The sequence below is a fragment of the Chiloscyllium punctatum genome, chromosome 36, assembly GCF_047496795.1.
Source record: "Chiloscyllium punctatum isolate Juve2018m chromosome 36, sChiPun1.3, whole genome shotgun sequence".
In the NCBI taxonomy this organism is placed as follows: domain Eukaryota; kingdom Metazoa; phylum Chordata; class Chondrichthyes; order Orectolobiformes; family Hemiscylliidae; genus Chiloscyllium; species Chiloscyllium punctatum.
The window spans coordinates 35,036,468-35,108,556 of record NC_092774.1 but is presented as its reverse complement, the minus strand read 5'-3'; the positions used below and the strand labels follow the sequence as shown (position 1 = coordinate 35,108,556).

Genomic DNA, 72,089 nt, shown 5'->3' with positions numbered 1-72,089 from the left:
CAAATGCTCCCACGCCTGAAAGGATCGACAACGATTCAGCAGAGTTTTAAAATCACGAGGAAAAGAAGTAAAAGTGACATTAGGAAGAACGTTTTCGTACAGGGAGTGATCAGGGTCAGTAGGTGACGCAAACTTCAAACAATTATGGTCCTGAACCCATAGGACAGACGGATGGGAGTGGAAGACAAGAAGAAAGAGAGACACAGAGTGAGCGAGAAAAAGGTGAAGTGTCAGAAAAAGAGAAGTTAAGGAAAAACATAGAGAGACTGAGGAAGGGATACAATTCCAGTGGGTCCCAGCTTTCTCTGTGGTTTCATACACTCCCTCTCATCCATGAGAGACAGGCCCTGCCCCTAGAATCTACGTCAGTCTGGCTGGGTCAGGGACGGTGTGGGGATGATGGACGGTGGTTAATCGATCAAAACTGACACTGAGACTCTAACAGTAACCACACTCATTCACACACACACACACGCACACGCGCGCGCGCGCGCGCGCACACACACACACACACACAAACCCTTTGATACTCACCTCCTGCTCCATCCACATGGCAGGGGGAACTATGGCTGACAGGACCTGTTTTAAATACCTTCAGGTCTATGACTTAAAGACCGTTCTGAGCCCAAAACTCAGCTCTTCTACCGAGAGTATACCTCCCCCAGGATGGAGCATTACAAGTTGTGAGTTGAGAGGAAGCGGGGGTGGTGTGAGAGAAAGCAGCAGCTCAATAGTTTAGTCCAAACTATCTGTCGGTCTGTCCCTCTCCTCCTTCCCCCACCTCCTCACCTCACACACAGATTACAGACTTAAAATCCACACAGAGACAAAGCTGCAGTTTCAAACCAGCAGCAGCCACAACACACTTTCATTTAGACAACAAAACACAGAATTCTGCACCCAAAGGACACAAATTTATTTCACAAGGAAACAAGGATTTTCACACAGCTAATCACAACATTGTCTGAGTATATCTCTGGACATGTTTGTAAAAGTCAGTGATTCTGTGTCTCACTCTGACTGTATTGCGCTTCCATCTCTGTGTTAATGTCTGTTTTTCTGTGTTGATGTGACTATCTCTGCAAGCAATGGGACACAGATTATGTCGGAGGGAAGTTTGAGTGTGTCTGTCTGTGTATGAATGACAAACTGTCTGCAGTGGCACACGTTGTCCCAGAAGCGTGTGTGTGAAAATTTCCTTATAGCTGTCTGTGAATCTGATTTTGTGCCTGTGAGTGTTGGTGTGTGCCCAGTCCTGCCTGCAATGGGACAAACTTTGATTCATCACGTTTATAATTCATTCTTTCAAAGTCAGAGTTTCTCTCTCTCTGAGAAGTACAGGAAAACAATGCCGCCTTCTGCTGGCCTACCCATGTGACATCACAAGTGCCACATTTCCCTGTTCAACTGCATCTGTGTCCTTGGGGGTGGGGGTGGGGCGGGGGGGTTGAGATCCATCAGAATTTTATTGAGAACAGCAGCAGCAGCACACAGTTGCCTGAGTCAGGTGTGAACTCAGAGGTGGGATGACTGAGTAAATACTTTCCCAGAAAAGGAGCAGGTAACAGCTTCTCCCCAGTGTGTATTCGTTGGGGTTTCAGAAGGTTGTTTTGAATGGACAAATTGCTCCCCACACAGAGAGGGGAATGGCCTCTCCCCAGTGTGAACGGGCTCATGTATCAGCATTTCATGTCTGTGTTTAAAGCTTTTTTCTCAATGTGAGCATTTCAAAGGTCTCTCAGTGTTTACCAGTTGGTGTGTCTAGAGGCTGATAACAGAGAATGCCTTGTTACACTCAGGGCAGATGAATGGCCTCTCCCCACTGAGTGCATTCTTGTTTCTCAAGGACGGGTGATTGATTGAATCCCTTCCCACAAACAGTAGATGAATGACTTATCTCCAGTGTGACTGCATCAATGAATTTCCAGCATGTATAGACATTTGTATCCCTTCCCACAGTTTGCACATTTCCATGGTTTCTGTGGTGTAGATCATGTCTCTCCATATTGGATGATCAGCTGTTTCCTCACTCAGACACAGGTCAGGGTTAATAGACTTATAGAATCCCTACAGTCCACAAGTCCACACCAAACCTCTGGGGATAAAGACATCCAGACCTATTCTCCTACCCCATTACTGAACATTTACCCTTGACTAATACACCTAACCGACACATACCTGAAAACAATGTGCAATTTGACATGGTCCATTCACCTAACCTGCCCATCTTTGAATTGGGAGAAGAAACCGGAGTACCCAGATGGAGCTGACGCAGACCCAGGGAGAATGTGCAAACTCCACAGATACAGTCGGCTGAGGCTGGGATTGAGCCACTGTGGCGATACAATCTCTCCCTGCTGTGAATGGTGGGATGCTATTCAATCTGTGGAACTGGTGCAGGACTTGTCCATTTGTCACTGGGCACACTGATGTTTGCAAACTTTTCCCACAGACAAATATTGACAATCTAATGGTTTTCAAATCCTGATGAGATGACTCACTCTAAGATCCTGATAAGATATTTGCTTGGAATTCTCGCTGATAAATGTGTCTCTGTGCTTCTCTGTAAAACAAACTTAAATCAGGAAAAATAGAGATTGAAAAATCGTGCTGTTTAAGATACGAAAAGGAGTTAAGAATCATAAAAACCTTATAGTGTAGAAGCAGGCCGTTTCAATACACACCCATCCTCTGAAGAACATCCCACACAGACCCACCCCATATTCCTGCATTCCCCATGGCTTACCCACCCAGCCTGCACATCCCTGCACATTAAGGGCAATTTAGCATGGCCAGCCCACCTAACCCATATATCGTTGAATTGTGGGAGGAAACAGGAGCACCGAGAGGAAACCACACAGACATATGAAGAAAGTGCAAACTCCACGCAGTCACCCGAGTCTGGAATCAAACTCACGTCCCCAGAGCTGAGAGGCAGCAGTGCTAACCATTGGGTCACCATGGAGTTCTTTGAATCCAGCAATTTGTGTGAAAGTAACTCAAGTACTCACCGTGAAACATTACTGGATTGTCATAAAAAACTCAACTAGCTGACAAATGCCCTTCAGGGGAAGGGCGTGTTCTGGCCCTACACAAGACTCAGCCCTCAATGAGAGTAGAGATAGTGAGAGTAGTGGGATACTGACAGATAGTTTCCTCCATCTCCATCACAGGAATAACTGACAGATCCTCACTTCAAGAAGATCAAGATCAGAGTGTATGAAGAATCATCACCAATAAACTCCGCTCTCAGACACATACTGTCCTCCTTTAGATACATATATTTGTTTCTTTCGAGAGAGGGAGAGACAGAGAGAGAGAGAATTGCAGCTCACTGACCTTCAAGAACCAGCCGCTCCGAAGCCTCTCGTTCTCAGTGCAGGAGAGACAAACGTTCCTCTTGGTTTGAGATTGCTGTGGGGAAATTCTTCCACTCTAATCCTGTGTAAAAGAATTTCCCAGAGTTCAGTACTAACTCGAATACAAACACTTCCCAGCAGGTTGTTCCTAAACCCATCCAGTGCCTCCCTCCAGCTCTGTCTCTCACTTGTCAACTCAACCAGCTCAGACACCCGCACTGCGCACGCTCCATAAACAACTCATCGCTGCCGTTTGTTCACTCTGATTGGCTCGGTGTCCCGCCAATTCCAGAATGTCGTCACGAGCTGCCCCACTTTCTATTGGGCAGGACATGCGGTCAGTCACACAAGAGCTGAAGCACAAAAGAGATATGTGTTCATCTCTGAGCCGGCGTGTGTTTATTGTCCATCCCTCGTTGACTGGAGGGCGGTGAGGAGTCAACCACAATGGAGTCACATGTAAGTCTAACCGGAGAAAGGTGAGCCCAATGGTATCTTACAATAATTGACAGTCCAGATTTTTAATGACTTAACGGAACACCCCTATCTGGCCTGGTGAAATTTGAACCCCTCTCACAGAACATTAACCAGGGTAAGCAGGACTAGACCAGTTACATTGAGACAAAACCACTGTCTCCTGAGATGGGAATTTCCAGCTTTGGTCAACAAGAGAACACAATGTTTCAGGGAAACCAGAAGTATCTATTCAGAATTTCCATCATGAACAAACAGGAATAACTTCTGTAAAACTTCCTCACAAGATTTTAGGGAGAAGATTTACATATGAAAAGAAGAATCATAATCCACAAATCCGTGTGTGAGTAAGAATAATACTTTTTGTTACGTCATGGATATCAAACCCTGTTAATTAAACTAACCGCCCAGAAAAAAAACTCATCTTGCCTCATAATCTGTTAAAATGTGAGTGACAGAATTCCTAAATTCCACTATTTAAAGAAAATATTTTTCTATCTCTAATAGTGAACGCTAATCAAAACCTATTCACAAATCCAACACCCCTTTCTTTAACTACTTACTATCTGACCCCAACTCGACTCAACTTAATATGCTTTTCTAATAACATATTTATTAAACGTTACATTAACTTAATCTCAAGGCCACACAATCTCCTCTTCATTGATGTTTTCACCTTTCTAGCTGCTGATCTTCCTGGGTGCTCTTCTTTTTACTGTATGTTTCACGTGAACAGGTACCTTTGATGGAGAGTGTTTCAATTTCTCTGAGAGCAAGGTATTAGATCGGCAGTTGCTCTCCCACTAACTTTCAAAATGACGGGTTTATATTCACCCATAGGACACATTAAATTCTTATTTGATTGATTTCCAGGGACCAAAACAATAAAATTCAAATCTCATTGTCTTCTGGTATCCTGGGTATAGCTTAAATTAATTAAATTTGAATTGTTGTCAAAACAGCAAACCGAACACAGGTATCCATTTAAGAGCCAATTGCTACATTTGAAACAGCCCGACCTTTTCCTAGCAGCTGTGGCTGTACTTTAAGTTGAGAAAAGCACTCTCTATCTTAAACTGACAATACATGCTTTCGACTTCATCACATTGCATTGATCATTTGTCCTGGACGAACACAAAGACTCCAACACCATGATGCAACCATGTAAATGTGGAGACTATGGGAAGAGATTGGAGTTACCCTGTCGAGCTGGAAATTGATTGATACAGTCACACTGGAAATAAGCTTTTGCCTGCTCTACATGTGGAAAGGGATTCACAGTGTATTCCAGCTTCCAGAAAAAATTGCTTATCACACTGAGGAGATACCGTTTAGCTGAACCGTCTGTGGAAAGTATTTCACACAGTCAGTCAACCTCACTGTGCACCAACGAGTTCACACTGGGGACAGGCTGTTTCTGTGCCCTGTATGTGGGAAGGAATTTGCCGGACATCAAACTTGTTGCGACATCAGCGAGTTGACACTGGAGATAAATTATTTACCTGCTCAGAGTTTGCAAAGGGATTCGGAGAGTCCCACAATCCGCTGACACATCAACACATTCATTCTGGTGAGAGTGTGTAAAAGAATTCACTTCTGCCGACACATCAATGAGTTCATACTGGGGAGCGATCATTCACTTGCTCCGAGTGTAATACAAACTGCATTCAGTTTTCTCAGCTTGTCAGTGCAGTTACAACATTGGCATCTACCCAACAATATGGAAATTTGCCAGATTGCCTGTGCACAAGTAGCAGTACACATCCAACTCAGGATTAATCGTCCTATCAGTATACTCTCGATTATCGATAAAGCTATGCAACATATCGAATAACATCCTCTCAGCTATGAGCTGCTGTGTGACCAGTTTGGGTACCACCAGGCTCCCTCAGGTACTGACCTCATTCTAGCCTTTGGTTAAAACATGGACAAAAAAGCTTAATCCTAGAGGTGAGATGAGATTGATAGCCCTTGACCTCAAGGCTGCATTCGACCCAGTGTGGCATCAAGGTAATTTACTACTGCGCACGTTATTCTCTATATAAATCACAACGATGCTCTTGATTAGGTTCCAGTCTGTAATTCATTCCCGAGTATGTTATTCTATATACAAACAATCCCGAACCCCTCGATTAGATTATAGCCTGTATTACACACTCAGTTTTCTGTTATACTGGATGTAATCATCCTGATTCCCACGATCAAATTTTCGCCTGCAGATCACTTCTGATTGTGTTATTCTGTCAGTTAACAAACCCCATCTCTTGATTAGATTCCAGTCTATAAAACCCTTCCTTGAATCTAGCTACCTTTCAGAAGGTTTCCATGTTTATTAATTTTGAACTTTTTTCAGCGACCAATCTATAATCGCTCAGTCTAATGTAAAATCACGGTCTTCCATGGTATATATTTTACCCAATATGGCATGCGAATGTGATCGCACCCCATTCTTTATGCAGTAGTCCCACGAGCACGCGCATTGCGCGCTTACAGGCACATGTGCTGGAGTTGAGAACATGCGCACTGATGGTCCGGAAGCCGGAAGGGAGAATGATGTCAATTTCGGACCAACACTGACAGTGATGGTTCCGAGAAACTCGTCTCACAGATTAGATTAGATTACCTACAGTGTGGAAACAGGCTATTCGGCCCAACACCACCCTTCGGAAGAGCAACCCACACAGAACAATTCCCCTACATTTACCCCTGGCGAATCCACCTCATACTATGGGCAATTTAGCATGGCCAATTCACCTAACCTGCACAGTTTTGGATTGTGGGAGGAAACCGGAGCACCCGGAGGAAATCCACGCAGACACGGGGAGAATGTGCAAACTCCACACAGACAGTGCCCGAGGCGGGAACCACCGCCCGAGCCACCGTGCCGCCCTAATGGGCGGGGGGCATTTACAGGCTTTTCCTCGAGTAATGTTTGAATGTTTGACTGGAGTCATGTGGTGAGTCTTTCTGACCTCTGTCTCATTCATATGATAATTTTGGTGTTTGTAGTTTACTGCGACAGTTAAGCTGCACTCCTCAATCTTACTCATACATGGGACCTGAACGTCTTTAGCATCTATTTGCTTTTTCTAATTGTGCTATTCTGAGTTCCAGACTTCAGACCCTTGGAGTTGGATTCTAGAGTGTAGTGCTGGAAAAGCACAGCAGGTCAGGCAGCATCCGAGGAGCAGGAAAATCGATGTTTCGGGCAAAAGCCCTTCATGAGGAAACCCTGGGGTTCGATGTCAGTTTGAATGAGAATGTTGGGCATTTCCTGAGCTCCTTGAGTTCAGAGGTTTAGAGCTGGAGAAGATGATAGAGATAGCGAGGGACAAGACTAGGAGCAAAGATTGACATTTTATAATGGATCTGCTGCATCACCAGGAACCTGTGTACGTCAGCAGGCATAGCAATCATATATTAAATGAACTTGGTGTGAGAAAGGCGAGGAGCAGCCGTGATCTGGAACGAAAGGAGGTCACTGGACCTGAAATGTTGACTGTACTGTCTGTCCATTGATGCTACCAGACCTACTGAGGTTCTCCAGCAAGTTTTGTTTTTGTTTCTGTTTCAGATTTCCAGCATCCACAGTTATTTGTTTCTTGTTGAGCGATTTGGGTGACCTCAGATTTATGGGGAGTAGAATGTTTCAGGCCTTCAGGTAGTGCTGGAAAAGCACAGCAGGTCAGAATCAAACTCAAGAGGTGACAAAGGCATAGTGTAATTTTCAGAAGCAGATGAACTAAGGTGGGGCAGGATCAGAAATTATTCCTGAGATTTGAAGAGGTGATCCCAATGAAAGTGTGGACATGCAGCTGGTAGCTCATCTGAGAGGTAAAGCATTTACCAAGCTTTCAAGCGGCTACTTCAGCCTCACACATTTGGCATGAGGATAGATGGAAGTGGTGCTGGAGAGTGGTGTTTGCAGTGTGATCTGGACATAATGGATTTGAACTTCTCATTATTTAGTTGTGCAAGAGTTCCAAGTATTTAGAATTGGGTGTTGGGCAGCTGAAGGCAGTTCGGTAAGGTGTAAAAGGCCGGGGCGGGGTGGTGCGGTTGGGCTGGCGGGGTGGTGGGCGGGGGGTGTCAAAGCTTCAATAGAAATCCAGCAGAACTGAGAACAGACAACACCTAGCTCTGTGGGAACGGGGAGACCAACAGAGGACAGAGAAATCAGGACCTGAAATCCAAGTTGACACCAAACTAGCATGTAATCGGTGCTTTGATTTTCAACCTTCCACCAACCTTCCACCATTACCGAACTTCCCATTTGATTTGAATGTCACGTACCCTCAATATTCAGGATCCAATCCTTGTCATCCTAAAACCACGTCTCTGTAAGGAGTCTCAGATCACACTTATTTTCTTCAGTCAATTCGTTCACTTTTCTTACAGTGCAGCACACATTCAGACACAGTCTTTAGTTTCAATTTTTGTGATCATTACAATCCAGCTTTGATTGGTGGGACATTTATTCCCCTTGTCCCTTTCTATTGTTCTCTGACATGCACTTTCCACATTCCTACATTGCTCACCTGCCTTTGTTTGGAATTGCCCATCATGTCCAGGGATGTGCAGGTTAGATAGGTTAGCCATGGGAAATGCAGAGTTATCGTTTCATCGTAATAGAAGCAGGAGTCGGCTATTTGGCCTGTCGAGCCTGCTCCACTATTCATTCAGATGATGGCTGATCTATCCATCATCTCAGCTCCTACTACCTGCATTATTCCGTTTACTCTTAATTCCCCTCCATGCAATATCCCATCCAACTGTGTCTTGAATATAATTAATGAAGCTGCCTCATCTGCTCCCTTGGGTAGAGGATTCCACAGAGTCACACGAATGACAACATGGAAAGAGACCCTTCAGTCCAATTCATCCATGTTGACCAGTTATCCTAAACAGACTAGTCCCATTTGCTAGCACCTGGCCCATATCCCCGAAACCCTTCCTTTCCATGTGCCCATCCAGATGCCTTTTAAGTGCCGTAATTATACAAGGCTCCACGACTTCCTCAAGCAGCTAATTCCATACCTGCACCATGCTCCGCGTTAAAACGTTGTCCCTTAAGTCTCTTTTATTTCTTTCCCCTCTCACCGTTAATGTATGCCATCTAGTTCTAGACTCCCTGAATTCAGGGAAAAGATCTTGTCTGTTTATCCTGTCAATGCCCCTCATGATTTTATAAACCACAATCAGGTCACCCCATAGCCTCCGATGTTCTCGGGATAACAGCCCCAATTTATTCAGCTTCTCCCGATAGCTCAAATCTTCCAACCCTGGCAACATCCTTGTAAATCTTTTCTAGCAACACATTTTCAGCCGGTATCCTATCAATGCTAATTTTGCAAACCTCCATAAAGTCACCCCTCAGCCTCCGACGCTCCAGAGAAAACAGCCCCAGCCTGTTCAATGTCAACGATATTTCACTCTGAACAAGACTCAGCTGGTTCAAGAGGTAGAGTGGGGCCGCCGAGGCAACTGCTGTGAGGCTTGTTGGTCTCGGGCTATGATTCTTGTTTTGGGTTTCATTCGACGCAGACGTACGAGAGATTCGAGGCTCAAATCCTGGACCAGCCCACGTTTCATGACTTGTGCGAAAGTGCCCGTTTAATTTTCTCAAAAAGCATCTTCGTTAAACGAGGTTGGGCTCCCTGGAGGACCAATGGGACAGAAAGCAGCGAAGTGAAATGATTGGAGATAGCGTTGAGTCGGTTGACGTGAGTGGTGCGGTGTTTGAGGGATGTCAGCGATGAGGGTCGATTGGAAATTTGGGACAGCTCCCTTCGGAGAACAGAAGTTTGAAATCTGGCCCGAATGAAGCTTTCCAAGTCATGCGAAGTCGAGAAAGAGAAAGTAATGTCGTCAAAATGCTCCCACGCCTGAAAGAATCGGCAGAATTTTAAAGTCATCAGGAAAAGAACCAAATGTGACATGAGGAAGAACGCTTTTGTCCAGGGAGTGGTTGGAGTGAGTAAATCCCTAATTGACACTGACAAAGAGGCAGATTCATTAGACGCAAACGGGAATTCGGTGATCATGTTTAAAGTAACAATGTGCAGAATTACATGGAGAAGGCAAGAGAATGATACGAATAGAGACCCACGTTTACTTACTGTGTTGACCCGGCAGAGCGAAGGTGGGCCGCATGGCGTCTATTCAGAGTGAAATCACAAGAGACTGCGGGAAGTTAGAAAAAGTTTATATTTACACAGCCTCCATACGTCTGCGCAACACCATATAAGACGACAGCAGTGAAGATCTTTGACATCAGTCTCGAACGTGCATGCCACGCGCAAGACGAAAGCCTGAAGGGACCTGTGGAGCGGCGTGCTGTGCGTGGGAGCAGAGTGGCGCAGCGGGAGCGTGCTGGGCCCATACCCCGAGCTCGAAGTCATTCTTTGCTATTGTTTCGAGTCTCGTTGAGCGACTTTCTTTTGTTCAGCATCTTGCTTTTCAAACGACTACCTGAGTGTCTAAATTTCTATAACAGCGCAGTGTTCTTTTCCTTGCCATGTCATTTGCTTCCTAAAACTTCGGGTATCTGAGCTCAATATATCAAATCAATACACAAGTCAAATTTACACAGTTGCGCTGGCACCCTTGTGGAGCTCTGAGTTGTCTTGTCCTGTTCTCTGCCGGTGTGTCCTGATCTCGTGTGAAACCTCTTCTCTCAGATGGCAATGAACCGGTGAAGTTGAAACTCGTGATTTGCTGTGTTAGTCCCTTTCCTGTAGTAAAGAAACCAACGTCCGTGTAATAAAAGACTTTCTGCAGGATTGCTGCGTCAAGACAAATTCTGAACACCAAGCAGGCTGCACAAAAATGCACTCATATCAATTTACCTGAGGGAAGAGTCTCCTGTCCATTTCTCTCTGTCCCGACAGCACAGCATCTTTCTGTCTCTCCATTAACAACACCTTTGGATCAAGTACAAAGTTGCCCGTTTCCTACGCATGACGGTAACTGACATATCCTGCCTCACGTAATAGTGAGAGAGAGCAGAAGAGTGAATGGGCTTGGCCTTCCACCAACACAGTTTGCAAGTAGAAACGAAATGGTTCAATTATCCACCAGTGGAGAGAGCCCAGTCCCTGGGGATGGGACAAACAGCAGCGTCCTGGGAGCAGGGAGACAGATTCAGAAGCAGATGTTCTTGAAACTCTTCGCTGCTTGTGTTTCTGGGAGCAATGTACAATGAATTTTGTACTGAGCAAGTCTCAGCTGCTTCAGGAGGTGGCTGCACCCATGGCTGGTGGCTCGTTAGTTTGGGATGTGATTCTAGCTTTGGGTCTTCGAGCATATGCAGCCGTGTGAGAGTTCCCGGGTTCCAATTCCAGGCGAACCATTATTCCTTAAATTGACCTGAGCAAAAATGCCCAACGAATTTTCTCAATAAAGCCGCTTCGTTAAATCAGATCGGACTGCCTGAATTAGGGACGGTGCAGAGCTGCCATTGCAGTGAACACGGCGAAGGAAACACTTGTTCAAAAGTGAGAACAAGTATTGCAGATTTTTCGCCCGCGCAATCCGAGTCTGAATGAATCCTCCACCTGTATTACGCTCAATTCTGAGGGTGATACTTCAGGAAGCGGGGAAGTGAAGTGATTGCAGACGGCGCTGAACAGGTTAACGTGAATGGTACCGTCCTGAGGTATGTCAGCAATGAAGGGAGATTGGAAAGTTTGGGGCAGCTCTCTTTGGTGAACAGAGGGCTGAAAGCTGGTCTAATTGAAGTTTTCCACGTCATGAGGGTTTTAGACAGAGGAAATAATGCAGTGAAAATGCTCCCAGGCCTGAAAGGATCAAGAACGATTTGGTAGAGATTTAAAGTCATCAGGAAAATAAGTAAAAGTGACATTAGGAAGACCGTTTTCGCACAGGGAGTGGGGCCAGTAAGTGGCTGTCTGACAGTGACAAAGAGGTAGATTCAATGGACACAAAAGGGAATTCGGTGGGCATGTTCAATGTAACAATGTGCAGATTTACAGGGAGAAGGCGACAGAATGAGACACTTATTTACATATTGTGTTGAGCCAGCAGAGCTCAGGTGGGCTGCATGGCCTCAGTCTGCGCTGTCACACATTTCGTGATTCTGAGTGAAATCGGAGTTGGACCAACAGAACGTAGGAAAATTGACAACGGATATATTCTGCCCAACAGGATACTCCATCACAGCAATGAGGGTGTTTTGACATCATTCTCGAAGGTCCATGACGCAATGCAGATTCAAAACCGAGTATCCCTTCGAATCACGGAGTAATTTGTTTACAGTTATTCAGTTGAGGTGAGCGGAGATGCGCATTGGGAGCCACTCCAGTTGATAGGTCGAAGCCGTTTTCTCCTGTGTGATAGTCCCACCAGCACTCCAATTTGCTGTGCTTCCAGTCAGTAGATGCAGATCACTATCCCATACTGATACACGGGCCACGATGACCCAGCTGTGGCGACAAGCTTGTGAATGTCTGAGTGCTCTTCTGTTCTCTGTCGGGCTGCTATGATCCGAATCATCAAACCTCTCTTCTCTGAGATAGGAATAAACTGGCGAAGGTGAAACACATCAGTTGCGGTGTGTTCCATGTGCAGGAGGCCCTGCATTAATTCCCCACGCTGTTTCACACAGCAGCATCCTCTCGGTGAATTTCACTTGGCAAAAAAATCGATTGAACCAAATCAGTGTCCGCCATTGGATTTTACTGACACCGTTTATAAAATTCAGGCTCACCGTTAATGTGGAGAATGGCCGTCAGACTGTAGTTTCCGCTCCTTCTGTTGAATAACGATAATTTTAACAGTGTCCAGTGAGAGGAAGGATTTGCTGTTGGTGGGAAACATTTCTATCTGAACTCGCATTCACTCTCCTGATCGATAGAAACATAAAGCTGGGAGTCTCTGGATTATGTTGTTAAAGCGTTGGTATTATGTTGTTCACACCGCGCTGTCACCAACTAAACGAGGCAGCTGCCCAGAGAGAGGTGGCTGTGTTCAAATCCCGTGATGAACTGGGGGAGCTGAGCATTTCCCCAAACAATGGGCACTCCACCTCCCTGACACAGTGTTCACAAATCAAACTGACAGCAAAGCTTCACGTGTGATCGAAAGTTTCCAGAAAGAAGACTTGGCTCAACAGATATCCGGAGTGAACGTACTCATTTCTTGATTTGCAGTGTAAGACGGTGGTTATCGGGAGCTTGATGGGATTTGAACACATAATTTCCTAATCTGGAGTCAGACGCACGACCGTTGCATCACAAACTCACGGCCCAGGGCATGGCTGGAACACTACAGCAAACCTGAGACAGAGATGTTGGCCCGGGAACAGTGTGGGGTGTGGAATTGGCAGGCAACTGGAAGCTCAGGGTCTTTTTGCGGGCAGAACGTAGATGTTCTGTGCAGCAGTCACCCAGTTTATGCTTCGTTTCCCCCAATATAGATGAGACCACATTGTGAGCAACAAATGCAGTAGATTGGGTTGTGGGAAGAGCAGGTAAAGTGCTGCTTCACTTGGAAAGTAAGGTTGGGTCCTTGGATAGTGAGGGAGCAGGTAAATGGGCTGGTGTCACACATTCAGCAGTTGCAAGGTAATGTGCCATTGGGTGGGAATGGGGTTAGGGTTGATGGGAATGAAGGAAGAGTTGACCCAAGGTATAACTCCTGCACATTTACTTATCCGCCAAATACAGAAATTTGTTAAGTGTGTACAAGGAAATTTTCTAATTCACAATCAGGATGTACATACTGGCGAGGGTGCAAAAGCTAAGGGCCAGCAACCATAATTCTATTAACATTACAATAGTGATTGAAAATAATACATCAGATCTCAAGGTTGAAGTTCTAAATTGGAGGAAGACGCAGGTATGAGGCAAGATCTTTCAAAACCTGATTGGGGGCAGATGTTCGCAGGTTAAAGGACTGCTGGAAAAAGGGAAGCCTTCAAATATGAGATAAGAAGAGTCCAGACACAGTATATTCCTGTTAGGGTGAAAGGAAAGGCTGGTCGGTGAAGGGAATGCTGGATGGCCAGAGAAATTGAGATTTTGGTTAAGATAAAGAAGGATGCATACGTCAGGTATCGACAGAGAGATCGAGTGAATCCTTAGAGTATAAAGGCAGTACGAGTATACTTAAGAGAGAAATCATGAGGGCAAAAAGGGGACATGAGATAGCTTTGGCAAATAGAGTTAAGGAAAACCCAAAGGGTTTTTATAAATACGGTAAGGACAAAAGGATAGAAAGGGAGAGAATAGGGCCCATCAAAGATCAGCAAGGTGGCCTTTGTGTGGAGCTGTTGTACATCGGGTGGGGGTTGGGGGGGCGTGGATACTGAACGGATATTATGTATCAGTGTTTACTGTGGAGAAGAGCATTGAAGATATAGAATGTGAGAAAGTAGATGGTGAAATGTTGAAAAAATGTCCATATTACAGATGATAAATTGCTGGATATCTTGAAATGCAGAAAAGTGGATAAATCCCAAGGACCTGTTCAGGAGTACCCCAGAACTCTATGGGAAACTGGGGAAGTGATTGCTAGGCCTCTCAATGAGATATTTGTATCATCAATAGTCACAGGTGAGGTGCCGGAAGGCGAGAGAGTGGTTAAGGTGGTGCCACTATTTAAGAAAGGTGGTAAGGAAAAGCCAGGGAACTATAGACCGGAGAGGCAGACATCCGTGACGGGCAAGTTTTTGGAGAGAATCCTGAAAGATAGGATTTACATGTAATTGGAAAGGAAAGAATTGGTTAAGGATAGTCAGCATGGCTTTATGCTTGGGAAATCATGTCTCACGTACATGATTGAGTTTTTTGAAGAAATACAAAGTGGAATGATGGGTGCAGAGCGATGGACGTGATCTCTATGGACTTCAGGAAGGCGTTCATCAAGTTTCCTCATGGGAGACTGGTGAGCAAGGTTTAATCTCATGGCATGCTGGGTCAACTAGCTATTTGGATACAGAACTGGCAAGGAGAAATAAGACAGAGGGTGGTGATGGAGGGTTGCTTTTCAGACTGAAGGCCTGTGACCAATGGTGTATCACAAGGATCGATGTTGGGTCCACTACTTTTTGTCATTTATATGAATGATTTGTATGTAAACGGAGGAGGTATAGTTAGTAAGTTTGTAGATGACACCAAAATTGGAGGTGTAGGGGACAGTAAAGAAGGTTACCTCAGATTACAACGGGACCTTGATCAGATGGGCCAATGGGCTGAGAAGTGGCAGATGGAGGTCAATGCAGATAAATATGAGGTGCTGAATTTTGGAAAAACAAATCAGAGCAGGACTTTTACATTTCATGGTAAGTTCCTTGGAAGTGTTGCTGAGCAAAGAAACCTTGGTTTTCAGGTTGATAGTTCCTTAAAAGTAGAGACACAGGCAGATTGGATAGTAAAGAAGGCGTTTGGTGTGCTTTCCTTTGTTGGTCAGACCATCGAGGATAGATGTTGGGAGCTTATGTTGTCACTGTACAGAACATTGGTCAGGCCACGTTTGGAATATTGCATGTAATTTTGGTCTGCTTCCTATCGGAAAGATGTTGTGAAACTAGAAAAGGTGCAGAAAAGATTTACAAGGATGTTGCCAGGGTTGGAGGGTTGAGCGAAAAAGCGAGGCTGAATAAGACTGTTTTCTCTGGAGCGTCGGAGGCTAAGGGGTGACCTTATAGAAGTTTATAAAATCATGAGGGATATGGATAGGGCAAATGGGCAAGTTCTTTTCCCTGGGATTGGGGAGTCCAGAACTAGAGCGCATAGTTTTAGGGAGGGGAGGGGAAAGATATAGAAGGGACTTAAGGGGCAACCTTTTCCCGCAGAGGGTGATGCATGTACGGCATGAGCTGCCGGAGGTAAGTGATGGAGGCTGTATAATTACAGCATTTAAAATGCATCTGGATGTGTATATGAATAGGAAGGTTTTATGGGGATATGCTGGCATATGGGACAAGATTAGGTTAGGATATCTGGGCTGCATGGACAAGTTGGGCCGAAGGGTCTGTTTCCGTGCTGTACATCTGTGTCACTCTGTGAGACTCCATGGGATTCTCTCGGAGAAAGTGAGGACTGCAGATGCTGGAGATCAGAGCTGAAAATGTGTTGCTGGAAAAGCGCAGCAGGTCAGGCAGCATCCAAGGAGCAGGAGAATCGACGTTTCGGGCATGAGCCCTTCTTTAGGAATTTTTATGTATAAACTATAAACATTCCATTAGTTAAATATTGTGAAGTGTGAACCCACTGTTTTCGTCCCCAAGTTCGACCTGAGCTCCCCCCTCCCCCATCCCAGTAACTCTGTTGACAGCCTTCATGTCACATTTAAAACGAGGATCAATAGATTCGTTGTCAGTCGGGGGATGAGCAGTTACAGGAAAAGGGCAGGAAAATGCATGTGGAGAATGTCAGATCAGCCACAATCCTATTGAATGGAGAAGCAGGCTCAAGGGGTTGAATGGCATTTTCCTCTTCCTATTTCTTATGGTTCCCGAGCCCTTACTTCTGAAACAGCGTCCTGGCTTCAGTATGTGCCTTTACCGAGAGTGCTGATGTTCCCTTGTGTAATATCAACAACTTAGCCGCTGCTGAAACCTCTTGCTCCTTTGTTACCTCTCAACACAATAAGCCAATGTGTTCAGGGGAGGTGATGGCCGACTTTATTGTCACCAGACTATTCACCCAGGTAATGTTCTGGGGACCTGGGTTCAAAACCTGCCACGGCAGATGGTGGAATCTGCATTCAATATAAATCTGGAATTAAGAGTCTAACAATAAAACTGTTGTGGTTTGTCGTAAAAACGTATCTGGTTTCCTGCTGCGAAATGTGATCTGATCTGATCTACATGTGACTTCAGATCCACTGTCAGCTGATTGAATCTTCACTGCCCTTTCAGTCAATTCTGAAAACTAACCTTTTTTAACTATGATGTTGCCAGAATGATTGAAAGACGGCATAGGATGGGACTTTTTTTGACTGGCGAGTAGAAGGTTGAGGGTGGAGGTTATGGAGGTTTATGAAGTCATGAGGGATAAAGATAAGTTGAATAACCAGTGTCTTTTCCCGAAGGGTAGGGACATTTAAAATTTGGGAGTATATTTTTCAGATGAGAGGGAAAAGATTTAAAAAGGACAGAAGGGGGCAACGATTTTTACATTGAAGGTGGTTCGTGTGTAGAATGAACTGTCAGAGGAAGTGCTGGATGCAGGTCATGTTACAATATTTAAAATTATTTGGATAAGTACATATGAATCAAACACAGGCAGGTGGGTCTAATCTTCCCCCAGATATTCAAAAGGACAGCCAGTCAGAGGGGGGCAGGGCCACGCCTATCGTTGTTGTGTGGCATGTGTGACAGCTGCAACAAGACGTCGCAACTCCTGTGCTCAATGCTCTGACCAATGAAAGCAAGCATGCCAAAAGCCTTCTTCACCACCCTGCCTACCCACGACTCTATTTTCTAGAAGCTAATAACCCGCAACCCTAGATCGCTCTCAGTTCTGGTCCCCTTGGTGTTCTGACTTCTGACTTCTTCAATTCTGGATTTATGTTGAACTTGATGGGATACTTTGTCCAACTCAGCATTTGTAAACAGTATCGCTCGGAGGGATTCATTTGAAACTTTTGAGGAGGTGAGCTCAACAAGATTGAACTATTCAAAGTTACTTGGACTCTATTTTAAAGTTACATCAGGACCAGTAGTCAGAGACACGTACAGCATGGAAACAGGCACTTCGATCCAACTTGTCCATACTGACCTGATATCCTAAATTAATCTAGTCCCATTTGACAGCACCTGACCCATATACTCTGGCAGCTCATTTCATATATATACCACCCTCTGCATGAAGAAGTTGTCCATTTAATATATTTTGCCTCTTAACCGAAACCTCTCCCCTCTAGTTCTGGACTCCCCCATCCCAGGGAAAAGCCCTTGTCTATTACCCTGTCCATGCCTCTCATGATTTTGTAACCTCTATTAGGTCACTCCTCTGCCTCTGATGATCCAGTGAAAACAGTCCCAGCCTATGCAGCCTCTCCCTGTAGCTCAAATCCTCCAAACCCCTGCAACATTCCCGTAAATCGTTTCTCATAGAGTAGTCAACGTTTCAGTCCTGAAGAAGGGTTAATACCCAAAACGCTGACTACTCCACATTCTGGTGCTGCCTGGCTTGCTGTATTCTCCCAACCTCCTGCTTCGGCATGCAGTATGTAGTGGCTTAGTGTTTGCCACTGCATCCTCATAGTGCCGGGGGCCCAGGTTTGATTGCAGCCTTGGGTGACTGTATGTGAGGAGTTTGCACTTTCTCCCAGCGTCTGCGTGGGTTTTCTCTGGGTGATAATGTTTTCTTCCATACACCAAAGATGTGCATGTCTTTGGCCATGCTTACTTGCCCGTAGAGGTAGGTACATTAGGCAGAGGGAAATGGGTCTGGATGGGTTACTCTTTGGAGGGTCGGTGTGGACTTGTTGGGACAAATGGCCTGTTTTCACACTGAAGCTAATCTCATCTGCGCTACTTTTGTCACTAACGAATGACAGAGTAGACTCGACGGGCCGAATGGCTTAACTTCTGCTCCGATGGTCTTGCGGTCTTCGGTTTCTCTGGATCATTTCATTTGGCAATGAGCAGTACCAGGCTCATTGAGCAGCACTGTTCACTGAAAGCAAAGCTCAAAGTAAGGTTGAACTCCTACAATGTGGAAACAGGTCCTTCAGCCCAACACATCTGCACTGATCTTCTGAAGAGTAACCCAGTCAGATCCATTTTCCTACCCTCCCTAAATTGCACACAGACCCCAAAGGGTGGAATTATTCCTGGGTTCGTGGTGCCATGAGGCAGCAGTGCAACTCTGAGCCACCATGGGGTTGTGGTTGTGGGGTGTAGGGGATACAATTGCAGTCCAGCAGAAAACAAAACAACCCATCTACTCTCCCACTGCACCCACTGTCAGGACTGGCAGGATGTTCAGTCCTGGGGGGGTGACCCAAGGCAACGTCACCCGTGGGTTCTGATTGCTGGGAGCGTTGGTGCCCCTGCTGGTGCTTCCGCAAGTTGCAGGAAAATATGAACCTCTTCCCACACTCGGGCGAGCTGAAGGGCCGATCCCCAGTGTGGACACGCTGGTGCTTCAGCAGTGCGGAGGAATTGCTGAAGGCCTTCCCGCACTCAGGGCAGCAGAATGGCCTCCCCCCCTCCGACACCGCCCTCCGCCCCCACAACCCTCCCCCCGGGTGGATTGGTTGGTGCTTCAGCAGTGTGGAGGAGCGGGTAAAGCCCTTCCCACACCCCGGGCAGGACAACGGCTTCTCCCCGGTGTGGACGGTCTAGTTTCTTAGCAGGGCTGAGGAATTGATGAAGGCCTTCCTGCACTTAGGGCAACTGAGCGACATCTCCTCGATGTGGACCTATCAATGGGCCATCACGTCGGAAGAAAGAGCAAAGCCCTCCCTGAGCTCTGGGCAGAAGAACGGCCTCTCCTCAATGTGGACCCACTGCTGTCTCAGCAGGTGGGAAGAACTGCTGAAGGCCATCTCGCACTTGGGGCCGGAGAACAGCCTTCCCCAGTGTGGACCAACTGGTGCGTCAGCAGGGCAGAGGCCTTCCCGCACTCAGTGGAGCAGAAGGGCTTCTTCCCCTCTGTTTGCCCATAAGTGCTTCAGAACCCTTTCAAATTTCACAATGTCGTTCTGAGAGGAGGGAGACCAGAATTGCACACAATATTCCAAAAGTGGTCTAACCAATGTCCTGTACAGCCACAATATAACTTCCCAACTCCAATACCCAGTCAGAAGATTGCAAAAGCTTTCAAAACCCACAAAAAACAAACAGGAAAGAATGGAGGGAAAAATCGAATGTTTGAGAGTCAGCTTGGAAGCATCAATGAGAAATCGGCGTACTGGATTTATTGGGTACCCATTCTCCTTAAATACACTATATACGTATTTCTCTTCTGTTCTTCATAGTTTCTCTGTGCTGCAGTGTGTAGTGGCTGGTTGAAATAATGTCCTGATGCAGCTTCGTTTGTGTGTGTTGGGATGATTGCTTCTGTGGTTAAGTATTTGTTTTGTGTGTGTTGTTTTTCTGTAGATGCTAGTTTGAAGCTCCCCATTGACTGTTTGCTCTACTGTGACATCTAGGAATGGCACTTTGTTGTTGTTCTCCTTCTCTTCAAACCAGGAGCCCCCCTCAGGCCATAGTCTCACGACTTGGAACATCAATATACAGACTTGTCAAAGGCCTCCGTAGAAGGCTAAAACACCAAGTCGAAGATTCACACAACTCTATTTACTCCATCCAAGAATTCCTGAACACCAAAGACACTAAGATCGAAGAGGATGGAATAATGATGTCCTTTGACATAACAGCCCTGTTCAATCCATTAACATCAACGTAGCCAAAGAAAACTGAATACACTATTCGAACAACCAAAGACACAAACACAGCATCAACTTCATCAGCAAAGATAGCACTGTCAACTTCATGGAACTGTGCCTTACCACCCACTTCATATTCAGTAACAAGCCCGACAAACAAATCAACGAAACACCCATGGAACCATCAATATTAGCATTCCTAGCAGAAGCAATAATGCAGAGACTCGAACAAACAGCCCTTTTGATGATCCAACCCAAACTTTGGGTCCGCTACAGCAATGACACTTTTGTCATCAAAAAATGAAACAAATTAGAGGAAACCTACAACACCATCAACAATATCCTGACTGGCATAAAATTCACAAAAGAGGAGAACAACAACAAAGTGCCATTTCTACATGTCACAGTAGAGTGAACAGTCAATGGTAAATTCAAAACAGCGTCTACAGGAAAACAACGCACACGAACCAAGAACTTAACGACAGAAGCAGTCATCCCTACACATGCATACAAATCTTAATCAGGACACTCTTTCAACGAGCCACGACACACAGCTGCACCGAGGAAAGACGAATTTCAACAAATAAACGAGCCGTGTATTTCAGAAGCACGGGCAACCTATGAAACCCCTGAAAACTGCTCCCCTGACCGGGAATCGAACGCGGACCACGGCGGTGAAAGCGCCGAATCCTAACCACTAGACCACCAGGGAGACACAGGCGCTTGCTGACAGCTCTACCAAAAGTTTCTTCCCTGCCCGGAAATCAAATCTGGGCCACGGTCGTGAGAAGGCGTTCACCTGTGTATCCAACAATGTCATTTCTTGTATCCATTGCTCCTGATGCGGTCTCCTCTACATTGGGGAGACTGGAGACTCCTCGCAGAGCCAAGTCACAGCGCTTGAGGGAACATCTCCAGGACACCGGCACCAATCAACCTCATCGCCCTCTGGCCCAACAGTTCAAACCCCTCCCACTCTGCCGAGGACATGCAGGTCCTGGGCATCCTCCATCGCCGCTCCATCACCACCCGATGCCTAGGGGATGAACGCCACATCTTCTGCTTCAGATAAAATCAACCACAAGCCATCAATGCAGACTTCTACAGTTTCCACATTTCCCCTTCCCCCCTCCTTACCTCAGTTCCAACCTTCCAGCTCAGCGCTGTCCTTATGACCTGTCCGACCTGCCAATCTCCCTTCCCACCTATCCGCTCCACCCTACTCTCTGACCTGTCACCTCCATCCCCACCCCCATTCACCTATTGTACTCTTTGCTACCTTTGGCCCAGCAACACCCGATTTATCTTTCCACCCTGGAGGCGTCCTGCCTTAATTCCTGATGAAGGCCTTTTACCCGAAACGTCGATTTTACTACTCCTCGGAAGCTGTCTGACCTGCTGTACTTTTCCAGCACCACTCTGATCTAAACTCTGTTTTCCAGCATCTGCAGTCCTCACTTTTGACTCACCAATAAACTCAGTGTGGCGATTTCACATCAACAAACTGACACAAGCAGACACAACGTCGACAGAAACACAAGCACATTACTTTACATTAAAGACATCTGTGAAATGATGTCAAGACAACTCAATCCTCTCAGCATCATGGTCGCCCACAAACCTACCAACACACTTAAACAGCGGCTAATGAACCCGAAATACCCGATACAAACAACCAGCGAACGAATATTATTTAAAAAATACCACACAAGGAAATATATACATGACCTCTGCCACACAGGTCTCTGAGGCAAGAAATGCTGGGATGAGATAATGAAGATTATTTCAGCCAAGACGAATCGGCACTGACTACACAGCCATTTAAAATCAACGCTGTCAGCCCAGGATGGAAGACCCGAAGGGATGAACAGTTTTCTTATTTCCTGAAGATTTACAAAGCTGAGACTGGGTTTTGGTGCTTGTTCCCTTTCCACTCCCAGGAGCCGCAGTGGTTGGGGCGGTGAGTTGGGGAAAGTGAAATGTGCCCGCGAAAGCGTGTGTGGCTACTTCAGCTTCCCCTCCTCTGACAGCGCTATGACTTTACTCTGATGTTCTCAGGGACACTTCCCGACGCGAGGCAGTGAAAAGAGTCTCGATCCTGCAGATCAGCAATTCAAACCATATGCCGGCTTCAGGACAATGCGAAAGATCAATTGGGGTATGTGAAGAAGCTGTGAGCTGCATTTCAAACAGGTAGGTGGAGTCAGATGCATCAACCATTGCGCCCCGTCACTGTGCGGACCTGACGCCGCCATGCTGCAGAGTTCTGACGTTAACACGGACATGCGCAGCAATGGGAACATTCACAAGAGAAACAGCCAAAGATAATCACCGTCACTGCTTCCCTTCCATAGTCCCAACTTTGTGAAGCACTATCTTTCACTGGCAAATAAAACACATTAATCCTCAGGTGCCGACTTCACTTCGATCACGACTTCACACCCCTAACTGTTCTCGTCTCATTTCCAAATACTTGGCTCATAGCCTCAAAAACTGTTCTGTGGGTATCTGATTGTTCCACCCTGTCAGGCAGTGGGTTGCAGATTCCCGACCAGGCCCAATGTGATTGAAATATTTCAACTCCTCCACTGAGTTGCATCTTTAAAAAAATCGTGGAGCAATCTCCCTGTCCTTTTTACGACATTTCTCAACTGTAGTCGGCAGGGTTCACACCTGGGTGGGGAAAGCGCAATGGATTTCATCTCCATCGCACTCACCAATCGGCCCACCAATACAGAACCACACTGACAGCTTCATTTCCCAGGTCTCTCTGCCTGTGGAGCTGAGAAAGAGGGAATCATTGCAGAGTTTGATTGAATCCAATCACTTCACAAGATTCGAAATGGTTAAATATCTGCAAATGGCGGGTCTGGGTGTTTCATCACGAAAGATGACGTGGACCTAGTCAGCAGATTACCACCCTGGGCGGGGAGCCCCACAGGATCTCTACGCCAACACGTTAACTGTTCGGCCACAACTACACGCCCAAAGTTGTGGTCTAAACTTTCTCATGGAATACTTCTAACAGGAAAGGTGAGTATTGGGATTGTCCTGCCGCGCCATAACCCCAACGGTTCCTGTTCCCCTGGATTTGATTAGGACAAGGAGGCTGATGGGAGATCGAATTGAACTAAACACATTGATGAGAGATAGAGCGGGTGGGAAGGATCCATTCCCATGCGTAGAGAGATTAATAATCAGGGCCGAAAATAAGGAGCCACTTCAAGAAGTTTGGGGTTCATTCAGCAAAGCTAATGTAGAACTGTTCACAGAAAATTGTGATGAAAATCTCTCGAGTTATTTTGATGAGAAGTGTTGATGATGCTAATACAATCGATAGGATGAACGTAGATTGGTAAATGTATTTGGTGACAGTTCTGTTCTAGCCCCGTGAGCGAAACCTGGATCTGAAGGAGTAGAAGGGACATTAACAACATCGATCTGAAATTGGACACGTGACAATAAACATCCATCATGAACAGTTGGCTTTTGAACTGGAGAAGGTTTCTCGTGAAATTAGCTTGAGGCTTGAGGTATGCAAGGTCAAGATAATTTAGGTAAAACACGGAAACGCTATCCTCATTAGCAGACAGTGAAAGGATTACAAGACACAAATTAAACATTTTCGACAAGTGATACAGGGGACTGGGAAGATAAGTATTATAAACTGTGAACAGCAAAGTTCTGGAGCACAACACTTACATTCAAAGACCGAAAACATCCAGGTCCTGATTAATCAGATTGCATTGTGGTGCTTTTTTTGCAAAACATCCACTTGCAATGTCCAACAAAAGAGTGGCAAAACCCATCCCTGTCAGCCCAGGATAGAAAATCCGAAGGGATGAACGTTTGCTGATTTTCTGAAGATTCACAGAGCTTAGACTGGGTTTTGGTGATTGTTTCTTTTCCACTTCCAGGAGCCGCAGTGGTTGAGGCGTTGAGTTGGGGAGAATAAAATGTGCCCGTGAGCTGCATGTGGGGCTATTTCAGCTTCCCCTCATCTGACTGCGCTGTGAGTTGACTCCGATGTTCTCAGGGACATTTACTGACGCGAGACAGTGAAAGGATTCTCATTCCCGCAGATCGGGAATTCAAACCGTATGCCGGCTTCAGGACAATGAGAAGATTAATTGGGGTGTGTGAAGAAGCTGTGAGCTGCATTTCAAACAGGTAGGTGGAGTCAGATGCATCATCCATTGCGCCCCCGGCCCTGTGCGTATCTAACGCCACCATGCTTCAGAGTTCTGACGTTAACACGGACATGCGCAGCAATGGGTTCATTCACAAGGTGAACAACCAAAGATAATCACCATCACTGATTCCCTTCCACAGGCCCAACTTTGTGAAGCAGTATCTTTCACTGGCAAAGGAAACACCCTTGTCCTCAGGTGCCTGCTTCATTTCGATCACGATTTCAAGCACCTCACTGTTCTCGTGTCATTTCCAAACACTTTGCTCATAGCCTCAAAAGAAGCTCTGCGGGTATCGGCTTGCTCCACCCGAACACGCAGTGGGTTGCAGATTCACACCAGTCCCAATTTGAGTGAAATATTTTTCCCCCTCCACTGATTTGAATCTTAAAGAAGAAGCCGGGGAGCAAGCTCCCTTTCTTTTCGACGGCATTCCTCATTTTGTACTCGGAAGGGTTCACACCTGCGTGGGGAAACCGCAATGGATTTCATGTACATCGCATTAACCACTCGGCCCACGAATACAGAACCACACTGACAGCTTGACTTCCCAGGTCTGTCTGCCTGTGGAGCTGAGAACGAGTGAATCATCGCAGAGTTTGTTTGAATCCAATCACTTCACAGTGATTCGAAAGGGTTAAATATCTGCACATGGTGTTTGCAGATATTTCGGTGCTTCACCCCAAAAGATGAAATGAACTTTCAGTTAGAAATTGCAGGAGGAACTCAGCAGGTCAGGCAACATCTGTGGAAAGAGAATCAGAGGCAACATTTCAAAATTCTGTTTTCTCCGACAGGGACTGTGAAACCTGCCGAGTTTCTCTTTTGGTCTGGTCTTCTCAGCAGACGCAGTTCCTTCCGTGAGACATTAATTCAATTCCGAAACCCCTTTATGGAGAAGAATTCCGTTCGGGGAGCATTTTCCTGACCCCATGAAAAGCGCACAGCATCGAAGCCAATGAAGGGCAGCGAACACACCGCCCCTGGGTGGGCTCGAACCACCAACCTTTCGGTTAACAGCCGAACGCGCTGACCAATTGCGCCACAGAGACAGTCGCAGACGTGGGCTGCACCATCGCTTAATGATTTTATAATTCTGCCTCCCCTCCAGGAATTACAATTGTCGTCTATCAGTTTTACTTTTCCATAATCAAGCCTGGGAGATGTGTTGTGGAGATACCGGGGACAGTCTGCAGACACATCCATGTCACGAGGAACTAGCTTTCTTACTCCGGGGCCGGCGCCCTTCCAGCCTTTCAGTGTTTTGCCTGTTCCCGAGTTCTCTCATTGGCTCGCAGGGGAGAAGGGGTTTGAATTCCTGATGTTCAGGAACGACAATTCTTTCAATGTCTCAGATCAGTTCATGTGCCGAGAACATCAGAGTCAACCTCCCGGCCTCTTCAACAAGGGGACGGTGTCTGGATTGTCTCTGCTCAATCGGAGCGGTCATCTTTCATTCTCCTCTAAATCCGCTGCCCAAAGTGTTTCTAAAGGTTCACAAAGCTGGAGACTGGGATTTCTGTTTTGCTTCATGAACATTTGAACATTTTTCCATTTCCTAACTGACAATATTTTGCCAAAATCTCTTCCAATTGTACGCCTTGCCTCATGTCCAGGAAAGAGGAATTTCCATTTTGGGGAGCCATTCCCAAGGTGGAGAATGTTCGCTTTGGAGCAAAGAAGGATAACTGGAGATTTCCTGGGGCTGTTGGTCATGATGGGAGAAGAAGCGGTGTGAATGGGCAGATTAATGATCAGAAGAACCAATTGCCACTGACCAGAGTCAGTTACCAGAGGACAGGGATTGAAGTTCTTGAATGAAAAGCAGCACTTGTGCCTAATAAACACAGAGAATACTGCAGAAAGCCAACGGGTCGAGCAGCATCTGTGGAAAGGGAAACAGAGCTGACGTTGTGAGTCTGGTACGTTGTTTGTTCAGAACCCGAGTTTCCTGCATGGCAATCAATTCCCATACATGAGAAAACGGGTCTTTATTGAGACGGGTTTTGTGAAGTTTGAGCGATAATGCCACCAACAGGAAGTCATTTAAAATCGCCAGCGCAGAAAGCATAGCCAGCAGGTTACCACCCTGGGCGGGGGAGCCCCAAAGGATCTCTACGCCAACACCTTAAGTGTTCGGCCACAACTACACGCCCAAAGTTGTGGTCTAAACTTTCTCATGGAATAGTTCTAACAGGAAAGGTGAGTATTTGGATTGTCCTGTCCGCGCCATAGCCCCAACGGTTCCTGTTGCCCTGGATTTGATCAGGACAGAGGAGGCTGATGGGAGATCGAATTGAACTAAACACATTGATGAGAGATAGAGCGGCTGGGAAGGATCCATTCCCATGCGTAGAGAGATTAATAATCAGGGCCGAAAATAAGGAGCCACTTCAAGAAATTTGGGGTTCATTCAGCAAAGCTAATGTATGACTGTTCACAGAAAATTGTGATGAAAATCTCTCGAGTTATTTTGATTAGAAGTGTTGATGATGCTAATACAATCGATAGGATGAACGTAGATTGGTAAATGTATTTGGTGACAGTTCTGTTCTAGCCCTGTGAGCGAAACCTGGATCTGAAGGAGTATAAGGGACATTAAAAACATCGATCTGAAATTGGACACGTGACAAGGAACAGAGCCATCATGAACAGTTGGCTTTTGAACTGGAGAAGGTTTCTCGTGAAATTAGCTTGAGGCTTGAGGTATGCAAGGTCAAGATAATTTAGGTAAAACACGGAAACGCTATCCTCATTAGCAGACAGTGAAAGGTTTACAAGACACAAATTAAACATTTTCGACAAGTGATACAGGGGACTGGGAAGATAAGTATTATAAACTGTGAACAGCAAAGTTCTGGAGCACAACACTTACATTCAAAGACCGAACACATCCAGGTCCTGATTAATCAGATTGCATTGTGGTGCTTTTTTTGCAAAACATCCACTTGCAATGTCCTACAAAAGAGTGACAAAACCCATCCCTGTCAGCCCAGGATAGAAAATCCGAAGGGATGAACGTTTGCTGATTTTCTGAAGATTCACAGAGCTTAGACTGGGTTTTGGTGATTGTTTCTTTTCCACTCCCAGGAGCCGCAGTGGTTGAGGCGTTGAGTTGGGGAGAATAAAATGTGCCCGTGAGCAGCATGTGGGACTATTTCAGCTTCCCCTCATCTGACTGCGCTGTGAGTTGACTCAGATGTTCTCAGGGACATTTACTGACGCGAGACAGTGAAAGGATTCTCATTCCCGCAGATCTGGAATTCAAACCGTGTGCCGGCTTCAGGACAATGAGAAAGATTAATTGGAGTGTGTGAAGAAACTTTGAGCTGCATTTCAAACAGGTAGGTGGAGTCAGATGCATCATCCATGGCGCCCCGGGCCTGTGCGTATCTCACGCCACCATGCTGCAGAGTTCTGACATTAACACGGACATGCGCAGCAATGGGAACATTCACGATGTGAACAACCAAAAATAATCACCGTCACTGATTCCCTTCCACAGGCCCAACTTTGTGAAGCAGTATCTTTCACTGGCAAAGGAAACACCCTTGTCCTCAGGTGCCTGCTTCATTTCGATCACGATTTCAAGCACCTCACTGTTCTAGTCTCATTTCCAAACACTTTGCTCATAGCCTCAAAAGAAGCTCTGCGGGTATCTGCTTGTTCCACCCGAACAGGCAGTGGGTTGCAGATTCCCACCAGTCCCAATTTGAGTGAAATCGTTTTCCCCCTCCACTTATTTGAATCTTAAAGAAGAAGCCGGGGAGCAAGCTCCCTTTCTTTTCGACGACATTTCTCATTTTGTACTCGGAAGGGTTCACACCTGCGTGGGGAAACCGCAATGGATTTCAAGTCCATCGCATTAACCACTCGGCCCACGAATACAGAACCACACTGACAGCTTAACTTCCCATGTCTGTCTGCCAATGGAGCTGAGAAAGAGTGAATCATCGCAGAGTTTGTTTGAATCCAATCACTTCACAGTGATTCGAAAGGGTTTAATATCTGCACATGATGTTTGCAGATATTTCGGTGTTTCACCCCAAAAGATGAAATTAAGTTTCAGTTAGAAATTGCAGGAGGAACTCAGCAGGTCAGGCAACATCTGTGGAAAGAGAATCAGAGGCAACATTTCAAAATTGTGTTTTCTCCGACAAGGACTGTGAAACCTGCCGAGTTTCTCTTTTGGTCTCGTCTTCTCAGCAGACGCAGTCCCTTCCGTTAGACATTAATTCAATTCAGAAACCTCTGTGTGGAGAAGATTTCCGTTTGGGGAACATTTTCCTGACCCCAAGAAAAGCGCACTGCTTCGCAGCCAAAGAACGGCTGTGAACACACCGCCCCTGGGTGGGCTCGAACCACCAACCTTTCGGTTAACAGCCGAACGCGCTGACCAATTGCGCCACAGAGACAGTCGCAGATGTGGGCTGCACCATCGCTTAATGATTTTGTAATTCTGCCTCCCCGCCGAGAATTACAATTGTCGCCTATCAGTTTTACTTTTCCATAATCAAGCCTGGGAGATGTGTTGTGGAGATACCGGGGACAGTCTGCAGACACATCCATGTCACGAGGAACTAGCTTTCTTACTCCGGGGCCGGCGCCCTTCCAGCCTTTCAGTGTTTTGCCTGTTCCCGAGTTCTCTCATTGGCTCGCAGGGGAGAAGGGGTTTGAATTCCTGATGTTCAGGAACGACAATGCTTTCAATGTCTCAGATCAGTTCATGTGCAGAGAACATCAGAGTCAACCTCCCGGCCTCTTCAACAAGGGGACGGTGTCTGGACTGTCTCTGCTCAATCGGAGCGGTCATCTTTCATTCTCCTTTAAATCCACTTCCGAAAGTGTTTCGAAAGGTTCACAAAGCTGGAGACTGGGATTTCTGCTTTGCTTCATGAACATTTGCACATTTTTTCCATATCCTAACTGACAATATTTTGCCAAATTCTCTTCCCTTGCCTCATGTCCAGGGATGAGGAATTTCCATTCTGGGAAGACATTCCCAAGGTTGAGAATGTTCGCTTTGGAGCAAAGAAGGATAACTGGAGATTTCCTGGGGCTGTTGGTCATGATGGGAGAAGAAGCGGTGGGAATGGGCAGATGAATGATCAGAAGAACCAATTGCCACTGACCAGAGTCAGTTACCTGAGGACAGGGATTGAAGTTCTTGAATGAAAAGCAGCACTTGTGCCTAATAAACACAGAGAATACTGCAGAAAGCCAACAGGTCGAGCAGCATCTGTGGAAAGGGGAATAGAACTGACGTTGTGAGTCTGATACGTTGTTTGTTCAGAACCCGAGTTTCCTGCATGGCAATCAATTCCCAGACATGAGAAAACGGGTCTTTATTGAGACGGGTTTTGTGAAGTTTGAGCGATAATGCAACCAACAGGAAGTCATTTAAAATCGCCAGCGAAGAAAGCATAGCCAGCAGGTTAGCACCCTGGGCGGGGAGCCCCAAAGGATCTCTACGCCAACACCTTAAGTGTTCGGCCACAACTACACGCCCAAAGTTGTGCTCTAAACTTTCTCATGGAATACTTCTAACAGGAAAGGTGAGTATTGGGATTGTCCTGTCCGCGCCATAGCCCCAACGGTTCCTGTTCCCCTGGATTTGATCAGGACAGAGGAGGCTGATGGGAGATCGAATTGAACTACACACATTGATGAGCGATAGAGCGGCTGGGAAGGATCCATTCCCATGCGTAGAGAGATTAATAATCAGGGCCGAAAATAAGGAGCCACTTCAAGAAATTTGGGGTTCATTCAGCAAAGCTAATGTATGACTGTTCACAGAAAATTGTCCTGAAAGTCTCTCGAGTTATTTTGATGAGAAGTGTTGGTGATGCTAATACAATCGATAGGATGAACGGAGATTGGTAAATGTATTTGGTAACAGTCCTCGTTATAGCATCGCCCTCTTGTTTAATTGATTCGACCTTCCTCATCTCTATGTACCGGAATTGCTCCCCAGCCTATGTCGCAACTCTGTAACAAAATGCGTCAAAATTACTTAGTAAAGCCTGAGTACCAGATCAAGTCACAATGCAGTGGTTCCATGAGCATTGAAAGTAACATAAAACGTACCATTGGCAACGATTGCTCTGAGATAATCTGGGTGACGAAGTTTCTTAATTTCTTTCCTCGAAATGAATCACATCTTACTCATGTCAGTGTTCTTTAATATGGACTGGTATTAATTCCCATAGCACTTGACCGTTCAAATTCTGTCATTGAGCCATTTATTGGCCTCGATGCATGAGTAGAATTTGTCAATTTTCAAGTGCCACCGTTAAGCCACAACTACAAACTTGTCTCCCGTTCACTCTCAGCTTTCCCTCATAACCGAGCAACGTAACAGGACGAAAACGAACGGGAGTAAAACTCAGTTTGAATATGATTCGATTGCCAGTTGTAGAAAGAGCGAATTTTCCACACAAAAAACAAAGTTTCACGGGAACATTGCACAATATGGATGTCAAACTAGGACTTCAGAATAAAAATCTTTTGTTCTACTACTGAGGTATTCGAACATATAGTCAGGGTGTGACCAGTTCTTTTATCAGGGCAAAATAACTTTTTAAAATTTACGAAAATACATACATTTATCAGCAGAAGTCCACAGCTCCAATGCTTTCTGCTCAAAACTCAGGAAAATCATTAAGATTCCACTTCCTTTTTGCTTCTTTCTTCACGCTAACATCCAGTTTCTTCAGTTTCTATTCTTGAATGTAAAGTTGTTTGTCTTTTTTTTGCCTTTTTTTGAAAGCAAATTCGCTTCAATATCAACAAACCTGACAGGCAAACCTGACACACAAGCAGCCACTCGCTGCCACATATCCCCAATTCTCACTTTCAGATTTGCAAAGGTCAATAAAATAAAGGAAGTAAGCAGTTGAGCACGTTTAGAAAGTTGATGACTGACTTTTATGGGTGACTCGCTTGGGCCTTTGCCAACGCTGCTCGCAGGTTTCGTGATCAGGCCATAATCTCCCTCAGTTTTGCTGAGCCTGTGCTCGGTTCATTGGGAGATTAGGCCCGGGTTGCAGTCGACCCCGACTTAAGTTGCATTGTTGCTTTTCACTGGCAGCAGAAGATTGGACATTATAGGACCAGAACATTACTGCTTTTCTATTTTTTCTTGTGTCGTACCATCTGGGACTGAGAAAAGCGAATCATTATCGGGAAACCAAGAACATTACATTTCGAAAGATACAAATGCAGGAATTCAATCAGTTATCTGTTCTGTGACTGTGTTTGTCCGAATATTGGTATAAGATGCCTGGGTGTGCCTGTATTCGATATTTCAAGAACAAATAACTGGAGAATATTTTCTTGCAGATTGTGTCCCCAATAACAGGCTGGAAATGTGCAACAAGGAAACGTTTAAGATTATAGGAACATAGGAATATGAGTAGGCCATTTAGCCCCTCAAGTGTGATCCAACGTTCAAAGAAATCATGGCTGATCAGAGGCCTAACTCCATTTATCTGTCTTTGGCCCATGTCCCTTAATACCTTTCCTGAACAAAAAAAATCTGTTTCGGATTTAAAACTGACAAATAAACTGTACCCACTGCCGTTTATGTAGGATATTTCCAACATCTGACAAACTCAATGTGTAGAAGTGCTTCTGAACATGTACCCTGAAAAGTCTCGCCCTAATTCTATAATTTTGCTCCATTTCGACTTCCAACTATTTTGGTGAACAGCCGGACTTCCTGACTAAATGCACCAAAGAGTCTGAGATGTAAAAAAAAACAGTAAGATCACGAAACCGGAGTGTTAGCGAATTCCAGCTTCAAACTACAATTACTGAAATAGCAATTGTCCTTTATCAGTGTGACTTTAACAAAATAAAGGCTGGGACATTCATTGTAAACAGTCTGACCACAGACACTGCAGACACGCTCATGTCACAGAAACCACCCCTGTGTGGGGATACAAACAGAGTGGTATGTCAGCCTGTCAGCAATTTCGTTCGTTTCACTTGCATTGTCACTTTTGTCTCGCTTTAGAAACACGAACTGACTGAGCGAAATACAGTCTTTCTCAGCCGTAATCATACGGTGCTTTTATAGCACTATCAATACTTTAAGTATTGGTCGAGTAATTCGGGAACGTGGTAAGAAGCCGATGGCTCTCACCGTGTTCAAACTTTACCAAATGTCTGCAGAAATCATTAGCCAACATCGGGAAAAAGTGCTTCCAGACATTCCTGAGGAATTTCGGTTTGATCGGCCTTGAACTTCAGTGGAAGGAAGGGAAGCCCCGATGCAGGGTCTGCCTGACCCTCTTTAAAAAACTGTCACCAGAAATTCCAGCCGCAACACGACGTCATAGGACATGTGCAGTGATGGCCTGCAGCTATTGTGACGTAATAATGATGCTGGCCCCTGGACATGAATATGTATTCGGCATGGGTCACGTGGTACTGAATCCAAAAAAATAGTTTTCAGAACATCTGCTTCTCATTCTGTCTCCCAGGACCCGGGCGGGTCTCCACTGTCGGATAATTACGCCATTCTGTTTTTAAATTTGGCTCGAACACCCGAGTGGCCAGGGACAAGCATTACCCTCCTCAACAAAGGGGACAGAGATCAGAAGAACACCACCCTGAACTCCACAAGTGTGTAACCTCAACTTTCGACATTGGGCCAGTATATCATTGTGATGATATTCAGTTCACATTTTCAAATATTTGTTGGGGTAGCAGGTGAGGAGGGAAAGCTGCAAAAAATGCCACGCGGCAGCCTTTCCAGACAAGTTTTCAGCTTTTCATCTGGTGTGTGACATACACGTTCGAGATTGATGTCAAAAGATCTTCACTACTCTCGTGAAATATGCTGTTGCGAAGATGTATCGCTGTTGTGCAAATATTAACGTTGTCTAAATTCCAACATTCTGCTTTTCGAACTGTGATTTCGCTCAGAATTACATAATTTCAAGAATCACCATGTTCAAACGTAAACACAGTGCCCACAGAAAGAATCAGCCATCCCAATGCTTCCCGATGCTGGGCCGCCTGATCCGAAGGGAGGTTTCTTTGATAAACTGTGTCCAAGCATTCCGGCCGCACGTCATCGGACATGCACGATGATGGCATGCAGGTATTGTGACACAATAATGATGCAGGCCCCTGGAACATGAATATGAATTAGCCTTGGGTCACGTGGTAGTGAATCATTCAAACGAATGTTATTCCATGTCCAGGGATCTATTGGAGGGATGAGGTAAATGGGCAAGAGTTACACCTGGGGTTCACTCTTCCTTCACTCCCATCACCCGCCCATAGCCCCATGACACTTTGTCCTGCAACAGCCGAAATTGGAACACCTGTCCGTTTCCCCCACCCTCCTCAGTATTCAAGGGCCCGAACATACCTTCGACGTGAAGCAACAGTTTACCTGCACATTCTACAGCCAAGACTACTGCATTCGCTGCTCACAATGTCGTCTCGTCATCATTGGAGAAACGAAGCGGGTGACTGCTTTGCAGAACATCTAGGTTCTGCCCGCAAAAAGGCCCTGAGCTTCCAGTTGCCTGCCACTTCAGCACACCACCCTGTTCCCTGTCCAGCATCTCTGTCTCAGGCTTGCTGCAGTGTTCCAGCAGAACAATTTTACACTTGGGGACACTACAGCCGTCCTCAATATTGAATTCAATAATTTTAGAGCCTGAACTTCCCCACATCTTAGCACCCTACCACGCACACAAGGCCTTGTTGTCACGTAATCTGCCAGTACACACCACCTATTATTAGCCCTTAACAGTTTCCTTTAACAGCTATTCACCCTCCCAGACAGATCGCTATCAACTCCTTTGTCTGTCCAACCCTTGTCTCACTTTGGGCTCTATCCCTATCTACCATTTACTCCGCCGCCTTCCTCCCACCCTCCCATCTGCATAGTAACCGACATTTTCCTAATCATCACCAGCTCTGTGGAAGGGTCACCGGATTCTTCTTCACAGAAGCTGCCAGACCTGCTGAGCTTTTCGAGCAACTACTGTTTTTGTTTCTGATATACAGCATCCGCAGTTTTTATTCAGAAAGAGTTGCAAATTGGTTCGAGAGACAGAGTGAGAGAGTGAGTGAGACAGAACAGCCATGAACCGTTGTCCTCCGTTCTCAATCATAACGTAAAATCATTGCAGTACGATCACTTCCCTCAACCCCGCGTCGTGTTGGCTTGTGACGCAACGGGAGCGCGTTCAAATCAAATCAGGCTCAGTGGGGCGCAATTTCTGCTGCTTCAAATCAAGAAGTTAGATCTCACGCTGCTGGTGTCGAGGCTATGTAAACATAACCTTTGACTAAATTGCCACCTTATGTTGGTCCAACTGTCAGTTCACTCAGAATCACAGAATGTGTCACAGCCCACCTTTGCTCTGCTGCTTCTCCAAAATGAGCAATGTACCTTTATTCGTATCGTAATCTTGCCTTCTCCCTGTAAATCTCCGCATTGTTACTTTGACCATGACCACCCCGAAATCCCTTTTGTGTCCATTGAATCTGCCTCTCTGTCACTGTCAGGCAGCCTTTCCTGATCCCAACCACTCCCTCTGTGAAAACGTTCTACTTCATATCCGTTCTCCCCGTGTCTGCGTGGGTTTCCTCCGGGTGCTCCGGTTTCCTCCCACAGTCCAAAGATGTGCAGGTCAGGTGAATTGGCCATGCTAAATTGCCTGTCGTGTTAGGTAAGGGGTAAATGTAGGGGTATGGGTGGGTGGCGCTTCGGCGGGTCGGTGTGGACTTGTTGGGCCGAAGGGCCTGTTTCCACGCTGTAATCTAATCTAATCTAATCTTAATATCACTTTTCCTACTCTTCCCAATGACTTTTAGTCTCTTCCTATTTGCTTTCGATCCTTTCAGGCGTGGGAGCATTTTCACCAAAGCGGGAATCATACGCCTAGACCACCATACCATACACGATGGGCCCTCTCACCTCCTGAAGCAGCTGGGACTTGCTCACTGTGGAATACATTCTACATTCCTCGAGGAATTATATGCAGCGAGAGTTTCCAGAACATCTGCTTCTCATTCCGTCTCCCAGGACCCGGGCTATTTCCATTGGTGGATAATTACATCATTCTGTTTCTGAATTGTTCTCTCACACCCGAACGGACAGGTACAAGCATTATCCTCCACAACAAAGGGAACAGAGAACAGGAGAGCACCACATGTGCGTCACTCAACTTCCTATGTTGGGCCAGTATATCAGTGTGAGACATTTAGTTCGCATCTTCAAAGGCAAGATACAGAACATAGCACCAGTGTAGGGGAAAGCTGCTGAAGGAAACATCGAGAGGAGAGTCGAGGATGGCTTCGACCCATCGACTCCAAGATTAGTTGTGAATTTCACTGTTTGTTAATATTCCCAGATGCACTCCGATGTTCAGCGATACACGAATTCAAACAGCAAAGGCGGTAACTGTGCAGGTTCTCTCTCCCTCTCTCTGTCTCCTGCACTGTCCTCGCCATGTGCTTCCTTTGTCTGCTCTTCTCCCTTTTAAAACAGCTGTTGTTTTGTCTTTTTTTTTCCAAAGTTCCAAAACAATGCAACAGCATATAAAATAGGAATTACTGCTTCTGGAATTCGAGGAAATCACCTCCAACACCTAAAATACCTCAAAAAAAAGAGCAGCTCTTACAACCAGAAATTTTTCCCATCCTCCATCTTGGATTACCCAGAATCCGGTTCCCCATGGGAGATTGATTAGCAAGGTTAGATCTCATGGAATACAGGGAGAACTAGCCATTTGGATACAGAACTGGTTCAAAGGTAGAAGACAGAGGGTGGTGGTGGAAGCTTGTTTTTCAGACTGGAGGTCTGTGACCAGTGGAGTGCCACAAGGATCGGTGTTGGGCCCTCTACTTTTTGTCATTTACAGAAATGATTTGGATGCGAGCATAAGAGGTAGAGTTAGTAAGTTTGCAGATGACACCAAAATTAGAGGTGTAGTGGACAGCGAAGAGGGTTACCTCAGATTACAACAGGATCTGGGCCAGATGCGTCAATGAGCTGAGGAGTGGCAGGTGGAGTTTAATTCAGATAAATGCGAGGTGCTGCATTTTGGGAAAGCAAATCTTAGCAGGGCTCATACACTTAATGGTAAGGTCCTAGGGAGTGTTGCTGAACAAAGAGACCTTGGAGTGCAGGTTCATAGCTCCTTGAAAGTGGAGTCACAGGTAGAAAGGATAGTGAAGAAGGAGTTTGGTATGCTTTCCTTTATTGGTCAGAGTACTGAGTACAGCAGTTGCGAGGTCATGTTGCGGCTCTACAGGGCATTGGTTAAGCCACTGTTGGAATATTGTATGCAATTCTGGTCTCCTTCCTATCGGAAAGATGTTGTGAAACTTGAAAGGGTTCAGAAAAGATTTACAAGGATGTTGCCAGGGTTGGAGAATCTAAGCTATAGGGAGAAGCTGAACAGGCTGGGGCTGTTTTCCCTGGAGCGTCGGAGGCTGAGGGGTGATCTTATAGAGGTTTACAAAATTATGAGGGGCATAGGTAGGATAAATAGACAGTCTTTCCCTGGGGTCGGGGAGTCCAGAACTAGAGGGCAAAGGTTGAGGGTGAGAGGGGAAGGACATAAAAGAGACCTAAGAGGCAACTTTTTCACACAGGGGGTGGTACGTGTATGGAATGAGCTGCCAGAGGATGTGATGGAGGCTGGTACAATTGCAACATTTAAGAGGCATTTGGATTGGTATGTAAATAGGAAGGGTTTGGAGGGATATGGGCCGGGTGCTGGCAGGTGGGACGAGATTGAGTTGGGATATCTGGTCGGCATGGACGGGTTTGACCAAAAGGTCTGTTTCCATGCTGTACATCTCTATGACTCTATGACTTCTGGGTTATGGGCCCAGCACGCTCCCGCTATGCCACTCTGTTCTGCTCCATGGCAGTTTTTTCCAGAGAAGTATTCAGCTTTTCATCTGTACTGTAGCATGCACGTTCGAGATTGATGTCAAAAGATCTTCACTGTTGTCGTGTAATATGTTGTTGCGCAGACATAACGACGTTGTGCAAATTTAACTTTGTCTAAATTCCCACATTCTACTTTTCGAACTGTGATTTCGCTCAGAATCACACAATTTCAAAAATCACCATGTTCAAACGTAAACACAGTGCTCACAGAAAGAATTAGCCAACATCCGGAAGAAATTCTTCCAAACGTACCTGGGGAATTTCGGTTTGATGAGTTTCGAAATTTAAGTAGAAGGACGGGAAGTTTGCCTCGAGGTTGTTTAATGTGGAGATGTGTCCCACATGTAAACTGATAGTGGTTGGCCATCCCATGTTTCCCGATGCAGGGCTGCCTGACCCACAGGGATGTTTCTTTGATAAACTCTCCCGAAGACTTCCAGCCGCTTCATGACTTCATGGCACACGAGATTGGGAAGGCAGAATTGCGGGAGATGGATCGGACCCGGTTGAAACAAAGTGCAGACTGGGTGACTGCTTCACAGAGCATCCATATTGTGTTCGCCAGAAAGATGGATTGTTATTCCCAATCGGTGATAACAAGTAGACAACAATTACATCAGGCAGCACTTGCTTTGCAATATCGTGCTCATAGATCTCACTTCCAGTTGAGCAAAGATCACTCAACTCCGGATCTCTTCATGGTCCTGGCACAAACATGGGGCAAACAGCTGAATTCCCGAGCTCTTAGCGATTATCCTCTACATTTACGTCCTATTTGACAGACTACTTTCTCAAGGAATCATAAACCTCGAGTCAATGGGCATCATAAAATATTTTTATCTCTGCCATAGTGGGTATTTACAAATATCAAGCCTTCTGACCGGAGTAGATCATAACAAGGTGACTTTATTTAAGCTTGTACCACTTATGTGTGGTAGAATTCCGTAAGCCGAGCTTGGAGACGCTCTGCCATTTTCAGTGCAGACTGCATATTAGTGCACATTCTGTCTCAATAGTTGCATGCAATATTGGTGTAAAATAAAGTTTTTGTTCAAAGTTTGTGAGAAGATTTGTAGCTCGGGTACTCGTTGTTGTGGTTCTGTTCGCCGAGCTGGGAATTTGTGTTGCAGACGTTTCGTCCCCTGTCTAGGTGACAATCTCAGCGCTTGGGAGCCTCCTGTGAAGCGCTTCTGTGATGTTTCCTCCGGCATTTATAGTGGTTTGTCTCTGCCACTTCCGGTTGTCAGTTCCAGCTGTCCGCTGCAGTGGCCAGTATATAGGGTCCAGGTCGATGTGTTTGTTGATTGAATCTGTGAATGAATGCCATGCCTCTAGGCATTCCCTGGCTGTTCTCTGTTTGGCTTGTCCTATAATAGTAGTATTGTCCCAGTCGAACAATGTTGCTTTTCATCTGCGTGTGTGGCTACTAAGGATAGCTGGTCGTGTCGTTTCGTGACGAGTTGGCGTTCATGGATACGGATCGTTAGTTGTCTTCCTGTTTGTTATATGTAGTGATTTGTGCAGTCATTGCATGGGAATTTGTACACTATGTGGTTTTGCTCATGCTGGATATCGAGTCCTTTGGCCTGGTGAGATGTTGTCTGAGAATGGCTGTTGGTTTGTGTGCTGTTTCTGAGTCCGAGTGGTCACAGTAGTCTGGCTGTCAATTCAGAAATGTTCTTGATGTCTGGTAACGTGGCTAGTCCTTTGGGTTGTGGCATGTCCCTCATTCCATTATCTTTCCCTTAGGTACCTGTTGATGAACTTGTGGGGGTATCCGTTTTTGGCGAATACATTGTAGAGGTGTTCTCCTTCCTCTTTTTGCAGTTCTGGGGTCCTGCAGTGTGTTGTGGCCCCTTTGAACAGGGTCTTGATGCAACTTCTTTGTGTGCGTTGGGGTGGTTGCTTTCGTAGTTCAGGACTTGGTCTGTGTGTATGGTTTTCCTGTATGCCTTTGTGGTGAATTCTCCGTTCGGTGTTCTCTGTACCATCACGTCTAGGAATGGGAAATGGTTGGATGACACCTTTGTAATAATTAAAAACACAGAAATAGAAAACACACACCGGATCATCAACGCCACACTCACAGGAATCAGATTCACTGGAGAGGAAGAAAAGGACAACATACTTTTATGCATTTCAAGACCTCCTCCTCTGTAATGTGGACCTTTTCCAACATGTCACCATCTATTTCCCCACATTCTATCTCTTCCATGCCCTTCTCCACGGTAAAAACTGATGCATCTCCTCCATTTACTGCAGCTCCACACAAAAGCCGCCTTGCTGATCCTTGAGGGGCCCTATTTTCTCCCTTTTTACCTTTTGTCCTTAATGTATTTATAAAAAACTTTTGGATTCTCCTTAACACTATTTGCCAAAGCTATCTCATGTCAGCTTTTTTCCCTCATGATTTCTCTCTTAAGTATGCTCGGACTGCCTTCATACTCTAAGGATTCATTCGATCTCTGTCTATACCTGACATATGCTTCATTGTTTTTCTTAACCAAAATCTCATTTTCTCCAGTCATCCAGCATTCCCTACACCTTCTAGCCTTTCCTTTTACCCTAACTGGAATATACTGTGTCTGGACTCTTGTTATCTCATATTTGAAGGCTTCCCATTTTCCAGCAACCTGCGAACATCTGCCCCCAATCAGCTTTTGAAAGATCTTGCCGAATACCTGATTCTCCCACCAATTTAGAACAACTTTTAGATCTGATATATTATTTTCAATCACTATTTTAATGTTAATAGAATTGGGGTTGTTGGCCCTTAGGTTTTGCACCCTCTCCAGTAGGTGCATCCACATTGTGCATTAGAAAATTTCCTTATACACACTTAACAAATTCCTCTATTTGGCAGATAGGTAAATGGGCAGGAGTTATGTCTTGGGTCCACTCTTCCTTCATTCCCATCAACCCTAACCCCATTGCCACCCCAATAGTCCAACGGCACTTTCCCCTGCAACTACCGAATGTGTGACTCCAGACCATTTACTTAATCCCTCCTCACTATCTAAGGGACCAAACATACCTTCCAGGTGAAGCAGCACTTTACCTGCACGACCAACAACCCAGTCTACTGCATTTGCTGCTCACAATGTGGGCTCATCAACAATGGGGAACACGAAGCATAAACTGGGTGACTGCTGCACAGAACATCTACGTTCTGCCCGCAAGAAAGACCCTGAGCTTCCAGTTGCCTGCCAATTCCACACCCCACCCTATTCCCTGGCCAACATCTCTGTCTCAGGCTTGCTGTAGTGTTCCAGCAAAGCTAAGCTCCAGATGGAAGACCAACGCCTCATTTTCCACTTGGAGATCCTATAGCTCTCCGTCTTCAACATCGAGTTCAATAATGGTTTGGACCCGAACTCCCCCATGCCCTTGACACCAACCTCACCCACACGAGGCCTTGTTATCACATAGTCTGCTGTTACACACGACTTATTGTTAGCCAGGAACAGTCTCTATTAACAGTTATTCACCCTCCGACACAGATCGTTATTCACTCCTTTGTCCCTCCAATGTTCTCCCTCTGAACTTGCAGCAAACAGAGCAATGTAGACTGATATCCCTGAGCCAGCGGTTTGTCCCATCTCCAGGAACAGGGCTCTCTCTACTGGCGGATAATTAAACTATTTTGCTGTTGCGCTGACGTGGGGAGACTGTGTAAATATAAACTTTTTCTCAATACCCACCTTCCGTTGGTCGAACTGTGAGTTCACTCTGTATCACAACACGTGTGACAGCGCATTTGGAGGCCCACCTTAGCTCTGCTGGTTCTACACAGCAAGTAAATGAGAGTCTCCATTCGTATCATTCCCTTGCCTTCTCCCTGTAAATCTACGCATTGTTACTTTGATCATGTCCACCGAATTCCCTTTTGTGTTCTTGAATCTGCCTCCTTCTCACGGTCAGACAGTGATTTACGGATCCGAACCACTCCCTGTGCGAAAATGTTCTTCCTCATGTCACTTATTTTCCAAATGCCTTGAAATCTCTGCCAATTTTTTGGGAAATTGAAAGGATTCTCATTCCTGCATATGAGGATGAATTGATTAACTTTCTAACGCAAAGGACTGCGGATGCTGAGAATCTGAGACAGAAAGAGGAACTGCTGGAGAAACTCGGCAGGTTTGGCAGTCCCTGTGGGAGAAAACAGATTTCTGAAATATTGTCTCTCATTCTCTTTCCACCGATGGTGCTTCACCTGCTGAGTTACTCCTGCAATTTCTGTTTTTGCTTTTAACTGAAAGTTCATTTCATCTTTCGGGATGAAACAACCAGACTCAGCATGTGCAGATATTTAACCCTTTCGAAACCTGTGACGTGATTGGATTCAAACAAACCCAGCAATAATTCACTCTTTCTCAGCTCCACAGGCAGAGGGACCTGGGAAATGAAGCTGTCAGTGTGGCTCTTTATTCGTGGGCCGAGTGGTTAATACGATGGATTTGAGATCGATTGCGGTTTCCCCACGCAGGTGTGAACCTTTCCGACTCGAGTTGAGAAATGTCGTCAAAAACAAAGGAAGACTGTTCCCCGCTTTCGTATTTAAGATTCAAATCAGTGGAGGGGTCGGAAATCTGCAACCCATTGCCTGTCAGGGTGGAACAAGCAGATACCCACAGAGCTGCTTTTGAGGCTATGAGCCAAGTATTTGGAAATGAGATTAGAACAGTGAGGGGCGTGAAGTCGTGATCGAAGTTAAGCAGGCACCTGAGGATTAATGTGTTTTATTTGCCAGTGAAAGATACTGCTTCACAAAGTTGGAACTATGGAAGGGAAGCAGTGACGGTGATTATCTTTGGCTGTTCTTCTTGTGAATGTTCACATTGCTGCGCATGTCCGTGTTAACGTCAGAACTCTGACCCATGGCGGCGTCAGGTACGCACAGTGCCAGGGGCGCAATGGATGACGCATCTGACTCCACCTCCCTGTTTGAAATGCAGCGCACAGCTTATTCACGCACCCCAATTAATCTTTCTCATTGTCCTGAACCCGGCATACGATTTGAATTCCTGATCTGCGGGAATGAGAATCCTTTCACTGTCTCGCGTCAGTAAGTGTCTCTGAGAACATCAGAGTCCCGTCACAGCGCTGTCAGAGGAGGGGAAGCTGAAATAGCCCCACACGCTGCTCATGGGCACATTTCACTTTCCCCAACTCACCGCCCCAACCACTACGGCTCCTGGGAGCGGAAAGGGAACAAACTCCAAAACCCAGTCTCAGCTTTGTAAATCTACAGGAAATAAGAAAACTGTACATCCCTTCGGGTCTTCCATCCTGGGCAGACAGCGTTAATTTTAAATGGCTGTCCAGTCAGTGCCGATTCGTTTTGCCTGAAAAAATCTTGCTTATCTCATCCCAGCATTTCTTGCCACAGAGAACTGTGCGGCAGAGTTCATGTATATATTTCCTTGTATGGTATTTTGTAAATAACATTCGTTTGCTGGTTGTTTGTGTGGGGTATTTCAGGTTCATTAGCCGCTGTTTAAGTGTGTTGGTAGGTTTGTGGGCGACCATGATGCTGAGAGGGTTGAGTTGTCCGGACATCATTTCCCAGATGCCTTTAATGTAAAGTAATGTGGCTAGGGTTTCTACAGACGTTGTGTCTGCTTGTGTCAGTTTGTGGATGTGTAATCGGCACACTGGGTTTATTGGGTAGGCAAAAGTGTGGACAACAGATGCTGGAAAGCAGAGGTTAGATCAGAGTGGTGCTGGAAAAGGACCTGCATTTACTCTGCAGAGTGGGAGGGGGGGGTTGAAATTTTGTGCCATAGGTCGATGGAGTTGATTGGTGCGGGTGTCCTGGAGATGTTCCCTCAAACGCTGTGACTTGACTTTGCGAGGAGTCTCAAGTCTCCCAATGTAGAGGAGACCGCATCGGGAGCAATGGATACAAGAAATGACAATGTTGGATGCCTGCTAACTGCCGCGGCCCAGGTTCGATTTCCGTTCAGGAAAGTAATTTTCAGTAGAGCTGACGGATTTGGCCAGCATCTCCCTGGTGGTCTAGTGGTTAGGATTCGGCGCTTTCATCGCCGCGGCCCGGGTTCGATTCCCGGTCAGGGAAGGCGTTTCCTCGGAGTTTATACACTACCCGTTCTTCTTAAATGTGCTGTTCAGTTTTTGATTGATCTTCGTCGTTCCTGGGTGCTGCAGTGTGTCGTGGCTCGTTGAAATAGCATCCTGTTGTAGATTTGTTTGTGTGTGTAGGGATGATTGCTTCTGTAGTTCAGTTCTTGGTTCGCGTGCGTTGTTTTCCTGTAGACGCTGTTTTGAATTGACCATTGACTGTTCGCTCTACTGTGACATCGAGAAATGGCATTTTGTTGTTCTTCTCCTCTTTTGTGAATTTTATGCCAGAAAGGATATTGTTGATGGTGTTGTAGGTTTCCTCTAATTTGTTTCATTTTTTGATGTCAAAAGTGTCATCGTTGTAGCGGACCCAAAGTTTGGGTTCGCTCGTTGGAAGGGCTGTTTGTCCGAGTCTCTGCATTATTGCTTCTGCGAGGAATCCTGACACTGATGGATTCGTGGGTGTTCTGTTGATTTGTTTGTCGGGCTTGTTACTGAATATGAAGTGGGTGGTAAGGCACAGTTCCACGAGGTTGACAGTGTTATCTTTGCTGATGAAGTTGGTGCTGTGTTTTTGTCTTGGTTCTTCGAGTAGTGTCTTCAGTTTTCTTTGGCCACGTTGATGTTAATGGATGTGAACAATGGTGCTATGTCAAAGGACAGCATTATTCCATCCCCTTCTATCTTAGTGTCTTTGGTGTTCAGGAATTCTTGGATGGAGTAAATGGGGTGGCGTGAATCTTCGATTTGGTGTTTTAGTCTCTCTTGGAGGCCTTTGACTCGTCTGTATATTGGTGTTCCAAGTAGTGAGACTATGGCCTGGGGGGGGGGGGGTCACCTGGTTTGAAGAGGAGGAGAACAACAACAAAATGCCATTCCTAGATGTCACAGTACAGCGAACAGTCAATGGGGAATTTCAGACTAGCGTCGACAGAAAAACAAAACACACAACACAAATATTTAACCACAGAAGCAATCATCCCAACACCCACAAACGAAGCTGCATCAGGACATTATTTCAACGAGCCACGACACACTGCAGCACAGAGAAACTACGAAGAGCAGAAGAGAAATACGTATATAGTGTTTTTAATGAGAATGGGTGCCCAATAAACCCAGTCCGCCGATTTCTCATTGATGCTTCCAAGCTGACTCACAAAAACTCGGTTTGTCCCTCCATTCTTTTCTGTTTTTTTTGTGGGTTTTGAAAGATTTCCCAATCCTCTGACTGAGTATTGGAGTTGGGAAGTTATGTTGTGGCTGTACAGGACATTGGTTTGAACACTTTTGGAATATTGTGTGCAATTCTGGTCTCCATCCTATCAGAAGGATATTGTGAAATTTGAAAGGGTTCTGAAGCACCAATGGGTCCACAGAGGGGAAGAGGCCCTTCTGCTGTCCTGAGTGCAGCAAGGGCTTTGCTCTTTCCTCCGATCTGCTGGCCCATTGGTGTGTCCACATGTGGGAGAGGTCTTTCAGTTGCCCTAAGTGTAGGAAGGCCTTCAACAGTAACCCAGCCCTGCTGAGGCACGAGTCCATTCACACCAGGGAGAAGCCGTTCTCCTGCCACGAGTGCGGGAAGGCCTTCAGCAATTCCTCCGCCCTGCTGAATCACCAGTGTGTCCACACTGGGGAGAGGCCCTTCAGCTGGCCCGAGTGTGTGAAGTGGTTCATGTTTTCTTGCAACTTGAGGAAGCACTAGCGCGGGCACTGCTACTCATTCAGCCAGGGACTGCACATTGCCAATAAAATGATCCAAAAAAACCCAAGACCGCAAGACCATCGGAGCAGAAGTTAGGCCATTCGGCCCTTCGAGTCTACTCTGCCATTCGTTAGTGACAAATGTAGTGCAGATGAGATTAGCTACAGTGTGGAAACAGGCCATTTGTCCCAACAAGTCCACACCAACCCTCCGAAGAGTAACCTACCCAGTCCCATTTCCCTCTGACTAATGTACCTAAATCTATGGGCAGTTAAGCATGGCCAATCCACATGACTTGCACATATTTGGATTATTGCAGAAAACAAGATCACCCAGAGAAAACCCACGCAGACACTGGGAGAATGTGCAAACACCTCACAGACAGTCAGCCAAGGCTGGAATCATACCTGGGTGCCCGGCACTGTGAGGCTGCAGTGGTAAACACTGAGACACTACATGTTGCAACCCGAAGTTGGCAAGCAGGAGGTTGGGAGAATGCAGCAAGCCAGGCAGCACCAGGATGTGGAGTAGTCAGCGTTTTGGGTATTAACCCTTCTTCAGGACTGAAACGTTGACTTCTCCATGAGAAATAATTTATGGGAATGTTGCTGGGGGTTGTAGGGCTTGAGCTCCAGGGAGAGGCTGAATAGGCTGGAGCTGTTTTCACTGGAGCATCGGAGACAGAGGAGTGATCTAATAGAGGTTACAAAATCATGAGGGGCATGGACAGGGTAACAGACAAGGTCTTTTCCGTGGGTTGGGAGAGTCCAGAACTAGCGGGCATAGGTTAAGGATGAGAGGCGAAATATATTAAAGGGACAACATCTTCATGCAGAGGGTGGTATATATATGAAATGAGCTGCCAGAGTATATGGGTCCGGTGCTGTCAAATGGGACTAGATTAATTTAGGATATCAGGTCAGCATGGGCAAGTTGGACCGAAGGGTCTGTTTCCATGCTGTATGTATCTCTGACTACTGGTCCTGATGTAATTTTAAAATAAAGTCCAAGTAACTTTGAATAGTTCAATCTTGTTGAGCTCACCTCCTGAAAAGTTTCAAATGTATCCTTCTGAGGGATACTATTTAAACATGCTGAGTTGGACAAAGTAGCCCATCAAGTTCAACACAAACCCAGAGTTGAAGAAGTCAGAAGTCAGAACACCAAGGGGACCAAAACTGACCACAATATTCCAGGTGCAGCCTCATCAACGTCCTGTATAACTACAACATAACATGCCAACATCTGTACTCAATTCCCGAACTGATAAAAGCCTGAGTGCTTAAACCTTGCTTCACTGCCTTTTGTACCGATGTTGTCAGAGATATAAGACCTACTTTAAACTGATCCACAATCCAGCTGCTGGGAGCCCAAAAGCAGAGTAGTGCTGCCTGAGTGTGTTGGGTAGGTAAGCATAGGTCGATGGGTCAAAACCATGTGACGCTATTGCTCAATGTCTCCTCATTTCCTCTCCCCCACCATGTCGCAGATCCAACCTTCCAATTCGACACCAACCTCTTGACCTGTCATACCTGTCCACCTTGCTTCTCACCTATTTACTTCACCCTCATCTCTGACCTATCACCATCAATCCCTACCTCCATCTACCTATTGCACTCCCAGCTGCCTTCCCTCCAGCCCCACTTCCTTCCCATTTATCTCTCAGCCCCCTTGGGCCACCCTTTATTCCTGATGAAGAGCTTATGCTCTAAGCCAAGACTGTGATGAAGCAACATCCTCAACAAATAGGAAATAGCTCCCAAGTCAGATTTCATCCCTTCTTCTGTTTCCCAGTTCTTTCAGAAATAAGGAATGTCTTTTCCTTCCACTACAAAGTGGTCTTCCACTTTGCGCTGTCTGAAGTGTTATCCCTCACCACTCCTTCAGACACCTTTTAAGAATCCTTTCAACCTGTTTTTCTAACAATTGTGGAGGTGACCAAAAGCAAACATTTCACTTCTCCTCAATGTCCCATTTCTCCTCCTATGAGCCATTTTGTCATGTTGTCTCTGTTACAAGCAGCCGAGTGCACTTGGTTTCTGAATTGAAATTTGGCCATTGAAGTGAACAGGATTAATATTTATCGATGGCTAGCTGTGTTTGCACTAACTGTAGTTATCCACCAATACGATGTCTTTTGTTCCACCAAAACTGGAAACAATGATCTGTGTTTGTATTGCAGTCGGATGTAGAAAATCATCCCAGCGATCTTCACGTTATTCTAGCTTACTGAGGCCATAACAGCATTGCGTGGCAGTTTGATGTGACTAAAACTTGGATGGAAAGAATATAGATTGATGAGAAGTCACAATGACAGAGTGTGTGGCCACAATCGACCTGTCTGGCTTGATTATATGAGTGGCGGCTCTTCAAGAGCAACTTCCACTCCATCACTTCAACCAGCAAGAGGAGATAAGTGTGAACACAACATTTCAAATGTGACATTTACGCATTGCTTCGATGTTATTGATCAAGATCCTGGAACTCGCTCCTGAGCCTTTATTATAGACCACATCATATTTGTGAAGCAATTTAAGAGGCAGCTCATCACCACTTTTTCAAGGACAGTTTGGAAAGACTTGCTGGCAGAGCCAATGATATTCACATGATATTGGAGACGCTCTGATCATATGAATAGATGATTGGCTAACCAATGATATAGTAGGGGTAAGGGTTATGTTCTGGATCGCAAATTGTAACTAGCAATGTACCACAGGGATCAGTGCTGGGGCCAAAACTATTTACAATATGGATATGAATTACTTGGATAAGTGAAGTGAATGTCCTATTGCCAAGACTGCAGTAGAGACAGTTGATTGGGATGCAGGTGGTGAGGATGACATGGAGAGGGATATCGACAGGTTAAGGAAATGAGCAAAACCTTGGCCGATGGAATGGAATGTGGGGAAATGAGGTTGTGCACTTTGCCAGGAGGAAAAGTGCTGAATGTTAAATGGAGAAAGCTGCTGAATAGGAGGATTTGCAAGCTCGCATCCATGAACACTTCATCCAAGTTCAGTGAGTAATAGGGAAGGCAAATGGGATGTTGGTTTTTAAATGGAGTATCAAAGTGGGGAGGTTATTATGAACCGAAATCAGACACCAATTAGGCCACAACTGAACACTGGGAACAATTTTGGGCCTTTTAGCTAAGGAAAGATATACTGGCATTGGAGGCAGTCCAGAGAAGGTTGATCAGGATGGTATCAGGGATGGAAATAATGTCTTATGAGGAGAAATGAGTCGGTTGGGCCTGTGTTTAATAGCAGTTAGAAGATTTCGAGGAAATATTATTGTCACAAACAAGATTCTGAGGAGACGTGACAGGCAAGATGTGGGAAAGTTTCCCCTTGTGTGTGAGTTTAGAACCAGAGGGAATAACCTGCAAATAAGGGATTGTATGTTTCGGACAGCTGTTGAGCCTGGATTGTTAAGTGCATTCAAAACTAAGATATATATTTTTTTAAATGAGAAAGGGAACTGAGGATTATGGGGAAACAGCGGGAAAGTGAAGTTGATGTTTACCAGAACAATAATGGGATACAAAGTGCGACATCCCATGAATGAATAAAGGAAAATATTCAGGAAAAAATTGTCATTGAAGGGAAGATTGGGATCTAGTGATAATGGTTGAGCAACCCACAGATCTTCTGAGAACACAAATTCAAATCTCATCATGGCTGCTCGTGTTCAACTCATAAAAAGACCTGAAAGTGAAAGTTCCTCTCGGTCCTGGCAACTAGGAAACAGTTATTCACTAAAATAATGAATTGCAGATGTTGGAGATCAGCAGCAAAAGGCAAAACTGCTGGGGAAACGCAGCAGGTCTGGCAGCATCTGTGGAGAGAAACCAGTTAATCTTTTGAATCCAGCCAAGTTTTGAAGGACCACTGGACTCAAAGCAGTAACACTGTTGTCTCTTTATAGATGCTACCAGAATTATTGTGTTTCTCAACAAACTGTCCTTTTTAGGGCAGGAAATCTACCATTCATGAATCCTGCATGATTGTATGCACGTCCTGCGTGCCCCCCCACTCCCCCCCCCCCCCCCACAAACACACACGCACACACACACACACACCCCTTGTGTCTTCAGACCTACTATAATGTGGTTGACTCTCAACTGCCTTCTAGCATGTAGTCACAATTCCTCTGTTCAAGGGCCATGAGGGACAATGAGCAAATGTTGGATGTGCTCGCAATCATCACATCCCACAAAATATTTTCTCATTACTGAAAAAAAAATAGATTAATGAAGGACAGCCAAAACAAACTGCTATGGGAAAGTCATACCCAAGTAACCTGATTTGCCTGTTGTTATCTTTTTTAAAGTCATCTTCAGAGAGGACATTGATTACTCCCCTGTTGGAATACTGCAGGCAATTCTGGGCTCTCTGCTACAGGAAGGAGGTTATGAAACTTGAAAGGGTTCAGAAAACATTTACAAGGATGCTGCCAGGGTTGGAGGGTTTAAGCTACAGGAAGACGCTGAATCGACTGGATTGTTAAGTGCATTTAAAAACTAATTTTTTTTTTAATCCGAAAGGGAATTGATGATTATGGGGAAACAGCGGGAAAGTTAAGTTGATGTTTACCAGAACAATAGTGGGAGACAAAATGCGACATCCCGTGAATGAATAAAGGAAAATAGTTAGGAGAAAATTGTCATTGAAGGGAAGATTGGTTGAGCAACCTAGAGAACTAGGTCTTCTGAGAACGCAAATTCAAATCCCATCATGGCTGCTGGTGGAATTTATGTTCAACTAATAAAGAGATCTGGAGGTGAAAGTTTCTCTCTGTCCTGGCAACCAGGAAACAGTTATTTACTAAAATAATGAATTGCAGCTGTTGGAGATCAGCATCAAAAGGCAAAATTGCTGGGGAAACGCAGCAGGTCTGGCAGCATCTGTGGGGAGAAACCAGTTAATGTTTTGAATCCAGCCAAGTTTTGAAGGTTCACCGGACTCAAAGCAATAACACTTGTTTCTTCATAGATGCTACCAGAACTGTTGTGTTTCTACAGAAACTGTCCTTTTTAGGGCAGAAAATCTACCATTCACGAACCGTGCATGCATGTATGCACGTGCGTGCGCATCCAGACACGCACACACACCCACACACACACACACACACACACATACCTTGTGAAGGGCTCGGGAACCATAAGAAATAGGAATTGGAAAATGCCATTCAACACCTTGAGCCTGCTTTTCCATTGAGTAGAATTGTAGCTGATCTGACATTCCCCACATTCACTTTCCTGCCTTTTTCCTGTAACTGTTCATCCCCCGACTCTTCACGAATCTATTGATCCTCGTTTTAAATGTGACATGAAGGCTGTCAACAGAGTTACTGAGATGGGGGAGGGGGTGCTCAGGTCGAACTTGGGGACTAAAACAATGGCTTCACACTTCACAATATTTAACTAAGGGAATGTTTATAGTTTATAGATAAAAATTCCTGAAGAAGGGCTCATGCCCGAAACGTTGACTCTCCTGCTCCTTGGATGCTGCCTGACCTGCTGCGCTTATCCAGCAACACATTTTCAGCTCGGATCTCCAGCATCTTCAGTCCTCACTTTCTCCTAGAGAGGCCCATGGAGTCTCACAGAGTGACACAGACGTACAGCACGGAAGCAGACCCTTCGGTCCAACTCGTCCATGCAGCCCAGATATCCTAACCTAATCTAGTCCCATTTGCCAGCACTTGACCCAAATCCCCATAAAACCTTCCTATTCATATACACATCCAGATGCATTTTAAATGCTGTAATTATACAGCCTCCACCACTTACTCCAGCAGCTCATGCCGTACATGCATCACCCTCTGCGTGAAAAGTTTGCCCCTTAAGTTCCTTCTACATCTTTCCCCTCCCTTCCCTAAAACTATGCCCTGTAGTTCTGGACTCCCCCATCCCAGGGAAACTAACTTGTCTATTTGCTCTATCCATATCCCTCATGATTTTATAAACCTCTATAAGGTCACCCCTTAGCCTCCGACACTCCAGAGAAAACAGTCTATTCAGCCTCGCCCTATAGTTCAACCCTCCAACACTGGCAAAATCCTTGTAAATCTTTTCTGCACCTTTTCTAGTTTCACAACATCTTTCCTATAGGAAGCAGATCAAAATTACATGCAATATTCCAAACGTGGCCTGACCAATGTTCTGTACAGTGGCAACATGAGCTCCCAACATCTATCCTCGATGCTCTGACCAACAAAGGAAAGCATACCAAACGCCTTCTTTTCTATCCAATCTGCCTGCGTCTCTACTTATAAGGAACTATCAACCTGAACTCCAAGGTCTCTTTGCTCAGCAACACTTCCAAGGAACTTACCATTAATTGTAAAAGTCCTGCTCTGATTTGTTTTTTCCAAAATGCAGCACCTCATATTTATCTACATTAACCTCCATCTGCCACTCCTCAACCCTTTGACCCATCTGATCAAGGTCCCTTTGTAATCTGAGGTAACCTTCTTTGCTGTCCACTACACCTCCAATTTTGGTGTCATCTACAAACGTACGAACTATACCTCCTCCGTTTACATGCAAATCATTTATATAAATTACAAAAAGTAGCGGACCCAGCATCGATCCTTGTGGTACACCATTGGTCAAAGGCCTTCAGTCTGAAAAGCAACCCTCCATCACCACCCTCTGTCTTCTTTCTTCTAGCCAGTTCTGTATCCAAATGGCTAGTTGTCCCTGCATGCCATGAGATTAAACCTTGCTCACCAGTCTCCCATGAGGAACCTTGATGAATGCCTTCCTGAATTCCATATAGATCACGTCCATCGCTCTGCCCTCATCAATCCACTTTGTACTTCTTCAAAAAACTCAATCAAATTCGTGAGACCTGATTTCCCAAGCATAAAGCCATGCTGACAATCCCTAATCAATTCTTGCCTGTCCAAATACATGCAAATCCTATCTCTCAGGATTCTCTCCAAAAACGTGCCCATCACCAATGTCAGGCTCACAGGTCTCGAGTTCCCTGACTTTTCCTTACCACCTTTCTTGAATAGTGGCAGCACATTAGCCACCCTCGAGCTTTCCGGCACCTCACCTGTGACTATTGATGATAGAAATATCTCAGTGAAAGGCCCACCAATCACTTGCCCAGTTTCCCTCAGAGTTCTAGGGTACAGCTGATCAAGTCCTCAGGATTTGTCCACTTTTATGCATTTCAAAATATCCAGCAATTTCTTATCTGTAATATGGACATTTTTTCAACATGTCACCATCTACTTTCTCACATTCTATGTCTTCCATGCCCTTCTCCACAGTAAACACTGATGCACAATATCCGTTCAGAATCACACACCCCACCCCCCGCCCCCCATCTACTGCAGCTCCACACAAAGGCCGCCTTGCTGATCTTTGAGGGTCCCTATTCTCTCCCTTGTTATCCTTTTGTCCTTAATGTATTTATAAAAACCCTTTGGGTTATCCTTAACTCTGTTTGCCAAAGCTATCTCATGTCCCCTTTCTGACCTCATGATTTCCCTCTTAAGTATGCTCGTACTGCCTTTATACTCTAAGGATTCATTCGATCTCTCTGTCGACACCTGATATATGCATCCTTCTTTATCTTAACCAAAATCTCAAATTCTCTAGCCATCCAGCATTCCCTACACCTACCAGCCTTTCCTTTCACCCTATCTGGAATATACTGTGTCTGGACTCTGGTTATCTCATATTTGAAGGCTTCCCATTTTCCAGCAGTCCTTTAACCTGCAAACATCTGCCCCCAATCAGCTTTTGAAAGATCTTGCCTAATACCTGAGTCTTGCTCAATTTTAGAACTTCAACTTTTAGATCTGATATATTATTTCCAATCTCTATTCTAATGTTAATTGAATTATGGTTGCTGGCCCTTAGGTTTTGCACCCTCGCCAGTATGTACATCCTCATTGTGAATTAGAAAATTTCCTTGTGCACTCTTTACAAATTCCTGTATTTGGCGGATAGGTAAATGGGCAGGAGTATACCTTGGTTCCACTCTTCCTTCATTTCCATCAACCCTACCCCTATTCCCACCACAAAAGTCCAACGACACTTTCTCCTGCAACTGCCGAATGTGTGACACCAGCCCATTTACCTGCTCCCTCCTCACTACACAAGGACCCAAACGTACCTTCCAGGTGAAGGGGCACTTTACCTGCACTTCCCACAACCAAGTCTACTGCATTTGCTGCTCACAATGTGGTCTAATCCACATTGGGGAAAACGAAGTGTAAACTGGGTGACTGCTGCACAGAACATCTACGTTCTGCCCGCAAAAAAGACCCTGAGTTTCCAGTTGCCTGCCAATTCCACAGCCCACCCTGTTCCCTGGCCAATATCTCTGTCTCAGGTTTGCAATGGTGTTCCATCGAAGCTCAGCACCAGCAGAACGAAGAGCACCGAATATTACACTTGGGGACCATACACCCTCCGGTCCCAATATCGAATTCAATAACTCTAGGGTCTGCAATCCATAGTATCCTCGTCCCTTCCACACACACCAAGCCTTGTTATCACATAGTCTTTCATTATACACTACGTATTCTTAGCCATGAACAGTCTCCATTTATCATCCCACGCGGATCGTTATCAACTCCCTTTTCTGTCCAACAATTCTTCCCTCGCTTTGGGCTCTGTCCTGACCTGTCATTTACTGCATCCGCCTTCCTCCCACAGTATTTCCTGCATATAAACCAACGTTTTCCCGATCACCATCAGTTCTGTAGAAGGGTCACCCGCAACTACTGTGTTTTTTGTTTCTGATATACAGCATCCGCAGTTCTTTCACCTTTTTATTGAGGTAGAGTTAGAAATTGTTTCGAGAGAAAGAAGGAGAGGGGGGAGAGACAGAACAGACATGAACTGTTGATCTCGGTTGTTCGTCATGACGTAAAATCATTGTTGTACGATCATTTCCCTTAAGCATGAATAGTGGGCGTATGCCATCCGTGAGCTTGTGGCGCCACCGTAGCGCGTCTGACTCCTGATCCGAAAGTTGCGTGTTCAAATCACGTCCAGCGCACTAATATCCGCTTCTTACATTGCAAATTAAGAAAGGCGTATTTGTTGAGCCAAGCCTTCCTTCCAGGAACTTTCAATCACACGTGAAGCTTTGCTGTCAGTTGGATTTGTGAACACAGTGTCTGGGAGGTGGTATGCCTATTGTTTGGGTAAATGCTCAGCTCCCCCAGTTCATCACGGGATTCAAACACAGCCGCCTCCCTCTGGGCAGACGTTTCATTCAGTTGGTGACAGCACGGTGTGAATAACATAATACCAATTTTTTTACAACATAATCCAGAGACTCCCAGCTTTATGTTTCAATCTATCAGGAGAGTGAATGCGAGTTCAGATAGAAATGTTTCCCACCAACAGCATATCCTTTCCTCTCACTGGACTTAGTTAAAATTATCTTTATTCAACAGAAGGAGCGGAAACTACAGTCTGACGGCCCCTCTCCACATTAACGGTGAGCCTGAATTTTATAAACGGTGTCAGTAAAATCCAATGGCGGACATTGATTTGGTTCAGTCGATATTTTTGCCAAGCGTAATTCACCGAGAGGATGCTGCTGTGTGAAACTGTGGGAATTACTGCAGGGCCTCCTGCGCATGGAACACACCACAACTGAGGTGTTTCACCTTCAACAGTTTATTCCTATCTCGGAGAAGAGGGGTTTGATGATTCGGATCACAGCAGCCAGACAGAGAACAGGAGAAGAACACTCAGCACTTCACAAGCTTGTCACCACATCTGGGTCATCGTGGCCCGTGTATCAGTATGGGATAGTAATCTGCATCTTCTGACTGGAAGCACAGCAAATTGGAGTGATGGTGGGACTATCACACAGGAGAAAACGGCTTCGACGTATCAACTGGAGTGGCTCCCAATGCGCAACTCCGCTCACCTCAACTGAATAACTGGAAACAAATTACTCAGTGATTCAAAGGAATACTCGGTTTTGAATCTGCTTTGTGTCATGTACCTTCGAGAATTATGTCAAAACACCTTCATTGCTGTGATGGAGTATCCTGTTGGGCAGAATATATCCGTTGTCAAATTTCCTACGTTTTATTGGTCCAACTCCGATTTCACTCAGAATCACAAAATGTGTGACAGCGCAGACTGAGGCCATGCAGCCCACCTTTGCTCTGCTGGTTCAACACAATATGTAAATAAGTGTCTCATTCTGTCGCCTTCTCCCTGTAAATCTGCACATTGTTACATTGAACATGCCCACCGATTTCCCTTTTGTGTCCATTGAATCTGCCTCTTTGTCACTGTCAGACAGCGACTTACTGACCCCACTCCCTGTGCGAAAACGGTCTTCCTAATGTCACTTTTACTTATTTTCCTGATGACTTTCAATCTCTGCCAAATTGTTCTCGATCCTTTCAGGCCTGGGAGCATTTTCACTGCATTATTTCCTCTGTTTTAAACCCTAAATGACGTGGAAAACTTCAATCAGACTCGCTTTCAGCCTTCTGTTCTCCAAAGAGAGCTGCCCCAAACTATCCAATCTACCTTCATGACTGACAATCCTCATACACGGTAACATTCACTTCAACCTGTTCAGAGCTGTCTGCAATGACTTCCCTCCCCGCTTCCTGAAGTATCACCCTCAGAATTGAGCGTAATACAGGTGGAGGATTCATTCAGACTCGGATTGCGCGGGCGAAAAGTCTGCAATACTTGTTCTCACTTTGAGCAAGTGTTTCCCTTCGCCGTGTTCACTGCAATGATACCTCTGTCCCATTCCTAATTCAGGCAGTCCGATCAGCTATCCCCACGACCCTGAGCTGCAGGCAGTCCCCACGGGACTGCAGGCGGTCCAACACGGAAGGGACGGTTAAAAATGAACGTTATTGCTCCCTCAGTCTGTCCCAGAGACAGGCAGTGGGACGGCATAAACGCGTAGCAGCATTCTCCAGCCGACAGAGGCGTTCAGCCCATTGAGTCACGGCGACTGTCTGTCACTTGTCTCTCTCTGAGGTTACTCACAATAAGTGATATCTGTCCTAATAGTAAGGAACTGTATCTGAGTGGTGATACAGTTTATGAAATGCTGATCGTCTTGTCATTCTCGTCCGACCCAGCGTGGTGAATTACTGCAGGAAATGGATGAAGCTGCAAGGCATGTGTTTCAACTTTATCAGCTCATTGGCATCGCAGAGAAGTGGTTTTGCGAATCAGTGCATAGGAAACCGACTACGAACAGGAATAGACCACTCAGACCTCCAAAAAGCATGTTACTGGAACCGTGTGAGTTACGCGAGTGTATCGGTATGATAGAGGGCATTCAGACACTCAGGAAGTAGGTGCAAAGGCAAGATACAGAACAGAGCACAGCACCATTACAAAAGGAAGCTGCTCAAGGAAGCATCGAGCAACAGCAGAGGATGGTTTCAATCCATCGACCGCTGGGTTACTCCCAGCACGAAACCGTTTTCCACAGGTCTCTTCAGCTTTTCGTCTGGCATGTGGCATGCACGTTCGAGACTGATGTCAAAGATCTCCACTGCTGTCGTGTAATATGCTGTTTCACAGACGTATGGAGACTGTGTAAATATAAACTTGTTTTCTAAACTCCCACATTCTGTTGTTCGAACTGTGATTTCATTTTGAATCACATCATGTGTCACAGCGCAGACGGACGCCATGCGGCCCACCTTCGCTCTGCTGATTCGACACAGTAAGTAAACGTGTGTCTCTATTCGTATCATTCTCTTGCCTTCTCCGTGTAATTCTGCATATTGTTACTTTAAGCATGAACACCGAATTCCCCTATGCAGCTATTGAATCTGCCTGTTTGTCAATGTTAGATAGGGATTTGCTGACCCTAACCACACCCTTCCGAATGTCACTTTTAGTTCTTTTCCTCATTACTTTAAAACTCTGCCGAATCATTACTGATCCTTTCAGACGTGGGAGCATTTAAACTGCGTTACTTTCTCTGTCTGGATCCCGCATGACTTGGAAAGCTTCAATCAGGGCAGATTTCAAACTTCTGTTCTCCGAGGAGAGCTGTCCTAATTTTCCAATCTACCCTCTTCGCTGACATTCCTTAAACACGGCACTACTGACGTCAACGCAATATTCCATCATTTCACTCCCTTGCTTTATGCTCAGTTTGTACTCCAAGCAGCCCAACCGAGTTTAGCGAAGGTGCTTTTTGAGAAAATTAACCGGGCACTCTTACACAAACCAGAAATTGCGGGCTCGTCCGAGATTTGAACCCTGGATTACTTGCAAGCCTCCGCAGTAGAAGACCAACACCAAGAATCATACCCAGATACCAAGCAGCCACACCAACACCACCCACAGACACCTACTCTACCTCTTCAACCAGCTGAGTCTTGCTCAGTGTGAAATGCATTTGACATTGCTCTGAGAATTGCAAGCGGCAGAGTTTCCAGAACAGCTGCTTCTCATTTTGTCTCCCTGCTGCTGTTTCTCCCGGCCCCAGGAACCGGGTTCTCTCTACTGGCAGAAAGTTAAACCGTTTTGATTCTAAACTTTTCTCTAACACCGGAGTGACCAGTGACAAGCATTGCTCTCCTCAGCATAGGATACAGAGAACAACAGAAGACCACTCAGACCTCCACGAGGGTGTCATCTCAACTGTGCACATTGGGCCAGTCTATCAATGTGAAATATTTATGTCGAAGTGTTTTGGGAAAGAGATGAGAAGGCGAGGTGCAGAACACAGCGCCGTTATACGGGAAAGCTGCTAAAGACGACATTGACTGAACAGGAGAGATGGTTTTCCTTCTGGGTGATGCTCCCATCACGCACCCGCAGACATATCGCCGTCGTGCAAGTATAAACTCTGTCTAAATTCCCACATTCTGTTTTTCGAACTGTGATTTCGCTCAAAAGCACAAAATTTCAACATTCGCAACGTTCAAACTTTAACGAAGTGCTCATAGATATATTTAGCGAACACCTGGAAGAAATTCTTCCAAACTTACCTGGGAATTTCGGTTTGAGTGCTCTTGAACTTTAAGTAAAAGGACGGGAAATTTGCCTCGAGGCTGTGTAATGTGCAGATGTGTTCCCCATGTAAACTGATAGTGGTTGACCATCCCAGTGCTTCCCGATGCAGGGCTGCCCTGACCCACAGGGAGGTTTCTTTGATAATCTGTCCCGGGAGCTTTCAGCCGCACCGTGACGTCATAGGGCGAGCCCCCGCTGATGGCCTACAGCTGCTGTGACACAATAATGATGCTGGCCCCGGAACATGAATACAAATTAGTTCGTGAGTCACGTGGTACTGAATCATTCTATGGAATGTTCCTTCAACTTCACGGATTTATATATGAGAGGAGGTAAATGGGCAGGGCTTACACCTCGGGTCCACTCTTCCTTCACTCTCAACACCCCACACCCACCTCCCATTGTCCCAAGGCACTTTCTGCTGGAACCGCTGAATGTGTAACACCTGCCCATTCACCTGCTCCCTCCTGAATATCCAAGGGCTCGAACATACCTTCCGGGTAAAGCAGCACTTTACCTGCACATTTGCCACAATGTAGTCTGCTGCATTCGTTGCTCACAGTGTCGTTTCCCCAAAGTAGCATGAAGCATAAACAGGGTGGCTGCTTCGCAGAACATCTCGGTTCTGCCCTCAAAAATAGGCCTTGAGCTTCTGGTGCCTGTCACTTTAACACGCCACCCTGTTCCCTGGCCAACTTCTCTGTCTCAGGCATGCAGTAGTGTTCCAGCAAAGCTAAGCTCCTCATGGAAGACCAACGCCTCATTTTCCACTTGGAGATCCTATAGTCCTTCAGTCTTCAACATCGAGTTCAATATTGTTTGGACCCGAGCTCCCCCATGCCCTTGACCCAGACCTCACCCACACGAGGCCTTGTTATCACATAGTCTGCTGTTACACACGACTTATTGTTAGCCAGGAACAGTCTCTATTAACAGTTAGTCACTCTCCTACACAGATCGTTATTCACTCCTTTGTCCCTCCAATGTTCTCCCTCTGAACTGGCGGCAAAGAGAGCAATGTGCACTGATATCCCTGAGCCAGCTGTTTGTCCCATCTCCAGGAACCGGGTTCTCTACACTGGCGGATAATTAAACCATTTTGCTGTTGCGTTGACGTGAGGAGATTGTGTAAACATAAACTTTTTCTAAATTCCCACCTTCCGTTGGTCGAACTGTGAGTTCACTCTGAACCACAACACGTGTCACAGCGCATTTGGAGGCCCACCTTAGCTCTGCTGGTTCTACACAGCAAGTAAATGAGAGTCTCTATTCGTATCATTCTCTTACCTTCTCCCTGTAAATCTCCACATTGTTACTTTGAACATGACCACCGAATTCCGTTTGGTGTTCGTGAATCTATCTCTTTGTCACGGTCAGACAGGCATTTACGGATCCGAACCACTCCCTGTGCGAAAATGTTCTTCCTAATGTCACTTTTACTTTTTTTCCAAATGCCTTGAAATCTCTGCGAATTTTTTGGGAAATTGAAAGGATTCTCATTCCTGCACAAGAGGCTGAATTGATTTAATTTCTAACGTAGAGGACAACGGATGCTGAGAATCTGAGACAGAAAGAGGAACTGCTGGAGAAACTCAGCAGGTTTGGCAGTACCTGTGGGAGAAAACAGAGTTCTGAAATATTATCTCTGATTCTCATTCCACCGATGGTGCCTGACCTCCTCAGTTGCTTCTGCAATTTCTGTTTTTACTTTTAACTGAAAGTTCATTTCATCTTTCGGGATGAAACAACCAGACTCTCCATTTGCAGATATTTAACCCTTTCGAAACCTGTGAAGTGATTGGATTCAAACAAACCCAGCAATAATTTACTCCTTCTCAGCTCCACAGGCAGAGAGACCTGAGAAATGAAGCTGTCAGTGTGGTTCTTTATTCGTGGGCCGAGTGGTTAATACGACGGACTTTAAATCTATTGCAGTTTTCCCACGCAGGTGTGAACCCTGCCGACTACAAAATGAGAAATGTCGTCAAAACGAAAGGGAGACTGTTCCCCAGGTTCTTCTTTAAGATTCAAATCAGTGGAGGGTGAAAGATGTTTCACTCACATTGGGAGTGGTCGGGAATCTGCAACCCACTGCCTGTCAGGGTGGTACAAGCAGATATCCACAGAGCTGCTTTTGAGGCGATGAGTCAAGTATTTGGAAATGAGACGAGAGCAGTGAGAGGCGTGAAGTCGTGATCGAAATGAAGCAGGCACCTGAGGATTAATATGTTTTATTTGCCAGAAAAAGATACTGCTTCACAAAGTTGGGACAATGGAAGGGAAACAGTGACGGTGATTGTCTTTGGCTGTTCACATTGCGAATGTTCCCATTGCTGCGCATGTCCGCGTTAATGTCAGATTTCTACAGCATGGCGGCGTCAGGTACGCACAGTGCCAGGGATGCAATGGATGACGCATCTGACTCCACATACCTGTTTGAAATGCAGCTCACAGCTTCTTCACACACCCCAATTAATCTTTCTCATTTTCCTGAAGCCGGCATACGGTTTGAATTCCTGATCTGCGGGAATGAGACTCTTTTCACTGTCTCGCGTTAGTAAATGTCCCTGAGAACATCAGAGACAAGTCACAGCGCTGTCAGAGGAGAGGAAACTGAAAGAAATCCACACGCTGCTCACGGGCACATTTCACTTTCTCCAACTCACCGCCCCAACCACTGCGGATGTTGGGAGTAGAAAGGAACAAGCACCAAAACCCAGTCTCATATTTGTGACTCTTCCAAAAATAAGGAAACTGTTCATCCCTTAGGATCTTCCATCCTGGGCTGATAGGGGTGATTGTACATGGCTGTCCAGTCAGTGTCGATTCTTTTTGGCTGAAAATATCTTCCTTATCTCATCCCAGCATTTCTTGCCACAGAGAACTGTGCGGCAGAGTTCATGTATATATTTCCTTGTATGGTATTTTGTGAAATAACATTCGTTTGCTGGTTGTTTGTATCGGGTATTTCAGGTTCATTAGCCGCTGTTCAAGTGTGTTGGTAGGATTGTGGGCGACCATGATGCTGAGGGGTTTGCGTTGTCTGGACATCATTTAACAGATGTATTTATTGTCAGGTAATGTGGCTAGGGTTTCTGCAGACGTTGTGTCTGCTTGTGTCAATTTGTTGATGTGAAATCGTCACACTGGGTGTATTGGGTAGGCAAAAGTGAGGACTGGAGATGCTGGAAGCCAGAGTTTAGATCGGAATGGTGCTGGAAAATCACAGCAGGTCAAGCATGTCGCGAGGAGCAGGTAAATCGACGTTTCGGGCAAAAGCCTTTCATCAGGAATAGAGGCAGGACGCCTTCAGGGTAGAGAGATAAATTGGGGGTGGGTGTGTGCTGGGGCGAAGGTAGCAATGAGTAAAATATGTGAATGGTGGTGCGGATGGAGGTGACGGGTCAGAGAGGAGTGTTTAGCGGATAGGTGGGAAGGGAGATTGGCAAGTAAGACAGGTCATGAGATCAGTGCTGAGCTGGAAGGTTGGAACTGAGGTAAGGTGGGGGAAGGGGAATGAGGAAACTGGTGAAGTCCACATTGATGCCCTGGGGTTGAAGTGTTCCGAGGCGGAAGATGAGGTGTTCTTCCTCCAGGCGTCGGGTGGGGAAGCAGCAGCGACGAAGGAAGCCCAGGACCTGCATGTCCTCGGCCGAGTGGGAGGGGGAGTTGAAATGTTGGGGCACAGGGCGATGGGGTTGATAGTTGCGGGTGTCCCGGAGATGTGAACTTGACTCTCCAGTCTCCCCAATGTTGGAGTGATCGCATCGGGAGCAATGGAGACATAAAATTACATTGGTGGCTGTACCGGTGAAAGTCTTCTTCCGACCCTGGCCTGGGTTTGATTCCCGGGCAGCGAAACAATTTTCAGCAGAGATACCGACATGTGCACATGTCTCCCTGGTGGTCTAGTGGTTAGGATTCGGCGCTCTCACCGCCGCGGCCCGGGTTCGATTCCCGGTCAGGGAAGCCATTTTTCGTGTTCGGGTCACTACTGTCGTGTGTGGGTGTGTGAGACTCTGAGTTTCCAGTCACATTGACGTTTAAAACCTAACTCAGCAGACCGACCGCCTCCTCCTTGTTGTCAAAGCCAACAATATCCAAGTCCTGGTGAATCAAGCGACTGTGAGACTTCGATGTGATGTTTGGTCTGAGATTTCTGCCTCCAAATTCTTCTCTTGTAATATTCCTGTGGAAAGAGATTGCAAAGGTCACCGCTTTCAGTCCACAATAGAAAATCAAAACACACAATTCTAATTTCTGTGGATCATTCTGACCTCTCTTAATAACCAAGATCTTTGTGCTGATCTATTTGTAAATATATTCAGCAGGGAAATGTGGTGGATTGCATACTCCATGAAGAGTTCACATGGACTCAAGTTGTTGAATGGACATCTATCATGCTGTATTGACGTTCTTACTGAAGATATACAATATTCTGCGGTTAAATATTACGAGCCCAGAACCAACTGCAAAACAGGCTTTTAGAGCCACAAACATTCCATCAATTACGTACCATATACCCCAGACTTATCTGTCTTATATTAATGCACGGTTGTCTTAGATTCCCAGAAGACTCGGATTTAAGTATCAAGTGTGAATTTTTATAAAAGAAGCCATGTTGTTGGACTCCTTCCATGTCATACTAACTCTATTACTGGAAATACATCCATACTACACCGGGATTCGTGGATCAATGACGTGAGGCTTATCTTTACCCGCTTGTAATTTTCTGTTGCATAAATGTTTCGACAATTGCCAATATTTTTCACCAGCCATTGAGTCGGAGACGTAAAGCACAGAAACAGACCCTCAATCTAAATTGTCCATGCCGATTGGATATGCAAAATTCATCTTGTCCCATTTGCCAGAACTTGGTCCATATCCCACTAAATCCTTCCTATTCATATACCCATCCAGATGCCGCCACCAGCCTCCACCACTTCCTCTGGCAGCTCATTCCATGCATGCACTACTATATAAGTGGGCGGCACGGTGGCACAGTGGTTAGCACTGTTGCCTCACAGCGCCAGAGACCCGGGTTTATTTCCCACCTCAGGCGACTGACTGTGTGGAGTTTGCACGTTCCCCCGTGTCTGCGTGGGTTTCCTCCGGGTGCTCCGGTTTCCTTCCACAGTCCAAAGATGTGCAGGTTAGGAGAATTGGCCATGCTAAATTGCCCGTAGTGTTAGGTAAGGAGTAGATGTAGGGGTATGGGTGGGTTGCGCTTCGGCTGGGCGGTGTGGACTTGTTGGGCTGAAGGGCCTGTTTCCACACTGTAAGTAATCTAATGCACAATCCTCTGCATAAAAAGGTTGACTGCAAGGTCCCTTTTAAATGTTTCCTCTCTCGCCCTCAACCTATGCCCTCTAGTTCTGCACTCCCCCATCCCAGGGAAAAGACATTGTCTATTCACCCCATCCACGACCTTCAAGTTTTTATAAACCTCTTTGACAAAAATCACTCATCCTGCGATGCTCCTGGGAAAATAGCCCCATCCTATTCAGCCTCTCCCTGTGGTTTAAAACTCTTACCCTGGCAAAATCCTTGTGAATCTTTTCTCAATCCTTTCAAGTTTCACAACATTGAAAGTCCCCTTCTCGTCTCGAACCTGTTCCCTATTTTAGTTGACCTTTTCACCCTGGAGGGAAAAAAGCCTCTGACGATCATAGAATCCCTCCAGGGTGGAAACAGACGATTCAGCCCAACAAGTCAACACTGACTCTCCAAAGACTAACCCACAGGGACTCATTCTCCTACCCCTATTACTCTATATTTATCCCTAACTAATACACCTACGTACACATCCCTCAACACTGGGGCAATTTACACGCAGACAATCCAACTTAACCTGCTTATCCCTGGACACGATGGGTAATTTAGCATGGCTAATCCACCCAAACCTACACATTTTTGGAATGTAGGAGGAAGCCCTTGCAGACACGAGACGTGGCGTGCAGGAAGAATGTGCAAACTCCACACAGACAGTCACCCGAGACTGAAATTGAAACCGGGTCTCTGGCACTGTGTGGCATCAGTGCAAACCACTGAGTTACCCTGCCACCCCAGTCCAGCTATTCTGTGTCTCATCATTTTTTCGAGGTCTCCCCTCAGCCTCTGTCTTCCAAGAGAAAAAAAATCAGGTTTATGCCACTTCTCCTCATAACTAGAGCCCTTCAGACCAGGCAATGTCCTGGTGAACCTTGTCTCTACCCTCTGCCAGAGCACCCACATCCTTCCGGTAGTGTGGCGACCAGAACTGAACGTAGTATTCCGAATGTGGCCTGCATAAATAGCTGTAACATAACTCGCCAACTCTTAAACTCAAGGAAGCGTGCTGTGTTTCTTCTTGACCACTGTACCGACCTGCTTTACCACTTCCACGGATCAATACGCCCAAATCCTTCTGTATGCCAGTGCTGCTATGAGTTCTGCCATTTATCATACAATTCTGACATTTCCCACGTCTCTAGCTTTGGACTTCCTCTACCGTGGGGAATAGACATATAAAGTTGAGCAGCAAGACAAATTTCAACAGGAATAAAATGTCAAGCCACAGGGAAAAATAAAATTATGGCTCCAGCTTTTTTCTCCTATTGACATTTGGATGATTAAAACCTGTCAGTAACACCAGCCTCTCCCAGTGCGTATTGCACATGCTTCGTGGTGTCAGCTAGCACTGCGCATGTGCTGCGGTGTCAGCAAAAGCACTGAGCCTGCTCGTCACTGTCCGCGGAAACCACCCCTGACTTTCTTGTGGAGGACCAATGGTGAGACCTGGAGGACCGGCAGAAGCCTGGTCCTCCTGCCAATCAGAGAGACCCCTTTGTCTGAATGTGGAATGTGGGCCATGAGCTTCTGAACCTGCTGTTGCTCCTCTCTCTCTAAAGAAGATTGAACTTAGTCCCAGACTGCAACATCTTTCCTCTGTCCAATATCTGTGGGTACGGCACACTCTTTTCTCACCCACTTTTCCATTTATTTTTCATTCTGGGTTTCAGTTGCTGTCTTGCATGAACTGAAGGGAAAGGGAATGAATCCACGGAGGATACAGAATCTGGAAAAGTTGTTCCAGGGCTATGTTTCAATTGGCAAACGCATGGCAAATGCAGTACCACAATGTAAAGTTATAGACTTTGCTTTGGGAAAAAATAAGCATGAAGGAGGTGCATGGTTTAAATGTTCATATACTGGGATGTGGAGGAAGTGAGGACTGCAGATTCTGGAGATCAGCGTCAAGTGTGTCTCTGGAAAACACAACAGGTCAGGGAGCATCCCTTTGAACATTAAAGAAGTGGATGGTTATGGGGGAAAGCAAAAAAATGGTTTTGAGACTGGGATAGAACAGTTACAGAGTCATACAGTGCAGAAATAAACACTTCAGCCCAACAAGCCCAATGCTATGTTCTCATACTTAACCAATCACACTTGCCAGTGTTTGGCTCATATCCCTCTGTCACAAAGCTGGTCCGTTTTACTAAAAGCTGGACCTTCTTCTCAAGGATACTATGTCCTTGGCTTCATTTGGAGGGGTTGTAAAACAGTCCCGGGCTCCAAAATGACTGGTTTAGTACAGAGATTAAAAGTTTATCGGGAGGCCTTTTTGTTTTTATGTAAACAGATAAGACTTAATATCAAAGCTTTTATGTTTTTGAATTGACGTGCATAATAAAAGGGGAGGGGTCAGTTGTGAGAGCTGAAATCTTGTTTGAGTGAGTTCAGCAGTGGACTGTGTGGAGAAAAGCTGTTAAACCCTCTTTCCTTCCATCTTCCTAACTCTGACCTGTAAGCTTCTGTTTCAGTTTTACTCTCTGTTTAAGAGGTTTGTTTATTGGGACTGTTGTGTACATTTGGGACAGCATATTTAAGTCTAGTTTCGATAGACTGAGTTCTGTGGGTATTCTCTATTCTGTTCTTTGTGTTTCCTTCCACAATCATGTGAATACATTTCTGTTTTAAAACCTGGCAGTCAACTACCTAACTTACTCTGGGTAATTTTCACTGTGAACGTACCGAAACAAATAGCAAACTTACGGTTTGGGCTACCTGCTTAAGAATGTTTTGAGTGGTCTAGCCTAGGCCATAACACCTCAGAATCTTTCCCATTCATGTCCTTATCCAAATTTAAACATTGTTACTGTGCCAGCATCCCATGCTTCCTCTGGATATTCATTCCACACACAAACCACTATTTGTGGAGAAAAAAAAATCGTGTGCCTCATGACTTTTTAAAATCTTTCTCCATTCACCTTCAAAGTTTGCTTCCTAATCTTGAAAACCCCGCTCTAAGGAAAGGACACCCGTCATTCACTTCATCTGTAGCCCCCATGATTTTTTTCAATTTCAGGTCACCTCTCAACCTCCTATGCTCCGGTGACAAAGATTTCAGTCTATCCATCTAGATGTAGATATATTCATATCCAGTTATGATCTGTTCAATGTTGGTGCAGGCTCGAAAGACCGAATAGCCTATTCCTACACCCAATTCTCTCACATTGTGTCCAGGACAGCAAGACACCATAAGAGATAGAAGTAGAAATCAGGCCATTCAGCCCATTGGTCTGCTCATACAATTTAATCAAGACTGATAAGTTTCTCAGCTGGAATATGTGTTGCTGGAAAAGCGCAGTAGGTCAGGCAGCATCCCAGGAGCAGGAAAATCGACGTTTCGGGCATATGCCCTTCTTCAGTAATGAGGAAATTTTGTCCAGCAGGCTAAGATAAAAGGTAGGCAGGAGAGACTTGGGGGAGGGGCGTTGGAAATGCGATAGCTGCAAGTAGGTCAAGGTGAGCGTGATAGACCAGAGTGGGGGTGGAAGCGGAGAATTCAAGAAGAAGATTGCAGGTTAGGAAGGCCGTTCTGAGTTCAAGGGATTTGACTGAGACAAGGTGGGGGGAGGGGAAATGAGGAAACTGGAGAAATCTGAGTTCATCCCTTGTGGTTGGAGGGTTCTTCGGCGGAAGGTGAGGCGTCCTTCCTCCAACCGTCGTTTTGCTATGGTCTGGCGATGGAGGAGTCCAAGAATCTGCATATCCTTGGTAGAGTGGGAGGGGGAGTTGAAGTGTTGAGCCACTGGGTCGTTGGGTTGATTGGTCCGGGTATCCCAGAGGTTTTCTCTGAAACGTTCCGCAAGTAGGCGGCCTGTCTCTCCAATATAGAGGAGGCCACATCGGGTGCAGCGGATGCAATAAATGATGTGTGTGGAGGTGCAGGTGAATTTGTGGCGGATATGGAAGGATCCCTTGGGACCTTGGAGGGAAGTAAGGGAGGAGGTGTGGGCACAAGTTTTGCATTTCTTGCGGTTGCAGGGGAAGATGCCGGGAGTGGAGGTTCGGTTGGTGGGAGGTGTGGATCTGACGAGGGAGTCACGAAGGGAGTGGTCTTTTCGGAATGCTGATAGGGGAGGGGAGTGAAATATATCCCTGGTGGTGGGGTCCGTTTGGAGGTGGCGGAAAAGACGGCAGATGATACGCTGTATATGGTGGTTGGTGGGGTGGTAGATGAGGACCAGTAGGGTTCTGGCCTGGTGGCGGTTTGAGGGGCGGGGCTCAAGGGCAGAGGAGCGGGAAGTGGAGGAGATGCGGTGGAGGGCATCGTCGATCACGTCTGGGGGGAAATTGCGTTCTTTGAGGAAGGAGGCCATCTGGGTTGTACGGTATTGGAACTGGTCCTCCTGTTTTGGAATTGGGAATATGGGATGGCGTTTTTACGGGGGGCAGGGTGGGAGGAGGTGTAATCTAGGTAGCTGTGGGAGTTGGTCAGTTTATAGTCAATGTCCGTGTTGATTCGGTCGCCCGATACTCTTCACCGAACACTGATTACTTTCCATTTCAGTTTCATTATCCAACTCTCTTTTGAATGCCATAATTGAATCTGACTGCAACACTCTCTCTTGCAGACCATTCCAAAGGTCGAAGATTTTCAATCATTAACGAAATAAGTTCTGGATCTCTCCCAAAACACAATTCATATAGATCTTGCTTCGAATCATTTGCAGGAAGTTCTTCACATGGACAAATTTGCAGCTTAGAGCATTTGTTCAAATTTAATATCATATTGGGGTGGCAAAGTGCTTGGCATTGCTACCTCACTGCATGAGGGACCTAGGTTCAATTCCAACCAGAGGTCTGTGTGGAGTTTGCATGTTCTCCCTGTCTGCATGTGTTTCCTCCAATAGTCCAAAGATGTACAGGTTCGGTGGATAGAAATGGAAAGGTCTAGGAAGGGAAGGGAGGAGTCTGAGACGGTCCAGGTGATTTTGAGGTCGGGGTGGAGGGCTGCACGTTCCGAGATTGAGAGGTTGGAGTGGGTGAGAGGGGTGGAGAGTTTTAGGCGGTTAATGTCGCGGCAGCAGTTGGCTATGAAGTGATCGAGGGCAGGTAAGAGGCCAGCACGGGGTGTCCAGGTGGATGGGGTGCGTTGGAGGCGTTGGAGGCGGGAGAAAGGGTCGTCAGAGGGTGGGCGGGAATCCTGGTTGAAGAAGAAGGCGCGGAGGTGAAGGCGGCGGAAGAATTGTTTGATGTTACGCCACGTGTTGAAGAGTAGTACTGGGTATTCTCGTGATTGTAATTATGTCAGTCAGCTGAGTTCCCTTATTGGGGTGTTCCCCTACTTTTGTTAACATTTCACATCGATAACGTTTAGATTCCCAATATCTGCAGGGTTCTTTCTCTACTTGAGTGATTCAGTGACTTTTTTTTTGTGAATTGCTCCTGTGATATCTGATGAGAGGGTTTATGATATTAACAGTGCCATATAAATTGTTCTGGGTCACAATGTGCCCAAGTGAGAAAGAACTGACCATCCTTAAATATTTGTTTTTAAACAATGGACATAAAATTAATGATTGGAAAACACACAACTTGTCATATATTAAGATCAGAAGTAGGAATGGGAGTAGGCAGTTGACTGTTGAGATGCTCTGTCTTTCTTCACCAACCATGGCTGAATTCTCTCTCCATACTTTCCCACGACTTCATTTGATGAATGGTCTACGCTCCAAGAGCTTGTGAATTTAAAATAAACCTGTTGAACTATAATTTGGCGTTGTGTGACTTATGACAAAAAAAAAATTTGATTGAGGATGTTATTACACATACTGGAGCAGTGGGATTTGAACCTGGGCCTCAGAGGCAGGGGCACGACCACTGAACCATTAAAAAAGCCTCTCTGCTGAATGAATGGAAACACCTTCTTCCTCAACATAGGACACGACCATTGTTCCCTCCGAGCCCATTATAGTAAATTGAGCCATTGTCTTGTTGAATGAATGATTGAGAACACCTTCCTCCTGAACATGGGACGTTACTTCTGTGCTCTTCGATCCCTTTGTAGTAAAGGGGCGGGGACAGTGAAGGGCGTGCGAACCTCTCCACCAATCCCCAAGCCTGAGGTCCGTGCGGACGAATCGGAGAGCGACATTCCAATATTGTCCGCAGACCCGGTCGCCATTGGTCAGGTGGAATAACGTGCGCTCTGAGTGGAGGGAGCGCGGATGACGCGAGTCACTGAAGGAGGAGACGGAAAGAAGAAGAAAAACAAAGATGGCGGCGCGAGGCTGCGGTTTTCTCATCGACTCAGCGGGCGGTTTCTGACGGAGGGAGGGGGGCAGACAGGCATCGTTTACCTCAGAAAATACCTTTAAAATACATTTCAAATTAAAGCCGGAACTTTTCAAGCAAAAGTTGTGAAGAAAAGGAGACAGTCCCCGGTGGGGTTTATTGTTTATTTTTGTATAATTTCCGGGGCCCGGGAAGGGGGAGGTGACGGTTACCGGGTGAACGAGAAAACAAATTAAAAATGTCGGCGGTGGAGGAGAGAGAGCGGCGGCCGGAGCCCAGGAGCTCAACAACCCCCTGGAGCTGGAGGAAGGTTCGAGAAGCCGGTCATGGTATTGGATCCGGGCGGGATAAAGGTCGAAACCAAAGTAAAAGTAAGAGATGTCCAACTGCATTCAACAAGATATTGTATTGGTGTGTGAGAGAGGCCGCTCACGGGAGTCTGATCCCTGAAGCTTTGCGACCTTGCCTGTAACCCTTTATTTTGTAAATATATTTATTAATATCAGTATAATAAAAAGATAAAAACACAAATCACAATACAACTACTGTCCATTAACTACTAACCTACCCTATAATACAAAACAAACCCGAACACTGTGCAAAGCAACACCAATAAATATATATATATAAATAATAGAGCAAAAAAACACAAGAATACAGAACAGCTGTGCTCGGCGCAATGCTCCCAAATAAAGGAACGGGAGCATTGTATATATAGCCGTATTAACTCAGGAGACCACCTCCAGGGCCCAGGGTGACAAACCTAAACATCTTGGTTCAACAAATACCCTACTTAAGATAACTGACAAATCTATATCCAAATAACTCAAGTCGGGCAGTCATGTCTTATAACAGTGGTCCTCGGATTCTGGATCAGTGGTGGTGGAAGAGCACAGCAGTTCAGGCAGCATCCAAGGAGCAGCGAAATCGACGTTTCGGGCAAAAGCCCTTCATCAGGAATAAAGGCAGTGAGCCTGAAGCGTGGAGAGATAAGCTAGAGGAGGGTGGGGGTGGGGAGAAAGTCACATCGAGTACAATGAGTGAGTGGGGGAGGAGTTGAAGGTGATAGGTCAGGGAGGAGAGGGTGGAGTGGATAGGTGGAAAAGGAGATAGGCAGGTCGGACAAGTCCAGACAAGTCATGGGACAGTGCTGAGCTGTAAGTTCAGAACTAGGGTAAGGTGGGCTAAGGGGAAATGAGGAAACTGGTGAAGTCTACATTGGTGCCCTGGGGTTGAAGTGTTCCGAGGCGGAAGATGAGGCATTCTTCCTCCAGGCGTCTGGTGGTGAGGGAGCGGCGGTGAAGGAGGCCCAGGACCACCATGTCCTCGGCAGAGTGGGTGGAGGAGTTGAAATGTTGGGCCACGGGGCAGTGTGGTTGATTGGTGCAGGTGTCCCGGAGATGTTCCCTAAAACACTCTCCTAGGAGGCGCCCAGTTTCCCCAATATAGAGGAGAGCGCATCGGGAGCAACGGATACAATAAATGATATTAGTGGATGTGCAGGAAAACTTTGATGGATGTGGAAGGCTCCTTTAGGGCCTTGGATAGAGGTGAGGGAGGAGGTGTGGGCGCAGATTTTACAGTTCCTGCAGTGGCAGGGGAAAGTGCCAGGATTGGAGGGTGGGTTGTAGGGGGACGTGGACCTGACCAGGTAGTCACGGAGGGAATGGTCTTTGCGGAAGGTGGAAAGGGATGGGGAGGGAAATATATCCCTGGTGGTGGGTTCTGTTTGGAGGTGGCGGAAATGTCGGCGGATGATTTGGTTTATGCGAAGGTTGGTAGGGTGGAAGGTGAGCACCAGGGCGTTCTGTCCTTGTTACCGTTGGAGGGGTGGGGTCTGAGGGCGGAGGTGCGGGATGTGCACGAGATGCGTTGGAGGGCATCTTTAACCACGTGGGAAGGGAAATTGCTGTCTCTAAAGATGGAGGCCACCTGGTGTGTTCTGTGGTGGAACTGGTCCTCCTGGGAGCAGATCCGGCGGAGGCGGAGGAATTGGAAATACGGGATGGCATTTTTGCAAGAGGTAGGGTGGGAAGAGGTGTAATCCAGGTCCCTGTGGGAGATGATGGGTTTGTAAAAAATGGCAGTGTCAAGTCGGTCGTCGTTAATGGAGATGGAGAGGTCCAGGAAGTGGAGGGAGGTGTCAGAGATGGTCCAGATAAATTTAACGTCAGGGTGGAATGTGTTCGTGAAGTTGATGAATTGCTCAACCTCCTCACGGGCGCAGGAGGTGGTGCCAATGCAGTCATCAATGTAGCGGAGGAAGAGGTGGGGAGTGGTGCCTGTGTAATTACGGAAGATCAACTGCTCTCCGTAGCCAACAAAGAGACAGGCATAGCTTGGGCCCATCCGTGTGCCCAGGGCTACCCCAGCACACTACTGCTGCACCACTCGGAGCCCACGCGCCGAGTGCTATCCA

The 72,089-nt window shown here is 45.9% G+C and overlaps 4 non-coding genes across 4 annotated transcripts; 2 read left to right on the top strand and 2 right to left on the bottom strand.

The window, feature by feature from the left end:
• Positions 1 to 25,366: 25,366 nt before the first annotated feature.
• Positions 25,367 to 25,440, bottom strand: trnan-guu (transfer RNA asparagine (anticodon GUU)). Its single transcript has one exon. It is a non-coding gene; the product is annotated as a tRNA-Asn (tRNA).
• Positions 25,441 to 28,729: 3,289 nt separating this feature from the next.
• On the bottom strand, positions 28,730 to 28,803 carry trnan-guu (transfer RNA asparagine (anticodon GUU)). Its single transcript has one exon. It is a non-coding gene; the product is annotated as a tRNA-Asn (tRNA).
• A 14,523-nt stretch (positions 28,804 to 43,326) lies between these two features.
• Positions 43,327 to 43,398, top strand: trnae-uuc (transfer RNA glutamic acid (anticodon UUC)). The gene has a single exon. It is a non-coding gene; the product is annotated as a tRNA-Glu (tRNA).
• An 18,607-nt stretch (positions 43,399 to 62,005) lies between these two features.
• Positions 62,006 to 62,077, top strand: trnae-cuc (transfer RNA glutamic acid (anticodon CUC)). The gene has a single exon. It is a non-coding gene; the product is annotated as a tRNA-Glu (tRNA).
• The last annotated feature ends 10,012 nt before the right edge of the window (positions 62,078 to 72,089 follow it).